The sequence below is a fragment of the Phyllostomus discolor genome, chromosome 5, assembly GCF_004126475.2.
Source record: "Phyllostomus discolor isolate MPI-MPIP mPhyDis1 chromosome 5, mPhyDis1.pri.v3, whole genome shotgun sequence".
NCBI lineage: Eukaryota > Metazoa > Chordata > Mammalia > Chiroptera > Phyllostomidae > Phyllostomus > Phyllostomus discolor.
In genome coordinates, this window is record NC_040907.2 from 50,401,237 (window position 1) to 50,473,325 (window position 72,089).

General features: G+C 38.3%; 2 protein-coding genes and 1 pseudogene across 4 annotated transcripts in view; all 3 read right to left on the bottom strand.

Moving 5' to 3' along the window:
• Window positions 1–22,098: 22,098 nt before the first annotated feature.
• Window positions 22,099–44,292, bottom strand: RPE65 (retinoid isomerohydrolase RPE65). Of its 2 annotated transcripts, XM_028513446.2 has the most exons (14): window positions 44,174–44,274; window positions 42,762–42,844; window positions 40,912–41,062; window positions 38,978–39,085; window positions 38,732–38,873; window positions 34,774–34,921; window positions 33,452–33,533; window positions 33,091–33,223; window positions 32,847–32,986; window positions 32,059–32,188; window positions 24,690–24,804; window positions 24,497–24,591; window positions 24,275–24,386; window positions 22,099–23,157 (listed from the first exon to the last, which is right to left on the bottom strand). In XM_028513446.2, exons 1-14 carry the CDS (start codon window positions 44,182–44,184, stop codon window positions 23,006–23,008), a joined length of 1,602 nt encoding a protein of 533 aa, XP_028369247.1. In that variant the 5' UTR covers window positions 44,185–44,274; the 3' UTR covers window positions 22,099–23,005. The 2 variants fall into 2 exon arrangements, with proteins under 2 accessions (XP_028369247.1, XP_035882164.1); XM_036026271.1 differs by lacking the exons at window positions 24,275–24,386; window positions 24,497–24,591 and having other exon boundaries at window positions 44,174–44,292.
• On the bottom strand, window positions 37,117–38,725 carry LOC118500652 (annotated as a pseudogene).
• A 23,561-nt stretch (window positions 44,293–67,853) lies between the features above and the next one.
• DEPDC1 (DEP domain containing 1) overlaps window positions 67,854–72,089 on the bottom strand; it is a 20,049-nt gene continuing 15,813 nt past the window's right edge. The window contains exons 10-12 of one of the 2 annotated variants that reach the window (XM_028513555.2): window positions 71,682–71,858; window positions 70,520–70,705; window positions 67,854–69,828 (exon numbers count right to left, since the gene is read on the bottom strand). In XM_028513555.2, the coding sequence (XP_028369356.1) occupies window positions 69,706–69,828; window positions 70,520–70,705; window positions 71,682–71,858 (486 nt within the window). In that variant the 3' untranslated portion in view covers window positions 67,854–69,705. The remainder of the gene's footprint in view (window positions 69,829–70,519; window positions 70,706–71,681; window positions 71,859–72,089) is intronic. The other variant, XM_028513556.2, reaches the window with a different exon arrangement.

A 72,089-nucleotide genomic window follows, 5' to 3' on the forward strand; every position in this document is an offset into this window, starting at 1 on the left:
GTTTTATAGTTAATCAGTAACAAAATATGTCTGTGTCCTTGATTTATTAACATGCAGAAAATCTAGATGGATGGGTGGAATGAGGAACAAGCAGTTTCACATTATTTGAAAAGGTTAATAGCTGCACAGGAACTCTGTAGATACGAGATTTCTATGTCCCCTTCTTGAGTCAGGATCTTGGTTTCATGCCAAAGGGGTCTATGGAGAAGGCTGTGTCTACAGATTCTTTGAGGTTAATTAAAAAACTTGAGACAAAGAAAAGGAAAAATGAAAACAACATCATCAACAACAACATAAACAAAAACCCAACCTGTTTAGACTTTACTGTGCTGCAGGTATTGGAACTGTATGTTCTCATCAGGTCTTCTTAATTCTGGTGAAGTAAAATGTGGCATTTACCACTAGGGGCACTTGCAGTGTGCCAATCAAAAATTATGGAGGTAACCTTCCAGATTGCCTGGCATTCCAGAGGTCTCCTTTTTCATAATGCCAGTTGTAAATTCATTAGCACAGTGCCTGGAACAAAAGAGACATTCAATAAATGTTTGTTGAATAAATGAAAGTTTATAATTTTTTTATCCTTAGTGATTTTAGAGAGGGGGGGAAAGAAGGGAGAGAGAGAAGGAAAGAAATATTGATGGGTTGCCTCTCATATCTGCCCCAACAGGGGACCGAATCTACAATGTAGGCTTGTGCCCTGACTGGAAATCAAACCTGGGACCTTTTGGTTTACAGGACAATGCTCCAACAACTGAGCCACCAGCTAGGGCAACAGTTTATAATTTTTATATGAAAATAATAGTACTAATAGTAGTAGTAAGCATGATGTGTGGGGTAGTCTAATTCAATACCAATTGGTAATTCAACACCAATGTTGTTATTTACATTTCATAAATGATGGGATGGACTTGTTGTCATTAGCAAAACCTAAATTAATTTAAAATGTTAGCCCAATTTCCTCCACAATATTGAGTCATCTGAGGTTTGTAGTTCTGTGCCAGAGATTAGTAATGAACTTTGTTCAGGGCTTCTGCTGTTTCATAAGAGTGGTGGCGGAGGATGTGACACCAAGTGTAGATGGCAGGGGATGGAAACCTGGGCAGAGGAAAGCACCACAAGGGCTGAGACTGCCTGTGGCTGGAGTGCTCTGGGGATGTTGAGGAGGAGTTGGCAGAGGGGAGTGGGGGGCTGCGAGCAAGTGGGTCTAGGCAGGTTAAGAGGTGTCAGGGAACCAAAGCCTGAGAATGTGGAGACTGGAGCTTCCCTCCTCTTTCCTGAACATCAGGCTGGTGGGGTGGGGCAGTGCTTTGGGGACCCTTCCAGCCAGTATGACTGCCACAGATCCTGTTTCTCTGCCCCCTGGGAGAACTGTGGCTGGGCGCCAGCAAAGCCACACAGTCCACAAAGGAGGTGTGTGCATGGTGCTGCTGCTGGTAGAGGGGATACTTTAGTAAGTTATTGACTTACCTGGGCCTCACTTTCCTATCAGAATAAAAGTACTATCGCAGGAGATGAAGTGAGGATTGAATGAAAGACATGAATGTGCCACTCTTTTAGGCTAGTAAGAAGTCAGTGTCAGCCATTTCTACAGTTCAAGGTCATGCTCGTGAAAGCCCCTGGCACAGGAGCAGGGCAAAGAGCCTGTTTAATCATAGCCCACATTGCATTATGTTCTGCTTATACTTTTTGCAAAATGCTGTAGTGAATATTCTGCCACATTTCCTGAGAACTTAGATTGCATTTTGTCCCCCTTTTCACTGCAGTTAAGGAATTTTCTGGTATGTTGTTTGAATAAAACACAAAGTTATTTCCTTGTGACTCCTGCCTGTGTGATGCAGAATTTATTCTCTTGAGGAGAATCTTGGCTTTTAGAGGCCCTTCTTTTCTAAGACCCAGAGAGGGGCCAGGTTCCAGGCTCTCTGTCGCCAGTTGCACGGGTCCTCTGGTCTTTGCTGGGAATCTGGAAGGGGGACACAACACAGTTAGATTCCAGGATGCCTGGAATTCTGTCCTGTCTGGCTTTCTGAAGGGCAAACCCAGAGTCCAGGCAAATCCAGAGTCCATGGGTGCTTCTCAGGGTTGGATGGTCATCTTCAACCATCCCAAAGGTCCCCTGTAGAAGCTGTGGGCCATGAAAAGACATCTGCTAAGAAGGGGTCCTGGTGGCCATCTGGGCTCAAATTAAAAAAAAAAGCTATTTCTACACAGGGGCTTTTCATGCACATTGCACTTCAAGGAGAAGCCTGCACTAAACTACTGTACCTGCATCTACACTGAACTGCCTGCTTGTGCCATGTTTCTGCCATCTGAGCTAGCCCTTATAAAGGAGTTCCTAGAATCCTATTTCAACCAATAGGACTGAGATTTTCTCCATCCAGTCGGAGCTGCTCAGCTAGTTCCCCATTTTTATGGACCAATCAGAGCAGCTCCATTCAGACCAAGTAGAACAGTGCCTTTTGGACCAAACTGAAATTTGGAGTCCTAATTTGCATGAGGATAGACCAGTCAGGGACCAGACATGGGGACTCCTGTCTATATAAATGAGCTCCCCTCTGGCTTTAGGAGAACATTTTCCCTTTCCACTGAAGACTGAACACTGGATTTCCCCAGCTCAGCTGAGAGGAGCAAACCAGCGTAGGCCAGAGAAGGCTGGCACAAAGCAGAGCAGACCAGCAAGAAGCAGAACAGAGCAGTTTTGCCGATAGGGGCCTGGCCCCAGGGCTTCCTCACAACCATGCTATTTTCCCAGCAGTGCTGTAGCACAATTGCACTGTTCTGCACTGCATAAATTTCCATCTTCATCACACTCTAACTTGGGGATTCCTGTTAGTGTTGAATTGGTACAAATGACCATGACAAAGCAAACCTCAAGAATAATGCAGGACTCTACTATGTTTTTCACTTAAAAATATTAGCAAAACTTTTTTTCACCTTTTTTCTGTTCATACAAAGGGGTAATTTCACAAATGGGTGATTCTGAGCTAGCTGGTAAAACCCTCAGTGGGACCTGTGAATTTGTACCAGCCTGACTTGTGTTATAAGAAAGTTAAAATCATCACTATCATCATTAGTGATATAAAGATAGTGGAAAAGAGGAAGTTATTCTTAGTTACTATTTTTCCCCCAGCACTTTGTGAGGTGTCCTCCAGACCTTTGTACACACTTCCCCTTTCAGTTCTTTCTCTTTTCCACCTGGGATTCAACTCAGATGACTCCTCCTCCAGGAAGCCTTCCTTGACCCCTTTGCCTTAACATGGCATGTTCTCCTTTGTATTCCTCGGGTCTTGGCACTCAATTCGGTTTGTGTATCCCTCACACTGTATTATGATCATGCACCTCCCTGTCCTCAGACTTAGATGGAGACTATCTTGATGGGCTGAGCTGAATTGTTAATTCACCTCCACTACCCTAGTACCTTGTACAGAGGCTACATGGAGAAAACTCTTAACAAATATTTCATTAATGAACAAGGAAAGACTGAAAAGAAGAATGAAGAGAGATCAGCCTCCAAAGGAAAATTTGAAGTTTTCTCTTACCCCATTCCTGCAGCTTTCAGTTGGCCTGGGTTACTACACCCTTTATGGGATTTGTGCTGATTCTAGCTCATTTAAAAAGTTTTTTTTTTTTTATTATAGGTTGAAAGTAGCTATTTAAGTTCATGGCCATCAAGCCTAGAATTAGGTTGCAAATATTTGTCTTTGGTTACTAGTAATGAAAACAAGGTTGAATGGGCTCCCCCCATTCAATCTTTCCATGGGAAAGGTCACATAATATCATATAAAGAGTGGTCTTTATAACATTGCAAGGGAATATCAAATTTTTTCAAAATTTTTACAAGGATGTTAGGAAAGGGGATGACCTCTAGGTCTTGCCAATTCTGTCTCTGTGGTTCTACTTATTGATTTGCAAAAAGGTCATACTGCATTATTCTTAGCCAAGATAAGCACTTAAAAATGGCTTGGTGTACAGCCTGCTTTCCATGTTTGTAAATATAAGTTTATTCCATGTTCCCTTCCTTGCCTGAAAAAGAGTTCACCAAAATAAACAGTAACATAGTATATCCTGAATACTCCTGCAATGCATCACTTCACAAACTTCATTTCCCTTTTTTCTGATATACAAACCTGTTTCTAGAGGCTTGTCTGGAAAAAGTCCAGCCATTGTTAATATAATGACAACAGTTTATGTGACATTGATGGAACCTGGCAGCCAAGGAGAGTGGACTGGAATACTCATGCTGAACAATGATGATTTCATTGTACTAGTCAGTGGGGGCAGTAGACACCATTGAGTGAGCATGTGTACTGTTTGGCCATTGCATTAAAAATTAATGAGCAAGTAGAGCAATGAATCTGCATCATATTTTACATTAAGCTTGAATATTCCTCTGTGGAAACTTTTTGGTTGGTTCAGAAGGCCACAGCTATGGGCAACTGGTGATTGGCAGCTTCATCACAACAATATGCCCAGTCAGGCATCACGTCTTGTGCGGAGTTTTTTGGTGAAACAGGAAATCATCCAGGTGAATCAGCCCCCTACAGCCCAGATTTGGTGCCCTGCAATGTCTGGCTTTCCCCAAAACTAAAATCACCTTCAAAAGGGAAGAGATTTAAGACCATCATTGAGATTCAAGAAAATCTAATGTGGCAGCTGACAGCGACTGGGAGAACTGTGTGAGGTCCCAAGGTGCCTAGTTTGAACAGGGCAGAGGAATCATTGTACAGAGGAGTCCTATGTACAATGTTTCTTGTGTCTTGTATCTTCTTCAGTAAATTACTCTATTTGTCATAGCACATGGCTGGATACCTTCTGGACAGACCCTGTATACCTGTTCCACTTGTGACCATTCCCTGGAAAGCAAACATTGTCAGTTCAGCACAGAGATATCCTTGGAAAAGTGTAGTTGTCTTGTACATGCCTGGGTCAGACTGATAGTGTTTGTCTGTTTCTTTGTTTTAGAATATAGGTTTTCAGCGGGGGTAGTGTTAACACCCAGCCTCTCTTAATACCCCAGTGGAGAATAAATCTACTCACCTACCCTGTTCTCACATAAAAATTTAGTGCAATATCCTATAGACCCTTGTATGCAGGATGTTCCCTCCAGCCCCTTCAGGGGACTCGCAAGGTACAGTTCCCCTCTTTATCCCCAGCACCTGGCCCTGGGCGTGACCCCTAGGGGGTACTTGGCAAATGCCTTTTGAATGAATGGATGAATAAGCAAACTGCAAGTTAATGGAAGCCTGTGACTTTTAACTTTTAGTCATGGCAAGCACAGCATGACTGCATTTAGCACCTGTAGGGCAAGTGTTAGTAAAATCATAAGAAACTGGGGACGTTTGAGCAGTGTTTGAGAATTAGTGGTGACAGAGATCTCTCAGATAAAGAAAGGGAAAGAAGATAGCAGAAGACAGTTAAATGGCTAAAAAAAGCTTAATGGTACAAGCTGAACAAGAAAGAAAAATAGAGAAAACCTCCTTCTGTCAGACTGGGCTCTTTCTCCTCATTTCCCCTCTGCCTCGGGCCCCAGAACTCCTTTGTGTTTTCCATCCTGGTCCTTCCCCACCTGTGCCACTTTCAGTCAGAATGCTTGCAGGGCAGGATGAGGAACTGTGAGCAGGTGGAATATAGCAATCGAATGTAAAGGTTAGACATTCATTTAGCCAAACAGTTTGAAATTATGTTAAAATGTCAGGCAGCATTGCAATCTTTCATCCTCAAGGGGTAGGTTCTAAATGACTAATAATCTTTTGCCTACCCATGTGGTATGTGCTGGTGGAAACAGCCCATGGACAGCATGGTGTTTCATTTCTCCAGGGTCTGCCAGGGTTGGTGCTGGGTTGATTTGGAGGGTTGGCTGGGTTAGGCTAAGGCTAAGTCAAGATCTTTTCAAAGTACATGACATTTGGGGGGTTACTACTTGTGTTTCCAAAGAACAGACAATGTTGATAGAGATGTGACCTTAAAGGTATGTGATCTCAAAGATACGTGACCTTGGTCTTTTTCTTGATTCTTATTTGTCAAAACAGTGAAGAAAATGTCTGACTAAGGGTCATGTTTGAAGAAAAATTATAGTTTTTCAAATTATTTTTATGAAATATCAGTTTTTTTAAGAAGCAGGGAATAAACATTGATCAAAATACAGGTGTCTTTTTGTTTAATTGAGAAGATTTTTGGGGGATCCCTCAAATGCCCTTCAGAATCTGGTCATTCATATTTAAAGTATAAATATTTAAGCGAAATAAGAAACTTGCCTGCTGGGCAAAATGAGACATGTTGAGCTTTTCACTTGGGCTCAGGGTTGTACCATCTGTATCCCTGTACCAAAGTGCTTGGCATACAGTAGAAGTTCATAAACATTTGGATGTCAGTGGGAAAGCTGAAAGCCAGTTGCATTTTGCAGTCCTGTTCTGCTGTTTAGTTGGAAGCAGCTAGATGATTATAGCTAATGGGACCTTAACATTTTGATTTCTTGTGCTATAAAAGTAGGTAAAGTAAGAAGCTGGGCATACTACTAAGCCACCTACTCTCAAAGCTTGTCATTAACAATAAACCTGTTCTATTAAAAAGGTGTCTGGGCATATGTGGGTGTGTGTTTGCAGAATAACCTTGCAGTATAACAGAACCAGTTTTCTAAAAATTCACCATTCTGTCTTTTGTAATCAGTGTGTCCTGCAGTCATAGTTGCTGCAGATGGGCCAGTAGATAGCTCCAAGACTCTGTAAGGCCACAGTGATCGGAACTTAATGAATGACGGTAGTGGGCTGTATTTTTCCTGATTGCAAAGTCATATGCTTTTTTATTGTAGAAATGAAAAAGCAGAAAGAACTGGAAACTTAAATTTGCCACTGTTAATATGTTTCTAGAGCATTTTCAGGGTAAAAATGTACAATAGTCAGAATTCTAGGATGGTCCCCATGATCTCTGCCCTCCGGGGTGAGTCCTATAATTGTGTTGCAGGGCAAAAGGGATTTTCACAGAGGTAATTAAGTTACTAGGCAGTTAATCTTATGATAAGGAGATCATTCAGGTGGGTTTAATTTAGTCACTCAAACTCTTCAAAAGCAAAGTTTTCTCTGGCTAGTTGGAGAAGTTAGAGATTTAAAGCACCAGAAGAAGCAACATGCCTTTGCTGGTTTGAAGACGGAGGAAGCCATGAACCAGGAATCTGAGTGACCTCTAGGAATGGAGAGCAGTTCCCAGCCAACAGACAGTAAGTCAGTGGAGACCTCTATCCTACAATCAAAACACAGCAAAAACAAAAACAACTGGATTCTGCCAACAGCCTGTATGAACTTGCAATCAAATTTTTATACAAAGTCTCCAGCTTGGCCAATGCCTTGATTTCAGCCTCTGAAAGCCTAAGCAGATGATGTAGCTGAAATGGATAGATTTCTGACCCACAGAAATGGTAAGATAATATGTATGAGTTGTTTATAGTTGCTAATTGCTAAGTTTCTTATGATTTGTTATAAAGCAATAAAAAACAAATACAGAATTTGAGACCTTGAAGTGGGGTACTGCCCCCCAGAAACAAATGCCTAAAGTGTGGAAATGGCTTTGGAATCAGGCAGTGGCTGAGGCTGGATGAATTTTGGGGAACACGACAGAAGAAACCTGATTGGCTTGAACATACTGTTAACAAAAATATGGGCATTAAAGATGCAGCTGGTGGAAGCTCAGAGGAAATGAGGACCATTACAGAGAAAACTTTAGGTGTCTTAGAGAAAAGCCTAAATCACCATGAATGGACTGTTATTAGAAATTTGGGCTTTGAGAACACCATTGATGAGGACGCAGAAGGAAGTGTAAAACATGTTATGGGAACTGAAGGAAAAAGAATCCTTGTTGTGTGGTGACAGAAAGATTAGAAAGATTATGACCTATCGTTATATAAAAAACAGAATTTATGTGTGTAGCTAAGGAGATGTCTAAGCCAAGTGCTGTAGGTACTGGCATGTTTGTTCTTGCTGCTTATACCAAAATGTGAGAAAAAAAAGAAATAATTGGAGAGAAAAACTGGTAAACATAAAGGGATCAGTACTGGATCATTTTTAAAATTCTCAGTCTATCCAGATGGTAAAAGATGCTACTATCAGAAATGGCTTTGTAACAGTGGGGAATTGTAACTCAACCCACCATTCTTTTGACATTGTTTCTAACTAACATATAGCTTGTAGACAAACAGCATGTTTGTATAAGAATCCTAGGAACTCTCTTCAAAAGGTATAGACTCTGACCTTTGGGCAACAGAACTCCAGGAGATATGTTGACCTTCAACTATGAAGCTGGGATAATGTGAAGCCAGAAAGACTAAACCAGGATGGCATACATGAGATCATCACTTACCTTAATGGAATGGACTTTGTTCGTCGGCACATAGAGAACTTTTCAAACCCCTCCCTCCATCTTTTTGTTCTGTTCCCCTCTCCCTTTTATAGAAACCTCTGCCTCCACTGGGATTTTGAGATGTGATTCCCCCATCTTTCAGGTTGTCAGCACCTGAAAATAAACCACTTTCCTTTCTTTCCTTTTACATCAGCACCTGTCTAGAATATTGGCTTTCAAAGTGGCAGGCAGCTGGACAGCTTCTGAAATCATGACAGAGAGGAAGGAAGGACTGGGTAACTATCCAGCTCTTTACAAAAACAACAGAAAGACCAAAAAGTCAGAGTATTCTGTCATAAAAATAGCTCTTCTTAGAGATCATGGGTGTGACCCACAGATCCCATTAGTCAAACCAGAGGGTTTCTCAGAAACTTAGGGCTGTTGTTTATCAGCAGTCTCAGCAGAAACCAAAGATGGGGAGGAGATCATCTCAAAAAGATTTGTGGGTATGGCTTTTATTTAATGGAATGAAACCCCACGAAATTCAGGCTAGGAAAATATAAAAATAGTTTTTCCTCAAAATTCAAGTCTACCTGGAACCTATGAATGTAACCTTACCTGGACTTGGGGTATTTGTACATGTAATTAAGTTAAGGTGAGGTCATGCTGGATTAGGTGGACCCTAATCTGCTCTTATTTAAAAAGAAGGGAAATTTGACAGTGTTCTGAGTATGCTAAGATGGCCCCTTGAAGTCTTGTCTTCTGATGTCACTCTCTTACTATATTATGTTACATAGGAAAAGGGATTTTTCAGATGTAATGAAGGTTATTAATCAGTTGACCATAAGAAAAAGAGACTATCCAGGTAAGCCTGTCCTAATCACACGAAACCCCTAAAGCTAGAGAGTTTTCTCTGGTTGGTCGGAGAAGTAGAAGTTAGAGATTCAAGCCATGACTGGAATTCAACATTCCATTGCTGGCTTGAAGATAGAGGGAGCCACAAGTTGAGAAATACTAGTGACCCTTGAGCTGACAATGACCCCTGGCCAGTTACCCACAGTGATAGAATGGGGATCTTAGTCCTACAACATCACAAGAACTGTATTCTGCCAACAACCTAAATGAGCTTGGAAGCAGATTCTTCCCCAGAATCTCCTGATGAGAACATAACTCAGCTGACATCTTGATCTCTTTCAAACTTTGAGGCCCTCAACAGAGAGCCTAGCTAAAGCATATTGGACAACAGCCTTGAAAACTGTGAGATAATAAATCTGTGTTGTATACATTGTACAATAAGTCTGAGGTATTTTGTTATGCATCAACAGAAAGCTGGTGTGTGTACATTAATATTTCCATGTATATATATTCCCTTAAGCAAAAGGGTTCATATTTTTACTAAAGCACATAGAAGCAGTCTAGCTAGAGGTTTATAATAAAATCTTATAAGGCAGCAATGAAATGCATTTTATAGTACACATGAGATTCTAATAATTTTTAAAAAGCCCTTAATCAAGAGTGTTAGCTCTATGTTTAAAAGTCTTATTTCTTTGCTCTTCTGTGAGAAGTATACATACCTGTGTAATATGTGCTCTTAGAGCATTGAGATCTCACTATTGAATGCCTTGTATGCACTACTAGACACTGGGCTTAGCCCTGGCGATTGGATAATAAATATTTCTTGTTCTCTAGGGGCTTTATGTTGGATGTAGGAAATAGTTAAGTAAATATATAATGTCAACATAGTATGTTAACTACTATAATTAAATAATACAGGAGCACATAGGGAAATTACCTGGTCCAAACTTGGGAGGGGGTGGTAACAGGGGAGTCCCAGATTTGAGGAGCAAGGAGGTAACAACCAAGTAGGGGTATGTTATCCATGAATGTACAGGTGTGCAGGAGTGAGGTGTGTGTGTGTATGTGGCATGTTTAGAGCACAGGAAACATGTATGAAACTTGTCTGAAGGTGCAAGAGGATTTGACAGGTCTACAGGTGTTTCAGTGTATGTGGAACTAGAATGGAAAAGGTAAATGGCCAGAAGGAGATGAAGATGCAAATATGGACCAGTTACCAAGGGTCTCACATTTTGAACTTTATTTTGAGGACTATAGGAAAAATCATTAAAAGTATTAAGCATAGGAGGGGTTAACATTATCAAGATTTTCCTTCAGAAGAATCTGTGTTCTTTTTGGCGATGAACTGGAGGGAATAAGATCAGATTGCAGGGAGGTCGGACCAAGCTCTTCCAAGTTAGAGATATCTGAACTGAGTGATGGTGGGAATGGAGAAGAGCGAGCGTGTATGGGCATGAGTGGTAACAGGGATAAAACCAACACATGTTTGTTTGGACTTGGGCTGTGAAGAAAGGGAAGAGCAAAGGTTAATGTCCAGGTTTCAGGCTCGTGAGGCTGGGTGTATGTTTGTATCAGCTAACAAGATGGAAACCCAGAGGACGGGCAGTTTGGGGCTAGAGATGAGCTCAGTTTTGAACATGGTGGTTTGAGGTGTACGTAGGATAGCCAAGGGGAAATGTCAAGTAGAAAGTTGTTGTAAATAGATTCAAGGTGGATAAAAGACTTAAATATAAAGCGTGACACCATTAAAGTCCTAGAAGAGAACGTAGATAGGAAAATCTCAGATATTTCACGCAGAAACTTTTTTACTGACTTGTCTCCTAGAGCAAGGGACATAAAGGAAAGAATAAACAAATGGGACCTCATCAAAATTAAAAGCTTTTGCACAGCTAAGGAAAACAGTATCAAAATAAAAAGAGAACCAACTGTATGGGAAAACATATTTGCTAATGATACCTCAGACAAGGGTTTAATCTCCAAAATATATAAAGAACTTACACGACTCCACTCTAAGAAGACAAGTAACGCAATTAAAAAATGGGCAAAGGACTTGAACAGACACTTCTCCAAGGAGGACATACAGAAAATCCAAAGACACATGAAGCGATGCTCAATATCGCTAGCCATCAGAGAGATGCAGATTAAAACCACAATGAGATACCACTTCACATCAGTCAGAATGGCCATCATAAACAAAGCAACAAACAAGTGTTGGAGAGGATGTGGAGAAAGGGGGTCCCTAGTGCACTGTTGGTGGGACTGCAGACTGGTACAACCATTATGGAAAGCAGTTTGGAACTTCCTCAGAAAACTAAAAATGGATCTGCCTTTTGACCCTGCAATTCCATTGCTGGGACTCTATCCTAAGAACACTAAAACACCAATACAAAAGAACCTTTGCACCCCGATGTTCATAGCAGCACAATTTACAATAGCTAGGTGCTGGAAGCAACCTAGATGCCCATCAGTAAATGAATGGATCAAAAAACTATGGTACATTTACACAATGGAATTCTATGCAGCAGAAAGAAAGAAGGAGCTCATACCCTTTGCAACAGCATGGATGGAGCTGGAAAGCATTATGCTAAGTGAAACAAGCCAGGCAGTGAAAGACAAATACCACATGATATCACCTTTAACAGGAATCTAAACAACAAAACAAAACAAAACAAAAAACTAGCAAAATATAACCAAAGACACTGAAATAGGGGATAGTCTGACAGTGGCCAGAGGGGAGAGAAGAGGGAATTTCAGGGGGGAATGGGTAGGCATTACAGGAACAAATTTGGAGGACACATGGACAAAAACTAGGGGTGGGGGGGAAGGGGGGGAAGGGGGGAGGGTTGGGTGGATGGGCTGGAACGGGAGTAGGGGGGAGAAAACTGTACTTGAACAATGATTGAAATAAAAAAAAAAGAAAGTTGTTGTAAATGTCAGGAGAAAAATCTGGGTCAGATAAAGGTTTGGACACATGGGTGCTATGAAATTACTATTGAGGAAAGGAATTGAAATTGTTGGCAAGAGAATAACAAGTGATACAATCTATGCTGTTTATCTGTAACATGGGGATAATTTATCTGTGATAATCTTGCAGATAACATGGCCAGAAGCTTGGCAAACTCTGACATCAAAGTGTGTAAACATTATGAGAACAAAGGATGTATTATAAACAAAGGATACCCAGATAGCTCACCTAAGATAGGTGAGTGTGGCTTCTCAGATTTTCCTAGGTGTTAACAGAACAATGGCCTATATTGGTGGAGAAAGTGTTTCACCTGTGTGGGATAAGGTCCTGCCAGGTTGAGGGAAGCCCTGAGTAGGAGCTGACCAAGTCTCTTATATCTCCAAATATACCATAGCCAAACTTCACTATAATTATTTTATAAGTCTGAGAAAACTTCCCATAGCAAGCCCATTACCTGTTTCTGATCAGTATAATTTACAGGTACAATTCCTTAGTAAGCCACCAGTGCCTTCTTGCTACATTGTCCTAGGTTTTAGAATGATGGCTAGGCATCTGGAGTATGCAGTTACCTAAAGAGGACTTGGCCTGGAAGGTTTGACTGAGACCTCAACACCTAGCTCACAAAGCCCTAAGAATTAAATGATATAAGTCATGAAAGTGCCTAATTCCAGTGCCTGACATCAACTAACAATTGAATAAATGTTAGTTACTGTTGCTGTTAATTGCTAGTACTTGTTACTGCTTTGACTACTGCTGTAGCATTTATTATTGCAAAAGAAGTAAAGACAAGAGGGGCTGATACTGGGGAAAAAAGAGGGTATCTGGAAGTCATGGTGAGGCCGAAGAAGTTATACAGTAGCAGTAACTGAATGAGAGACTTGGAAGGAAGGTGGCGGAGAGTGAAGTGTTTGGATTTAAACTTGACGAGAGGAAATAATTCCATGTAATGCCAAGACTATAGCAATCTAGGATGCAGGTGACATGAGAGATAGGAAAGAGAGATGGGGGATGAGGGTCATTAGCACTAAGGAGGTCACAGAAGTCAGAGGCTGGGAGAGTGGGTAAGGTACCCACGTGCCTATGGAGCTCTCCTGGGATGACAGCGTGGCTTGGATAAGAAGAGACAGCTGTGAATAAGTGCTAACATCTCTAGTAAGAGAAGGAAATACCGGAACTTTGTTGGTAGGATTCCCATGCCTGAGTGTCTCTGGATCCCATGGTTTCAGCAGAGCCATTATGCACACTGCTTAGACCCTTGGCAGATTCTTCCTATCCTCTGACCTCAGGATGTGACTCTATTAGGCCCATTATGAGACACCTGCTAGGGTAGCATATTTAGGCCTAAGGCGGCTGTGTGGAATCCATCTGATGTATTGTGTACCCATTCTTCCAGTTCAGGCACACTTCCCTGGTTCCAGGAAGAAAGACCCCTTACAGCTACTTGACTGAAGATCACAAAATCTTGTTCTCATTCTCATTTAGAATGCAGAGACTTGTGTGGTGACTCACACATTTGAAAAGCTCAAATTAAGTAGTGGTGATCTCAACAGTGATTCACTGATGAAAACTGGAAAGTGATTCATCTTTATATGCTTGTCCTTGGGAGCCATGAGACAGAGATCTTTTTTTGAACACACTGCACTCAAGGAAAGACAACAGGCCCCCCTGTGGTGGTATTTTAGTAATTACACAGTCATTCACTACATTTTCTTACAAAGTCATTTTTCTTTAGTCTGTTTTATTCTCACCTACAATCTGTGTGATGCTCTTGTGCTGTAATGACTCATTGCTAATAAATCAGGGGAGGCAATGATGCTTTCTGGCCAAAGGTGGGCGTACATTTAGCAAAGATCTGGTGCAGATTCACAACTCTGTGATCTGTAGGGATCATTGCATCTTTCTCAGTGTCTATTGTTATCAAGAAATAACTTTTTTCTTAGAAGACTAACTAGGTTTAAATTAATTTATAAGATCCTAAGAGCAAATACTAATAAAAAATACCAAAACATGAAAATGACTTATATTATAACAAACAAATCCAGAGATTAGTGACTCTTGTGTGCCAGTAATAGCATTGTGCAGAGTTAAAATTGATACCCAAAAGATCCATCTGAAAGGAAAGACAATGTAATTTGACCATAATAAGTATTTACTTGTGCACCTGCTTTGTGCCCAGTCACTGTGCTGCCTCCCCAGGACTGGGTAGGAACTCCTCCCTTGTATTAATGCTCACTGTAGCTCCTTGTACTAATACTCACTGTAGTTCTTATAAATGATCAATTCTAGTGCCATCTGATCCATCTGTGACCTCCTCCACGGTCTATAATGCTTAAAGCTAACATTTGATTGAACTTATTTTGGGCCAGGCACTGAATCCAAGCACTAAAAATGTTTTAACTCATTTAATATTTATAGAAACTCTATTTTTATATAGAAAGAAACTGAAACACAGAGACATTATATATTGTCTAAGGTCACAGAGCATAAGACAGGTGACCCGGGGTCTAAGACCAGCTAGAACTGCCCGAGTACAGGTTCATCCCCCGCCCGTGTGCCTCTCTGTAAGTCTCTTTCTTGCCCATTGTGGCATCTCCAGTTTGGGGTGTCATATCTGGCCCATCAGTTTTCCTGTTTGTCTCCCTTTGGTCTATTTTTGATACAGCACCACAGTAATGTTTTAACACCATTAGATCAAGTTACCATCTGTGCCAAAATCACCAGGGACTCCCCATCTCACTTAGAATAAAATCCAAACTCCTCTGAGTCCTAAATAATCTGGCTATTGCCTATATAATAACCTCATCTTTATGGTTTCCTGCCTTGTTCAGGCCCCCCCCCCCCCCCAACATCATTCTCCTCACTGCCCCTGGAATATGGAAATTCCTTCCTGTCCCAGGAGCTGGAAAATTGTTCTTTCTACCAGTGAGATGCTTTTTGTGGTATATCTTTTTCTTCACTGGTGTCTCTTCTCAATCATCATCTCAGAGGGGCCTTTTCCCACCACCCTATCTATTGTATTACAGCTAACCCATTCCCAGTCACTGACTTGTCCTTACCCCACTTCATAGCATTTAAATAATCATCTGAAATTTTACACAGTAATGCCACCTTCATGATAACAGGCAGTTTATTGTATTCACCGTTGTATCTTGAACACTGAGAATAACTGCCAGATTCCTAGTAGGGACTCAATAAGTATTTGTTAAATGAATGCTTGACTAGTAATAGATATAAACATTTAAAAATGAGTGAATAAATACATGCAATCTTGTAGAAGAAACACAGATCATTTTAATACAATGTGAAAATGTTTATGAGTATGTAGAAGAGGAATTCCTAAGCATTTCTGGAAAGAATGATGCTGAACTGAATTTTGATAAACTAGTAGGAGTTACTTAGGCTTAGAATACATGGGAAAGGTCTTTCAGTCAAGGTGTATTAACCTAGATACACAAAAACAATGGACAGGGGTGGCTTAAAACCTTTCACTAAGAAGCTATAGGCCTGGGATGGGAGCATAACCACCCAACATGACCTGCCCAGTTAGAATCCCTGATCAGATAACCCTGTGAGGTTACTTCCTATAGAACAATCCCTCCCCTGTTTTTTCATCCACATTCGTGTATACAAGAGAGACACCAAGGAAAAGAAAAATAACTCTCTGAGGTGGCTTAGAGTTCATACACAAATACCATCTTAATAGAGAAAGGGGAGGGTGGATATAGGCCTCTTAGGGTAGAGTAAATAATTTTTAGGAGAAATTAATGGACCCTTAGAAGAACAGCTAAGAGGTTTGATAGTTTGGGATAAAGTTTGTTGCTGGGTGTGGTGTGGACTTCTAGCTTCCTCTTCTGTGATAAGGGGCTCTAGGATGACTGAGTTCCCTTTGAAGGATTTGCCTTTGGGCAGATAAGGGGAGTTTAAAGAAAGCTTCTCTCTGCATTTACTGTTTTTCAAGTACTTACATCTCAAAAGAATCATTAAGCCAAAGTAGCATGTTTTGGGGTGCATATTCTGGAACTCTTTGTTATTAATGAAAAATAATCCCTCCTCTTTCTGATATATTCTCAGAGAGATCAGTATTACCAAAGTAATGTCTTTGTCTTTGATGTTACATTCATACTCAACTAAGATGCTGCTCTGTGAACCAACCCTTCTCTTGCTCCTGCTGGGCTTGGAAAGACACACAGAAACAACAGCCACTGTGATTTCTGCTTCTGTGAACACTACATTGCTCTGAGGGGAGTAATACTCAGACCCATAGACTGTTCCACTGATGGCAGGGGTTGGGAATGTAGGGTTACATACAGTTGAGTCTGTTTATTTGACTTTATTTCACCCATCCTATATCAGTTAGCTGTTGTCATATTACAGTAAACCAACTCAAAACTTGATGGCTTAAAGCAATATTTGCTTACTCTTCTGCGTGTTGGCAATTTGGTCTGAGTAGTCTCACTCACACATTTGCTGGGAGCTACAACCTTACAGAGCCTCACTTACTGGCCGTTGACTGTCATCAGGGGTTTTGGGTGTTAATGGGTCATTGGCTAGCCCAGGCTTGTTCACATCAGGTGACAGTGTTCCTAAAAGCAGCAAGAGAGAGAAAACCCTAATACACAAGCACTTTTCAGGCCTCTAGTGACCTCCTGTTTGCTAAAATCCCATTGGTCACAGGAAGTCACATGACATAACACAGATTTAGAGGGTGGAGAAATGGACTCCACCTCAATGGGGGGGCAATGCTGGGTCATCACAAAAGGGTGTAGATATTAGGATAAGGAGAATTGCTTCCCAATTTTACCACACATATACCACATACCCAACAAATACTCTCTTTTCCTTAACTGCATAGTGTAAAAGTATGCTGGACTTAAATCCTGAGGGTTGACTGGAAGGAACAGATTCAGGCTGCTTGAAATATCACTGTTAGCCCAGAAGTTTTTCTGCAACAGGAGTTAATTCCTGAGCCAACTTTCCAAGGTTTTGAGAGAGAAAAGTTAAACGCAGGCAGGGAGAGAGGGGGAGAATAGATGTCAGAATTTGTGGATAAACACACACATTTTTCTTGTTTTAAAAGACAATTAATTCCATGTTCTCACTCAGGAACTGAAAAGCTATGTGGAGTCTGGTGTATGTTAGTGGCACATGATGCAGCGGTGAGAGGCGGGTCACTCTACCTGCTTACAGAGAAGAAACAACTTGAAGCAAAAGATACTGCAATCAAGAACTGCCTTGCAATTGTGAACCTTGTTGATAGCTGAGGACCATTCTTGCCACTGCAGGTAATAATAGAAATGAATTAATAGTCATTTTCTTTATGGACTCATATAAATGATTATCATTGGCCAACATAGATAATTTTTACTCATAGCAGGAAATTTTTAATCTTTGATCTCTGGAACATTGATGATATTCTCTGTCACATGCTAATTCCTAGCTGTGAAACTAATTAATAAAGAGATTAATTTCTCTACCTCTGGGATCATTTTTTGTTTTGCTTTTTTTTCAAGAATATCACTGATCTTATGTGTAGTAACTAATGACAACATGATAATTTTTTGCTGATTTGAAAATCTAGATATTTTGAGTATTTGATTTGGGATAGGCATTATGCTGGGGGTTGGAGCTATAATGGTGAATAGGTAGGCATGTTTGGAGCCTATATTTTGGCAGAGAAGACATAGATTAAGTAACTAATTATAAATATGTGAAGTATTTGCAAGAGGGCAGAGAGCATATATGTCGGACAAACTGAGAGCAGGCCGATGTAGCCACATGAGAGCATTCCAGGGGAGATGATGGACGACGAGGCTGGAATGCATACTTGTTTAAAAACATCAGTGAGATTGATGGGAAAGGCATTTTTCTTTTTGGAGATTGTCTCATATATATGAAAAGTTCTCTGGTTGTGCTTTGTATATTTTCTAGGGCAAGAAAATTGTTTAAACTCTTTTTTAATGGATTTGTATTATTATACAGATAGCTGCCAAGGTTATCACTGTTTCCTAAAAAAACATGTGGATGGTTTCCAACATTTCAGAAGGGCGGAGGGTTGGGTGGGCTGGAATGGGAGTAGGGGGGAGAAAACTGTACTTTATTTCACTTTTCATAGCCTTCACTTTTTCCTCTATTTTGGTACCATACTCAACCCTTTCTGTAAGCATCCTGATTACCAGTGTTTTGAACTGTACATCTGATAGGTTGGCTATCTCTTCGTCTCTTAGTTGTATTTTTTTCTGGAGCTTTGATCTATTCTTTCATTTAGGCCATATATATTTTTTTTTATCTCGGTGTTCCTGTTACATAGTAAGGGGCAGAGCCTTAAGTATTCACCAGGGTGGGGCAACCCACGTTGCTGCGTTGTTGCATTATATGTGGAGGAGGAGTCAGAGAGGGAACAACACTGCTTGCTCATCTTTTGGCCAGCTTTCAGTCACTTCCCCCTCTACCCACAATCAAATTGGGCCCTTCTGATGCTGATTCCCAGGTGGTTGAGTTTGTGTACATTTTAGGACTGTGTGGGTCTCTCCAATGAACTCTCCTGTGAGGCTGAGAGTTTCTCTTGCTGCCTCAACCCCCACTGGTTTTTTCAGTCAGAGGTTTTGAGGCTTTATTTCCCCCACGCTGGAACCCTGGGTTGTGCCATCTGTCTTGCTCCCCAATTGTTCCTCCGGTTATCCATATGCAAATGTGAGACTGCCTGGTCCTCCAGCACCGCCTTGCTATGAGTCCTCGCCACCCTAACTGACCGTCTCTGCCCCTCCTACCAGTCTGGATGAATGTTTCTTCTTTAACTCCTTAGTTGTTGGACTTCCAAACAGTTTGATTTTCTGGCAGTTCTGGTTGTTTTTTATTTTTAAATTTGTTGTTGTTCTTCTTTGGTTTTACAAGGATGCAAAGTGTGTCTACCTACGCCTCCATCTTGGCTGGAAGTCCCTGTTTCTTTCTTTTTTTTTTAAGTGTGGGAAATACTTTGATCCTGAATTCTTATTTCTATAGGCCAATGCTAAAGTTTCTTTTGTAATTGAGAGATACTCCTTTGCTTACCTACTGAAAGGAGATGAAGATATGTCTGTGGGTGATCCATGTTAAAGGAAGTTGAAAAATAGTGAGTTCTGAGATTTTTGTTGGTAGCCTCTTAAACATATTTTATTGTTCATGTAGTATAATATTATGAACATATTAGAATAAGAAATATCCATAAACGGACTAACCACAGAAATATTAGGTATGATTCCTTCACCTTTTTTCTTTTTTAAAAGTTAAGTAAAGCTCTTTCATGTAACTTTAATATAATAATTGATATAAAGTTATTTTCTCTAAAGTCAAAATATGAAGTAATTTAATTTGCAATCCTCCAAACTAGGTCCTATGAGGTTAGAGTTTTACCTATTAAATTAAAAACCAGAGTTTTGAACCAAGATTCTCAAATTTTCTTGGTTTACAAAGCCCTTAGCATCTCAGTAACTTTTTTATGTCACTACAAAAGAAATGCCTAACACTTCTGTTTATTACATAGTTAAATCCAAATGACATAATACATGTCTTTGTTCTAACAGCCTAGTGCCTTTGGACACTGCAGAACTTCTCAAACTCTGGAATCAGATTGGACACAACCATTATCATTTTGTGCTCCCCATTAGTTTTTACATAGTACTTGCATTTGAACAGCAACTGCTGAAAACCTAGCCCTTTAAGATGTCATCAAAAGGAATGTAGTGATCTAATGCTGAAATTGTGAGCTACCTCAAAGTAGTAACTTTAATGTAACTACCTCATGTAACTTTAATATAATAATTGATATAAAGTTATTTTCTCTAAAGTCAAAATATGAAGTTATTTAATTTATAGTCCTCCAAACTAGGTCCTATGAGGTTTCACAGTGTCAAACAGATACAGATGGTATATGCAATCTGATCCCCATTCTTATGTAAACTTGGCCAAGTTATTTAACTTTATTGAGCTTCATTTTCCTCACCTGCAAAATAAGATCATTAAATCTATACACAGAATTTTATATGGAATAATTAGTGGAATCCCTTGAATAATAAATGCTTGGTACATGGTAAGTATCATTCAAGAAATATTTTGGCTTACTAATCAATAGTAAGAGTTAGTGAATATTTGAAGATTTTATTTTTACTCAGATTTTGTGACTAAGTAGTGTATGACAGTGGTTGGATTTGAAATGAACTTTTAAATTAATCAGAATATTTCAAAATTTATCAGAAACCCAAATTTTAGTGGGGGAAATATACCTAGTAAGTTTTTCTACTTGTTAGAAAAGTAACTTGGCCTCCCTTTCCTCTTCTGCAAAATGGTGAAAATACTATCATGATAGGTGTAGGATTAGGTGTAACTTCTACTTTTCTGTAAAGTAAAAGGCACTCAATAAATGCGAGTTTTCTTTCTTCCTGTGTTTCTGAGTTTGTTTTCCCCTTGAGACAGAATTTTATGAGATTTGGTTTTCCTTAGGGGTTCCTTTAGGGGATATTTTCTCTATCATCCTAATCATTGATCATTTGTACCCGGTTTATAGGAGAAAGCATGGCATTTTATTCTTCAGCCAGACTGAGGGATGGCGGTATAACAGTGCCACAGAATTATCTGAGCGAAAGGTAGGTTGCCTTTGTTGTCTGTTAGTCTTTTCTGGTTTAGAATATAGTGTAGGGAGTCTGTCTAGATTGTTTGCCATGAAGTAATTATCAGTCATTAATCATCTTTTGATATTGTTAAGGGTTTTATTATCCTTTTCTCTTCCCTATGATAAATAGAAGGTGCCCAAGATGGAAAAAAAAATGGACTCTAAACAACTTATTTTTAAAAATAAGTACTTATTAGCAGTTTTATTTGTTTTAATTCAATTGAATTTTTCCCTTGAAACAGATTTGTTTATAAATGGCACATTGTTCTTCGGATTCCCCTAAATGGGTATCTCTGGTTTTTAGAAAACAGGTGCCTTAATTTTTTTCAGTATGACTTTCCAAGTTACTCCCTCTTGCTTGACTCAAATCTCTCTTATTTTAAGTTGTTTTAAAAACATACATTCCATTGTTGGACTTGAAAAGCAGCTCCTAAGCTTCTTTGTATAGTCTTAGCAATGATTATGTAGGCAGTGTGCATCTTGGTGTAATGGTATTGGTAGGATGTTATTTTGGTCAGATCCGCCCTTCTCTCTTCTTAGTGATCTCTGCAGAGCACAGTGCTCAGAATGGGATCCTAAGCAGGAGGTGAGATGGGCACACCAAATTACAAGAGAAGTACAGGTTTTAGGGGTTCTCCTAAATTTGGATTCTTTAATATGATAAAACAGTGAATCTTGGGTAATTTATTTTCTGCCTTTTTAAAAGAAATGGATAAACAGCTTTCTTTGTGGAATTATGTTCATGCTCCATGTCTAGAGATAAAAAAACAATAGACTAATGTTTACCTACAATTACATATTCTGTGTTATTCTCTGGCATTTTTTCTTTTCTTCCTAGAGATTTTTAGTTGTGTTTGGGCATTACCCACAAAGAAATAATAATTACATTAAAAATCCACAGGGAGGCTAATGATGGAAAAGACAAATACCCAAATTTTAATAGTAGTTGAGCTTAGATGAGCTCCGTATGATTTTAATTTATAATTTTCACTTTTTTGTAATTTTAGATTTCCTTTGAAAAGTAAATGAGTATTTATAATTTAAAAAATGAATTTGCATTTTATTTAAATAAAGAAATCAAGTGGATGCATCAAGTACCCTGGTCATCTGTTCCTTCAAGCTGTTTTTATATAGTCAAACACAATGCTGATCATCTTAAATACAGCCACATGTAATAATTTTGAGCATAAAATAGATACTTTGATTAAGATATAGAACACAAATTTTTGTCAATCTCCATTTTTTAACATATAGCATGGAAGAGAAAAAATTTAAAAACAAAAGTGCTTAAAATATATTCATATCTGAATGCTGAATACTGATGATTTAATATTTTCTCTCTCTTCAGTCAGGTGATTTCAAAGTGCTTACATATAGTTAAGCAGAAGAGACCACAAAGTCCATAACCCCCCAACATTATCCCATACTCTGATTTTAAGTAGAAACTAGATTTTAAGTATTCTATGCTCTGTTTTTCAAAACATTAAAATCACTACTATATGTAATTGCTTTGAGGTTATATGAGCTTTTAATAGAGAACAATCTCTGATATGTTATTTGGTGGAGTGCCCTCAACTGATTAGAGAGAGTTTTCCTCATTATAAATAGTAGAAATAGTAGTAATTGCCTATATTAAATGGAGATATTAAAGTTCATAAAGCTTGAGAATCTTTGAGCAGTGATATATATATATATATATATATATATGCATATATACATACATATATATACCCACACACACATACACAATTACAATGATTACTCTTACATGATTATCCCTGGTTTTGTTTGACATTTGATAATTAAGCCTTTTGCATGATATTGCCTTGAGTCAGCAAAGCTGCATTCGGGTGTAGATGACTCTGACTTTTAAATGTTAAAAAATTATTGTGGCAGATAGGTACCTAAAATACACCTCTATAATAGGAATAAAAAAGTTTTATAAATGTACATTCATATTCTATTTGATCGCTAACTATATAAAGAGTTTTGGTTATGGTCTGTCTCACAGAGAAAGTCTGATTTTCTAAACATATACTTTATTTTCGAAGTAATTGCTTGCTCATCTCTGTGCTTTCTGTAAAATATTGCTAAGTAGTGTGCATATGCAAGTTAAAACCATAAGATAGCAAGCTAAAACTGAACAGATTTAGATTGCAGGCCTGACTGTGTTTTTCTTGGTTTTGTCGTCAGAAACATGTCTTGCTAGAAAGTGCTCAGGATTTTTTGAACAGTCCATGAAAAGTGACAGGGATGTTAATCTCCACTTCAGCCCTGGCAATTTCACTCAGGTCCTTGGCATTCAGAATCAGGAGATAAGCGGGCTTTTGTCCTGCTCCTGGACTCACCACCACACTCAGAACCACACCTGTTAATCGGAAGTAAATAAGGCAGTGTTGAATTTTTTTTTAAAGTGTCCAGGGACATAGATTAAATGACACTGAAATAATACAGGAGGTATTACATTGACAAGTAAAAAAGAACATATGACTTGATATTTTGATTTGACTCTTCAATCGCCTCACTGTGAGATCATCCTAAAGGGGCCTTTTATACTCTTCATGTCAGATAGGCTGTGTAAGTCCTAGGAAGGGCATGACCATCTGTTTTGCCCACTGTACATCCTGGTAGCCTACTACAGTGATTGGAACGTAGAAGGTGTTTGTTAAATCCATACTGAATGAATTGATCTGTGTTCTTATCTGTAATATAAGATATACCATTTGCTCTACCCATGGCAGAAAAAGTCTTGCGACAAACGAAAAATGCCTATACTAAAAAATTTTGACAACAGTAATGTATATTATTTCTATAATTTCTAAGACTTAGCTGGAAGTTTACCCCCTTCAAACAAAATGAAAACAAAGCTTTTGAAGTTTTGACTGGGTGGGTTGTATGTGTAAAATCATTTAGGATGAAATCCCGCCACAATTCTTTATTTTATTCATTTCTCTGTGGTTTTCCATATTTTAATCCCAGCTAATCAATATTTAACTAAGACTGATGTTTTATAATTGAGTTGCTATTGTATAGGCAGTATCTCTGGATCTCTTTCTAGCCCCCCAGCTTACTAAAAGAAACAAAACTGGGGCCACAAAGCCAGTCTCATTCTCTTTGATCTATCTGAATGCTCAATTTTCCTCCTTAAAATTGTATTCTTTTTCATAAATGTATCTAAGTCAAGAAGGGCAAAAATGTAAGCCTTCATGCTATTCTTTCCTCTTCCTTCCCTCCTTCCCTCCTTCATCTAGAGCAGGCATTGGTGTTCCATCCTGACACCAGATGGTGCTTTGGCATTTTTTCCACTAGTAATCCAGGAGCCCCTACCACAGGATGAAACTTATTTTCAAATAAGTTTACATTCAGTAGTTTTAAGGGTCGTTTTTGAACATTAGGGAATAATTATGTGACTCCTCTCCTAGTGAACTAACTACAGGAACTCCAGTAAAAAGAGAACATTCGGACACATGTAATGCTTTCATTACCATCATCTTCCTCCAAGGCATCTGGGTGAGCAACAAAGATGGGTTCTGATGGATATGAATCAGGTTCTTGCCATACCCAATTTTCTTTAGTTCTGACATTCAACTTACAGAGCTGTTTGTTAAGAAAGAAAAATCAATCCATTATCAATCTGTCATTATGCTTTATTTGACTAGCAAATGACTTAAAGTACTGTTCTAATATCAGTAGGATGGGTTAATTACCCTGTCTGGAACAAAGTGATTCAAGCCAAGTCCATATGCATAAGTATAAGGTTTCCCACCATACTTCTGGTAATTGATTTGAGGAAACTCAAATGCTACAAAACAAAGCACATGCTTAGGGAAACCCAGTTAATTTCTTTGAATGGAACATTTTGTACCCTCTCACACCAGGTTTTTCTCTCTATCACCTCACCTTGGCGAGGCCCTGAAAAGAGAACCTCAGGTTCCAGCCAGATGGTCTCGTCGCTGCACAGAATTGCAGTGGCAGTCGTGTTGGGGAGTGTGACTAAATTCTTGCCTGTGTCAGCCTAAGAAAGAGGATACCAGAAACCTCAGTGAGCAGGAAAGAAACATTAGTAACTGTAATTGCAGCCTTCCCTTGGTTTGTCTCCTGTGTTTTTTATTTCTTAAGTTAACATGTAGATGGAACAGTGCCAGAAACTCTAGAAAGGGGAGCCCAGGAGCACCACAGGGAAAGCTGTCAGGGCCTGTGTTGGTGGGAAAGTCACAAAACCTGTTAGGCCTTTAATCTTCTCTTCTGTGAAATGAGATTGTCCTTAAAGGAAAAGGCCTCTGAGCAAGGACCTCCGGAAAACAATAAGAAAGCATTTTTCTACAGAACAACAAAGGCTTCAACCCCCTAGGGATCCATTTACAGTGTTCATCTTTATTATACTTAGGGTATGTCTTGATTTTATTTGAAAAGTATTTTAGTTCTTTTGTTAAAAAGTAGAAAATAGGAAAACCAGATGCTTCTAAGATCTGTTCCCTGCCCCCACACCCACGTGATTTTCCAGATGACTTATGGAAAAGAAATGGACACCGTGAACCCCCTTTCTAAGAGCATGTGCATTTAGTAATACCTGTATCAAGTACTTCAATACATGTATTGTGCTAGAATGTATTCTAGGTATTTTGGATATTTCAAAGAATACTGTCCCCTGTCCTCATGAAGCTTATATTCCACTTTGGGGACATAAACAATAAATATAATTAATAGAAAAAATGTATACAATGTCTAAATATGGGGAGAACAAATAGAGCAGAGTAAGGGGGATCAGAAGTGGGAAGAGTAGGTGAGTTGTAATTTTAGTAGGTAGTCAGGGTGGGCCTCTTTGAAAAGGTGGCATTTGAGAAAAACTTGTAGGAGACGAGGAAGTTAGCAGTGTTCTGGCTTCTCTGCTGAGACTTGGGAGGAGTGGGGATGGAAGAATAGACTCAGGGCAACAAGTTTGTTTTGCAGTCATCTGGTCAAAAGGAAACACTGGTTCAAACTAGGCTGATAACACTGGATGGAGTCAGTGAAAAGTGGTAGGTAGAGCCCAGAGGACTTTCTGATACAGAGGATGTGGGGTGGGAAGAGGCATTCCTCTTAGCAGAAATTAACAGATGAGTCAAGGATGACTCCAAGGTGTCTGGCCTGAACAATTAAAGATTGCCACAAAACAGGTGGGAACTACTGAAGGTGGGTAAAATTTTTGGTGGGGAAGAGGAAAAATTTAGGTTTTGTCTTATTAAGCTGTGATGTCTAGTGGAAACATGGAGTTGGCAGTAGCATATGTGAACCCCGAGTTAAAAGTTGAAAACGTATATGTGGGGTGCTTTAAAGCACGAGTCTTTAGAAAGGGAGAGAATTTACAAGCAAAAGATAAAACAAAAGGCTTAGTTTTGGTGCCCTCCAACATTAAGAGGTCTACAAAAAGAGAAATGAGGGAGTAGCTGGTGGGGGCAAGAGGAGTCAAGAGAAAGATTTTGTAAGATGGCAACATAACAGCATGATAGAAAGTGATCCAGTGAGGGGGGAGAGGAGCAATAATATAGCAAAGAGGGGGAGAGCTGCTAGAGTGATGTCCTTGAGTGGGTGAGCAAGGATGGGAACAACTAGTTCTGGGTAAGACGATGGATAATTCAATATGAGTACAGATGCTGGTGGGTGGGTAGATGTGGTGGCAGAAATCTACGTTCTTTTCTAATTTCTCTCATTTGTATCAGTGAAATAGGAAGCAGAGCTGTCAGCTGAGAATGAGTGTGGATGTGGGAGGTGTTAGAAGTTTGAAGAGAAGAGGATGTGAAATATTTAACTAGGAACATGGGAGCATAAATGGAGCTGGGAAATGTAGTGGTAAGGTCTGTGGTCAAGTGTTTAAAAACAGACCAATTAACATGATCGTGTGTTTTCAACACTTAATTTCAGCCTCAGAGGTACATGAAGTGGGTTAAGAATTTGATTTAACTAGACTTGTGTTTTTGACAAATGAGTTTGATAAAATAAGAAAAGAGGCCCAAGAAATAAGGATGTATATACAAGAGTATCATCATAATTATTGATCACAGAATTTTAATTGAGTAAGGAAGGAGGGATAAGTCCTCAAGGGAGTGAGGGATTGTGAGAAGGTAGGAGATTGAAGGTTCCTGGTGGGAACTGCAGTAAAGCAAGTGATCTTGGAAGGTAATAAGTAGTTGTCAGAATGTTTCAAGCATGAATCTAAGATTACGGATGAAGCACATAGAAGACATAAGTAATACCAATGTCAAAGGCATGATTATGGTGAATGAGTGGCTGAGACAGAATGGAAGATAGCATCAGTGGAAGAGGTCAAGGAAATTAAAGGCCAGGATGTTGGAAGAATCACTCCTGATGTGTATCTTGAAATCACAGAGATCCAGGAGTAGATCTGGGAAGTGTGACCTTGAGCCAGAAGGGAGAGGGAGTAGTGGTTAATAGAGAATAATAATGAGAAGTATATATATGTATATGTTTATATACCACTTGGCTACACAATAAACTACATGAAATTAAAAACTGGGACAATTTAAGCATGAATGGAAGGAACAATGGTCAGAAAGTAGCAAAGTGGAACAAAAAGGACACCTACCCCAATTCTAGTCCCAGTGGTACAAGGACCATAGGAAGAGAAACGACCTCCCCTGGAAATTGCTGCTGAAGAGAACAGTGTCCTTGGGAGTCAGATTTTTATAAAAGAAAGAGGGTGGAGGGGACATTTTGAGAAGAGGATGGTGATATATTATGAATTAAAAGGAAATCATGGAAGATATTCAGGATAGAGAAGTGGATTTGAGGTGAGGAGGAGATAGAGGAAGGGATTTTGTGAGATTTTGTGAAATGCACTTGTTGGTCATGTCAGGAAGAAGAGAGTGGTGCGTGTACACAAACATTTATGTCTGCACAACAAGTTCAAATTTCCATGTCTAACTTACCACATGTGTGGTTGTAAATTTAATTATTTTATCCTATTCTATCTTATTGTTTCTATTATTAAATTAGGTTTTTAATGTAAGAAATTCGTAACTCCTCAAAAAGCTCTCTTGCTTTTGACTCTTCCCCTACTTTTTTTTAACAGGTGCATTTATCCTTTGACCCAGCAATCTCACTTCTGAGAATATAGCTGTACATATATGAAATAGCACACACACAGAGACATTCCTTGTGATGTTATCTGTAGAAACAGCTCTTCTGCTTAGCAGTGATGGATGCTCACAAAAATAACACTGCGCAGTTGAAAACAGTGAGATCGTCAGTGTATATTGTTAAATGAAAAAGTAAGGAACAAAACAGTGGATATAGAAAGTTATTTTTTGTATAAGAGAATGTGAAATAATAATTATATATGTATTTTTATATTTGCATAAACAAAGGAAAAGTAAAGACATTAAAAGTTATACATAGAAGTGGAAGAAAATGGAATGAAATGGGTGCTGACAGATTGGAGTGAAACTTCTCAGTGTATACCTTTTCATATTGTTTTGATTTTTGGCCATTTGAATGCACCATTCAAAAATAATAAAGATATGTTTTAAAGCTATTACCATTTTCTCAATCAATAAATTAGAAGCTTCGGTCATCTTAGACTCTCTTCTCTTTTTAGTTTTTCCCTCAATCTGTTTATCATCTTTCCTTTCCCTAATTTATGGCCTATTGTTTCCTCACTGCCAAACTTTTAGAAGTGTAGACTCTGGTATCTACTCCCTCATTCTCACCAGTTGCTCCCCTTTAGTGCCATAAAACCTGATTTCTGCCTCTCTCACTTTCTCCCCTGGAGAGCACCAAACCTGGTGTTTTGTTCTCAGTCTTCCCCCTTTTCTCCTTGTCGGTAGCTGTGGGTACCCATGAAACCCTCGCTTGCCCTGTCCATTGGCATTGCCCTCTCTTAGATGTAATTAGGGCTCTTTGGTGACTTTCTCTTTCTTCTTCTGGCTCCTCTTTTTCTACCACTTTCTGTACCTGGATGTTTCCCAAACTTCTGTACTTGGCCATATTTTCTTTTCTGTTAGCATTTTCTGCCTATCAAATTTCTCACTTTTTAGATTAAAGAAATTTGTGTTTCTTTTAGAGAACTTAAAGTATGATTTTTCCTGCTAACACTCTCATCTATTTGTTCTTATATTTGATCATCATTTCAATGACAATAACTATCAGTTCTTTTTTTCCAATCCTGATTTGTGTCACATTTACATATGAAAGCCTACAAGACATCTTTATGAAGATGTTGATGTTGATTTTATTGTTCTTGCTGCTGCTGATAATATTTGTTTAATACTTACTTTGTTCCAGGGGCTATATTCAATGACTGACATACATTACCATATTTATTGATCACAGTAACACTATAAAGTTAATATAGATAAAGAAAAGGAAGTTTAAGAGGATTAAAAGTTTTGGCCCCAGCTAGTGAGAGGCAGAGCAGAAAGCTCTGGTCAAGACAGGGTCTGTTTGACTTGATGTCAGTCTTCTTACACATCATTCCCCTTTCCTCATAGCTCTACAGTTCATAGTCATCTGTCAACCTGCTCCACCTGTTACACTCCCTGTTTCCACAGGTGCCACTCTTCTAGAAAGATAGGCTTAAAGGATCTTTATGATCTTTTGCATGTGTAAGACTTAATTCATCCTGCCATTCGATCAAATGCAAGCTCTTTTTCACTCTACCTGTAGGGACTCTCATTTTTGTCTGTTGTCTGCTTGTCTGTCCCCACTATCATTTCATTTTTCTCTCACTTGAGTGATTTTAATTGTCTCCTAGCCCAGGTTTCTATTTCTATCCTTTCTGCACTTCTGCTACAACTTATACACAACACAACTTTATTTTAGAAAATCAAAGTATTAAAGCTGCAAGTGACCTTAGTTACTATTTCGTAAAATTTACTTAAGTTCCAGAGTAAGCAAATGAACTTCAGAATGATTAACTTGCTCAGAGAAGGCAAATGCTTAGTAGTACAGACATTTGTAAAAGTTAGTATGGTTGATAGTCTACCAGCTCTGAATATGGTTTTCTTCTGTTTAAAAACTTTTACTGTCTCCCCATTACCTGCCAAATAAAGTAAAAACTATTTAGGTTGTCCTTAAAGCCTTTGAAGATTACCTATCTACTTTTATAGGCTTTATCACCCAATTATTCCATTACTTTCGCTTATGTTCTAAACAGTTAGACAGCCATTAGTTCCCTCAGCTTCTCTGCCCCCTCCCACTTCTGTCTTTCCTCAATCTATTCTTCCTCTCTTCAATTGGTCTGCTTTGATCCCATCTCTTCTGCCAAAATACTGCCAATGACTGAGATGTGTGAATCTCCCCAATTAACTATGGCTGCTTCATTCTCTAAATAACAAAAGCAATAAACCCATACCTCACCATACTCATCTTGTGCAGATATGCGTTATCATTACTGACTCACCCTTCTTCTCCCTACTATACTAGGTAATGAGTTCCATGAGAACAAAAAGTATATCCTATTGATGTACCAACTGAAATGATGGGTACAATATGGTATTATAGTGATAACTATTGGAAGAAAGAGAAGGCAGGGTCCAGGGTGATATTAGACATTTTTCATTATCACTGAAGTTACCCATTCTGTAATTGGGTGGGCTTTCTTCAGGCAATGATGACTACACATTTAAAAAAAATCCTTTTTCTTCTTTTTGATATGTGGAGAATGATATGTGGAGAGAGAAGAAGACCTAATAAGGAGAAAATAAGAGTGCTTAAGGTACTGAGACTGATATCTCAACCATGATTTCTCTTCTGTGCTCCAGATTCATATATACCAGCTGCCTAGTGAGCACTTATCCTGGGATGGTCACTGAGTACCTTAAACTCAACAAGTATAAAATAAATCACTCTTTTCCCTGTAAACAAGCTCCTCCTAGACCTGTGTGCCCAATTAGCTAATTGTACCATCTTTCACTCAGCTGCTCAAGGCCGAAATGAGGAATCTGTCTGCAGCTCCTTCCTCTTTCCCTAAGCCCTCACATGCAACCAGCCACCAACTCCTGATGACTTGACCTCCTAAATATTTCTCAACTTTGTACCTTCCTTTAGCTCTCAATTCCCATTTTCTTCATTTGGACATTTATCGTCTTTTCTTTGCCCTGTTATTTTAGACATCTAACAGAGCTTTTAGCTTGTAGACTCTCTACCTTCCAAACTATTCTCTATGATGCACTAGAGTAAACTTTCTAAAACGCAGATTTGATCATGTCACCCCTCCCCCCACACACACTTTAAATGCTCCAGTGGCTTCTTATCATTTACATAATACCCAAAGGCTGTAAAGCCTTATACAACAGCACTCCAACCTATCTTTCCAGTCCTTTTGCCCAATGCACATCGTCCCTAAGCTTGGAATGAATCTATCAACTACTTTACATTTCCACATGAAGTTTTTTGTTTTTTTTAAAAACACCTTCCTGCCTTTGTAGAAACTTTTTCACCTAACTGTAATGTCCCACACTAATCTCCTCCCCCTCTCTCATTCTTCGTAGAGCTTATGAGCTTGCCTAAGAGCAGCAGTGTCTGGTTCTAAATTGGGTTTATTTCTACTCCGTCTGATCTAAGCCTTGGATACAATGTTTTACATTCCTTGTAGCTGCTTCTACTACTTTTGTGTATATATCTCATATATACACAAATGAGAGTATATATTCATATATTGATTGTGAAAATTATGTATGTATGTATATATATATTTAATTTTGGCTGGCATTTCCATCACTAAAAATTCTTGACATTACTCTGATAGTCTAAAAGATCATGTCTGATTAAAGAGAAGAAAAGGTAGAAACAAAAAGATGACAGTTTAAGGCTATTAATAATTTTTACCCTCCAGTAATATTTTTAGAAGATTTGTAGAAAATCAAAATAATGGGCTGATTTCTCTACTTTTTGATGCTATACCTCTCTAGAATTTCAAATCATTTAAATTAAATTATTTATATTATTGACAAAATTTTCTGGGAATAAGTGGTCTGTACTATTCACTGAGAAATTATATTTTAAAAATAATTTCTAAATGAAAGATTTAAACAGATCATATATCTGGTTTTCATTCTTGCTCTGCTGCAGTGGGCTTTTGCTAAGTCTCATCACTCTTCTGAGCTTCAGTTTTCTCAATTATAAAACGAGGGGAGTTGAATTAGTTTATTTTTAAAGCTCCTTCCAGCTCTGAAATTTCAGGACTGTATGTATGAACAAAAAGCAGGAGAACAAATCCTGGGGGAGATGAAATATTCTGGTTATATCTGAAATTTGTGTAGAGGATGGTTACCTTGTCAATATTCAAAGGAAGTACATATCTCCTAACTTCAGGCTGGGGAGCCTTTCTGGCATTTTTCTTCACCTCTTCCCAGTTCTCACGTAAATTAGCTAAATATAAGTAGTTATAAACAAATTCAAACCTGCAAAAATGAGAGGTCAAATATAGCAAACGGAATTACAAATAATTTTAGAGAGATGATACAAGATATTTAAAATCACAAATGCCTGCCTCTTCTTTATTCCTCAGCCAAGAAACTGCTTATGACCCAGGTATACTAAAGCCATTTTCTTCTTGCCCACACTGGATAAAAACCAAACAAACAAACAAACAAACAGTCTCATGGATATATTTAAATAACACTAGCTTCTGCTACTCAATTACTATTTTGTCTGTGTCTTTAGCAGCTGCTGTCTTCAGTAATCTGGCTAATTTGAAGAAAGCAAGCCCCTTTTTCCTAAATCCAGAGTGGGTAGAGTTCAAGGCCCCCCACAAGGGATCTCGTCAAGTTAAGTAAGTTGAGTTTAAGTTCACTAATCAGGTCATGGAACCTTATCTTTTTAGGTCTGGTTTATGTACATGATCAGTTTTAAATTATTAATCATGGTTTTGAAGTTCACTTTGTGTTTCTGATTACCTAAACTCTCTACAGCTTTTTCAGTGATATCCTGCTACTGAAGCATACTTCTTGCATTTTAGAATGTAATTCAGGTTAAATATTGAGAGCATCATTTCTGAAAAAGGCCCCTAATTTCCAGGAGCAAGTAGAGATGTAACATTTATCCACTGTCTTTTCTTACCCTTTCCAGCAACAGAGATCCACAATCAGAAACTCACTGTCTTCGTAGGTGTTGATGTGATGGAAAAGGTTAAAAGAAGATGTCCTGTATTTGTTATTGAGATACTTTCTTCTTTTTTTGTCAGCAATATGAAGCCAAACCTTGAAAATGAGAAGACTATTTTGATGCATTTAAAGGAAAAAGTGCACACGATGAAACTCTCTTCCTCAAGATCACAAACCTGACAAAAAAATGTAAGACTTACCCCCATGGTTTCGTTGGACTCAAAGCAATCCATGTAGTTGGTGCCCCAAAGAGTCCACGAAGAAAGGAACTTGAACAGGTTAATTTTGACTGGTGTCTCCACAAAAACAATGTAGTTGGGAGTCAAACCAAAACTGTTCAGAAACACAAATGGGCTTGTAAATGGAATGGACATGTTCTCAAACCACAAAGAAATGTGTGTACATGAAGTATGCTCGGTTACATGAATCAACAATGCCCATGTGAAATTAATTGCATTTACATTAGGTTTCTGCAAGAGGCTGATCAGTATTGATATCAAAGGTAGACAGATCTTTAAAATTAAGTTTCCCTAAAGATTCATAGCAGGCCTTCCAGATTACCTATGGACGTAAGATGGCTTGAATCGGTCACTGCAGGGGAATTGTACAACGATCTCTGACTTGCTTATTGGATCTTCCTTGTCTGAAATAAAGTGGTTTTAAAAGGCCTTGGAACAGCCTTGTAAAAATTATTATTATTATTTTTTAATACAAGGCACTTAGAACAGCTTATGTAAGTGAAGAAATACATTTTCAGATCTTGATTTTTCAGAGTTTATGTTAACTTTCTTAGTCATTGGCATTTCTCAGTGAAGTTTCGTGAAAAGCTGCAATCACCCAGGAGAACGCAGACAGCAGGTTTGGGAAAGCGCACTCTAACAGCGCTGTGGCAGGCAGAGTGCAGTGGAGGCACATCTTGCCATGGGAGGTGGCTTCTTAAGGGATTAAGGCAAAACTTTAGTATGGTCACAATACATTTTTCAATATGTGCCAATAGCCCTGCACAGTAATTCTTATGCACATTAAAGTTTATTCACTACTAAGTCACTCGTCTTTAAAACCTTAGCGAGTATCAAAATCATATAAAGAGCTTCTCGAAATACTGATAGTGGGCCCACTCCCAGAATTACGGATTCAGTTGGCTTTGAGTGGAGCTCAAGATTCATATTTCTAACAGTCCCAGGATATGCTGCCAGTGGGACTACACTTTGAGAACTATACTAGGCAATACTAAACAAAAACCCATATATATTCAAATATCCAGTCCCAGGATATGCTGCCAGTGGGACTACACTTTGAGAACTATACTAGGCAATACTAAACAAAAACCCATATATATTCAAATAATTCTGTCATCAAGATGGTTATCAAATTTCTGGCAATGAATGGAGAATGAATGTAGACTTCTAAAGAGTACTGTTTTAATATTCTTTAGCTATAGCATTAATAGGAATTAATAGATTTGTTTGTTCTTTTGTGAATTGAACCAATACAAAATACTTAGTATACTTTCATATATGTGTATATGCTATTATGCATATACATAGGTTTGAATAAAAATTTAATTTCATCTGGATCACAAATAAGCACTCAATAAATGTTTGCTACATTTGATTCTACATCTTAAATGACCAAAACCACATATATGCTACATCTTTGAAACATGTAGCAATAGGACTTGGCCGCTTGCTTTCTGTATTGTCCTTTTCTGCTATCGTGCCCTTGGTCATTGGTAGGGTAGGGGTAGGGCAGTTGTCCTGAAATCTGAGAGTAATCTATGCATATTGTGCTGCCCTGATATTCTGACCTGGCACCCTGTATTTCCAGCAACGTTCATACAATATAGACACTTGTTTTAAGAAAAGTCAAATTGGTAAACTAACCTGCTTGTAGCGGAGGGATCCTTACAATATTGTAGGCAATTGAAAATTTTTTCCCAAAGCAATTACCAATGTTATAAACAGTTCCATCACTTTCAATGTGGGGGTGAGCCGTGGCCCCGTTGACAGAGACATAGTTGCAAAGATCAACCTATGGCAGGAGAGCAAAGGTCATCCATGGTAAGAGAGGATTATGTTAAATCTTTGGTCCCTAGTTTTGACCTGACTGTTACTGCTTGCACCCTCACCCTAAGTACACGTTCTCTTTCTATACCTCTGGGTCCTACCCTCTTTGAAGTCTGCTTGAATTCCCACCTTCAGTGCCGAGCTCTCCTCTCACCTCCATGCTGACCCCTCATGCCTCTGAAATCTGGGAGTTTTCCCTGGCTGTGCTCTTTACCCGATGTGTGCTGTACACTGCTCAGGTTAGTCGTTTTCCCTCTGTACATGCAGGTTGTCCTCAAACCATGATAAATTTGAACCCTGGGACTTCTTCATATTCCCCTTCATTGTATTAGATAAATTGTACGAAATTGCTAGCATTTAATAATTTTAATGATATAAAAACAGCAATTTTGTATGATACAACCTAAACACCAAATCCAGGGTCTTACACAGATTATGAAACTGGAATTGTAAGGAGCCCTAGGATTCATCTAGTATAGAAAGTTTCAACCTAAATAGATTTCAGGGGAACCACGAACCTCCTGAAATTAAATGCAGATATTTTTGGGAAAGGATTTAGCACTTTAATTCAATTTGTAGTCTTATAAAAAATTCAGAACCACAAATCTAGCACATAACTCTCAGTTTACAGAAGGAGAGATTGAAGTCCCAGAAAGATCAGGTGACTTGTTCAAGGACACAGAGCTGTATGTTGGCAAATCAGCACTAGAATTTCTGCCTGGGACCTGCTTAGTAAACATTTATGGAGTGAATAATTGATGGAGTGTATATTTGTCTAAGCAAATTTTTTTCCCTTTGTTTAGGAGAATATCTTTTAAAGCATAGGGAGTTTTTAATATCTTTACTTTGGTAGTAGCTGCTACATTCATTCATTCAGTCAGTCAGTCATTCATCAAGTACTTACTGAACATCTATTCTATGCTAGACACTGCACCAGGGTCTAGAAAAAGAGACGGTCTCTGCTTTCAAGAAGTTCAGTCTAGACTTGTGCTGACCGATATTGTAGCCACATGTAGCAACTTAAATATAAATTACTTACAAGTAGATAAAGCTTTAAATTCAGTTCCTTGACCACATTAGCCACATTTCAAATGCACAGTGGCACTTGGACAATGCAGACATAGAACACTCCCTCCATTGTGGTAAGTTCTATTTGATAGCACTGTGCTAGACCAATAAGCTGATGTATATATATAGATAGTGCTGTCAGCATAAGATGGTATCTGCAGAGAAAGGCTGTCTAACCCAGGCTGGAAGATTAGTCAGGACTTCCCAAGGGTGATGACTCCAACTAATGCTTGAAAGATAAATCCAAGTTATTCAGGTAAAGAAGGATGACATGAAGTGGGTTCCAGGGAGTGGAAACCCTAATATGCAGGCCCAGAGTTGTAAAATAGAGTTGTAAAGTAGTTCCCTGTTTGGGAACTACTAGTCGTGCAACATGGCAGCCGTGAAAGGCATGCACAGAGAAGGGAATACAAGAATAAGAATGGGCCAGGCATGAAGGCTCTCGTTTGGACTTTATCTTGGAAACTATGGATGCCCTAAATGGAGTAGCACATCCATACTTGCATTTTAGAAAAAAAATGCTCCTACTGAAGTAAGAAAGTTATATTTAAGAAGTCAGGCAAGAAGCAAAGGCACTGATTAGGAGGCTATCTTAGTAATAGTAAACAAAAAAATTCAAGTTTTAAAAAATATATTTTTTTACATGAAGTTAGGATACAGTGCTGTTCACAATGGACGCTGATTCCTAACAAAGTCTAACATGGAGCCATATCATGAAGTTTATATTTCAAATTAAATCACATGGCAGTTGGAATACAAATTCACTATCAGAGTCCCCTTCAGTCCTTCTCTAGGGGGGCTACACACATGTGGTTACAAACATACATCACAAATGAAGAAAGCGCTATTGAGAGTATGTTAAGCCTTAGTAAAATCTGCTGAGAGTTATAAATCAGCTTGTGACATTGAGACCCAGTGTTGGAACTATTTGTCCTTTCTATTTCTACTACACTAAAATTCTGGTCTTCAGTTCCATCTGTCTCTTAGTTTCACCTATTTTGCCCTCCCATACAGCTTAACCATGGCAGATGAAATATCCTAAAGCTCAGCTCTGCTTATATCACTTTTCTGAGTAAACACTTTTTTTTTTAAACTTTTGGACACCAGAACATTTATTGTGGGACTCATCAGTGAGATCCTTAAGATGAATTGGATGCTGCAACAGCTGCCGTCTTGGCTTTAGGTGTTGTTGCTTCACGGAATCCATGCCTGAATGTGCGGTACGTGGTTTTTAGGTGCCTCGCGCGACCAGTCCCGGTAGGGTTTCGTTGTTCAGCCTTGGCACTCCAGTTACACTTCCTCTTCCGCTTGGCGGGGTAGCCGCACTTGCCGTGGGTGGAGTTCGGGAGGTGGTAGTTCTTTCCAGCCACAGCGGCAGCACAGCCCGTGTGTGTCCTGTTGCGGTGCCTGCCGAATCATGATGTCCCTTTCGTCATCTCGCTTCCGCCTCCGAGACCAAAGAGCTGAGTAAACACTTTCAGTACCTTCCCCTTAACTAAGCAACTTACTCCTAATTTTTGTTCATTATTCAAACATTAGTTTTATCCTACCCTGTGTCCCACTATTCTCCTTGACATTGCTTGCTCCGGATCACTAGTTCTCAAGTGGGAGTGATATCGCCCCCTGGGGGGAGGATTGGAAATGCTGGGAACATTGTGGATTTCCACAAAGATTGAGGACATGACTGACGTTTAGTGAATGGGACCAGGGGTGCCTGTGCAATGTCGGACAGTCCCGCCCAATGCCACTGGCTCCTCCATTGAGAAATGCTGCCAATCTAGCCAAAGAAATTATTCTTTAATTCACATGAACATATCCTCTATTTTCCTTCCTCTAACCCTTTGATGATGCTACTCCCTTTACCTGAACTATCCTTTTTCCTAATTCATTGAAGTTGTTTCTTTCCTTTAACTTCTAACTCAAATGCAAGTCCTTTTAATCCTCCTTGATCATGCTGCTTTGCGTTCCCTAGCTTCCGCCAGAAGTAATCTCTTCTCTGCTTTCATGGAAGGTTCTCCTTTTCCTAAAGGACTCATCACGTTCTGTGTTCTCTTAGAGCTAAGTCGTGCATTGGTTTGATTTCTCCATTGAGATGTTCAGCTTTCTGAAGACTAGAACAATGCCTTCAAATAGTTACATCTTAGTAAATATTGATCAAAAATGTGGATCTATGTTATTGACTGCTGCATTGAAGTTCTCAGCAAAATTGATCACTTTCTAACATTGCTGATATTTTTCTCTATGCTATTTTATTTAAAATATAACTTTATTTCTAATCACAAATAGCAAGGTTTTCAATATTAATAGTGGTAATTTTTTTGAACACCCAGTGTGTGCCAGGACCATGCTATCTTATAAAAACCAATAAGGGCAGGGACACGTTGTCTTACATATTGATGTATCCTTTGTACCCAGCATAAGTTCTGGTACATGTCAGGGACTCAAAAAATATTTGTGTCACAAGCGAGTAATTTAATATGTTCAGCATTTTATAAGGTTTTCTTTCAATCCATATAATAAGTATTTAAAATTTCATTGATGAAGAAACAAAGTTTGCCCTATGTCGCATTTCTAGTAGTTGATGACAAAGCAAGGATTTAAAAATTAGTCTGGCTGTCATGTTCTGTCTGCCAAATTACACAGTTGATTTACTTCTAAGTTGCAATTCTAAATTCTTGAGCGATGTCGCCTGAGCACTGTATCCTACCTGCTTAATCGTCTCCAGGGTCTCAGGATTAATCTTTGTGATGAAGTTGGTCTCTGTGCAGGCATAGTAATCCTCCCCCACTGGGTAGATATTAACAAGGGCATTGTCAGTAACCTCTACTCCTCTAAAGTAAGAAAAAAACCTGCAGAAGCAAATGGAGTTTTTAGTCCAGTAACATACAAACCATAAAATAAAAGGGGGATAATATAAAATGCCTTTCATAACATGCAGCTGGGTTTCAGTAACCTGGAAAATATGTTCTTGCAGGGATCTGGGAAAGCACAGGTACCAAATTCTGTTATGACGATCCTTTTCTCGGTCATTGCCCGTACGTAAGCATCAGTGCGGATGAACCTGGATGACAGAAAAGACATAGGAAAGGGTCATAGGCAGGGGTGATCAGAGTAGTCCATGTGAAGCTTAGAATGGTCATTCTGGGTGCCCTTACTGAATCAGAATCACAGGTTCACAACATAAAGAATGAACAGTATTGTCAGGTCACTTTCTTCTGGTGACCAAGGGAGAGACAATGTGCCATGAGCTTCAATTTATGTCTTATAAATTTCAGTGACGAATGAGGAAGGAACTCAAGGCTCAGAGAAGTTAAGTGATTGGCATTTGTGGCCAAGCCAGGTTACAACTCAAGTTGGCCAGAGCTGGCAAACATGCATTTTCCATATCACACCATGCAGCCCCCATGTTAGCTGACATAGAACATAGGACTTCCTGTGCCCTGTAACACACCAACCTACACTTAGAGGGACATACAGGACATGATATCCTGAATTATATTCCTTTTGATCTCCCTCATGTCCTTCTTGTGTTTTCCTTCAATTTTAAAATGTATTTTGCTACTTTAAAGTAGGTGTTCTTGAATCCAGTTTCCTGCACTGGCAGGCCTCCTAAACCATCTCCCAGACTAGATGGCATACGTCGCCCAATATTTCTCATACCAATTAAAACCAGATTTTTACCCTTCCTCCAATCCACATAATAATGTCATAGATATAAAATTTCACAGATAAAGAGACAAAGTCATGCAGATGAAAAACATACCAACATCTTTAGAAAGCATACGAAAGCTTTGTCTGACCTCCAAAACATGCATTTTCATAGCTTAATTTTTGCTTCACACCAAGTTTCTCTTTTATTATCATCCAAGTTATCCTGACTACTTTACACCTCCATTTAGCCTTCCTTTTAATGTCTTTTTCGAATGCCTGACATTGGTGGTGACCAACAAAGCCACTCCTGGGCCAGAATATCAAAATATGAGACAAGTTTTTATTGTGGCATTAATACGTGCCTTCTGGAGCTATGGTTTTGGTCAGTGACTTCAACCCTTTTCATCTCATGGAGCACATAAACTGATTACTAAAATTCTGTAGCACACCAAAAATATGTGATATTTTCTGCCAATCTAACCAAAAATAAGTATAATTTTGCTTCATTCAAAATTGTCTTGGCTGTTGTTGTCTTTTAATTTGACAGTCTAAGGGAAAACAGGTCAGTGCCCCTGACTACATAGTCAGGTGTTGCACGTGTTAAACATTCTTGCGCACAACGGTGTGCTGGCACACTGATGGGAAATTGCTGCCTTAGACCTTTAAGCCTTTCAGCAACAATGTCCTATTTTTGGAAAAGTTCTCTTTCTTGTATCATTGTCACATATTTGGTCCTTAACTCTACTTTGGCACCCCCCTCCTTCCTTGTGGCCTTTTTGTTTATAAAAAAAAGTAAGTAGTCAAGAGAATCAATGGTCTAGTAACAATAACAGTAACTATAATAATTTTATTACTGAATACTTTCCATGTCCTAGGCCTATGTTCTTATTTATGTCTTATAATGAGCTGGGAAGTAGATTGTATTATTTTTCATTTAAGAGATGACAAAGCAAGAATTAGATATTGATATTAACATCTTGCCAAAGGTTGTCAAAGATATCTGGTAGATAAAGGATTTGAAACCAGCCATGTTGGACCCCAAAGGCCTAGTTCTTAGTTTCTTCTTTATCCCATAGCATAGTTCCCAGGTGTCCATGCCGATGCACTTGCCCAAGTGGATTCTGAGAAGGGACTGTAAGTCCCCTCAAGGGTTCAGGAGGTTGAAAAGCCAGTGGGAGGTGGAGCTGAGCTAGGCCCCACCCCTGGTAGGGGGAGTGGGGCCTAGTGTTCCTTTACCTTCTATGGTATGTGACATGTCCTTCTTTAAAGTCAAACTTGTGCAGGAGGGCTTGCCCGTCGAACAGGTGGTAAAATGGCTCAGACCCAACTTCAAAGAGTCCTGGGCCACATCGAAGGAGACTGCCGGTGAGCCAGAGAGGGATCCTGCCTGTGATGAATGGGAGACACACAACATTGTTGCTTTCTCCCACCCTTGTCTGGGCTGTCCCTGCTCAAGCACAGTGATGACATAAGCAGCCCGAATGGGTAGCCTCTTCTTTATAAGCCTGGCAGTGGTTTTTATTCCCACCTCTCAGGCTGGGCGGCACTTAGGCAATGCCTGCTGAGCAACGCTGCTTTCTCTAGGAGACCAAGTAGGAAAAAATGTGGCAAATGCCTCCAAGTTTGGATGCAGACCTGGAAGGAGACAGGGAAGGCATCTTGAGGGGAATGGGATTCTCTAACAGATTTCCCCAGATATGGATACATTTACCTTTTTCTAACATCTCATTTTTAAGAAGAATTTCAAATTTCGTGATATAATTTGATAAAATAGGGGTAGGAAGGATGGGTTAAGAGCAGGGATTAAGATGCTAAACAAGGATGGATCTATAGAAAAAAATCATTTATATTACAAAGAGAATATTGGCCTTTTAAAACCTAGAACTGTATTCCTTTGAGGGCACGTGCTACTGTCCAAGTGAAGTCAACCTGCTGTAGCAGAAGGTGCACAGGGCAGGATGTTAGGGACCTGGATTCTGGTTTGGGATTTGCCACGTACATTCTCCAGGCCTCAGTCTGCAAAATGGGGGGTGAGGGCGGAGGGTGTACCAGAAAGACCTCAAGGCCTTTCAGTTTAAGAAGGGCACTTTGTGCACTTTTATCCTTTGAAAAGTTCAGTGTTTGTCAGTGTTTATTTAATGTTTACCAATGTTTCTATCTTTTTAAAAAATAAGTGGATTAGTTTTTACAGCTCAGTTTCAGCAACCTACTTGATAAAGGTTTTATATGTCTGATAAAATCTTTAAGAAGGTGTGACTTAACTAAAAGGCACAGCGTTAATTTAACTGTTAGAACCCGGATTGTTCACATCAGAATCTAGTTAGCATTTGGCTCATTCCTTCTATTTTACGGAAGAGGAAACTGGGAGGAAAGAGACTTGCCCAGGCTTTGGCCCTTCCCATAACACCATGTCCAAGCAAGGCTGCTGTGTGGATTATACGATGTCTTTGGATGATGATAACAGGAGTGCTAGTTACCACCTGTTGATCACTCCATTCCAGACACTGGATGAATCTTTCTGTTTATACAATCTCATTTCATCTTTACAGTATCCCCATGAGGTAAAACTCGTTTTGTTGTAGGTGAAGGAATTTAGGCTCAGAATGTTTAAGTAACTTATAGAATTCACAGCTACTAAAATGATTGAGCTGCCACTAGCACTTACATGTGCCCAACTCCAAACCAAGACTCTTCAATGTAATGGACAGAAAACTTGCCACCCTTTACTGTAATATTTCCAGATGCTTGTCAGCAGGCCCTCATTCATTTACACAGACAGAACAGATATTTACGGGGCCTCTATTATGTGCCAGGTACTTAGCTAGGCATGGCATGGACAGTTCAAACATGACAAAAGTATAGTCCTCATCCTCAAGGAATTCCAGGTAGGTAGCACTTTTCTCCATTAGAAAAATAAAGAAAAGGTAAATGAAAGAAAGTGAGTTCTGGGCATAGAAATCTTGAGCCTCCAGATTACTTCTGTAGCCAACAGGGGTAGCCAGTAAAGAGAGGTACCAATGAATTGAAAGAAAGAAGAGAGATATCGAAGAAAAGGAGAAGGTGGCTTCAAGACTGGTGGGACCAACCTGTAACGTGAGCTGTGAGTGGCGAGGAGAGTTCCTCCACAGTTTCGAACAGTTTCTTGTAACCTCCAGCAGGATGCTCCACTCTGAAATGTGGAATAATGAGGGAGAAGCCCATGTTATACTCAAAGAAGTCCACAAAGGCAGAGGCAGAGTTCCAGGGCAAAAGGTACTCTCTGGCTCAAGGCCAATACAAATTACCAGTCCAGCCTCTGCTAAGGGAGTGCACGGTGCTTGTGGGAATAGAAACATACTCAAGTTTGCAAGAGGGGCCTGGGTCAGCGCTCTTTCTTTAATGTTCAGGAAATAACCTCACTTTTTTTAAAATTTATTCATGTGAGAGAGAGAGAGAGAGAGAGAGAGAGAGAGAGGGAGGGAGAGAGGGAGAGAGAAACATCAATGTGCAGTTGCTGGGGGTTATGGACTGCAACCCAAGCATGTACCCTGGCTGGGAATCGAACCTGTGACACTTTGGTTCACAGCCCGCGCTCAATCCACTGAGCTACGCCAGCCAGGGCAAATAACCTCCCTTTTAATGACACAGTGGACTTGATCTTACCCTCTGCAGTTTTCCCATATTTCTGAAGGTAAATCAACTAAACCTGCTGTTTTCACTTCTCTTCCTGACAGAGTCCTTCCCACGGAATTGCACTGCCCATCAACATGCCCAGCTTGCTGCACCTGGGTTCTCTTGCCTCACAGGCAATCTCATCTCTTTCTCCCATGAGGTTGGAGAAGACAGCTTTGGGGGTCAGGACTTCTTCCTTTGCTCTTCACCCATATTTTACCAACATCTACTGCTGTCATCTCAGGTCTTCACCAATCTCTAAGAGCTACAGTACTTTTAAAAGTTAGTCAGTTTTACATTTTTGCTTACTTTCTTTCTCTTCACTTTGGCTCCATTTTATAACTTCTTAGAGTGGGAGTTCTGACAAGACTACTTACTCATGATAGTTATCTTTTATGAAGTGCTTACTATATGCCACACACCAGGAAAAAAAAAACAACTTTGCATGTTATGAGCTCCTTTAAATCTCACAACAACACAATGGACTAAGTACTGTTGTTATACTCCTTTTATGAATGGAAAACCATCAACTTTAAAATGTTAACTAATTTTTCCCAAATCATGTAGCTAGGAAATGGTTGGGGGAGAATTGGAACCCAGGTCTGCCTTGTTGAAATCCTCATGCTCACAGCGGCTTCCACAGTCCATTCTAAGTCACACAGATCCCACTATAATTTATATGTGAATTCTGGATATTTACTTCAATATATAAATAGGAAGAGACTCCCTCACCAAGACCCAACACCTTCCCTATACAAGCTGTCAGTCCTCTTCAGGAGCTCTTGAAATGGCCCATTTACCATCAATCTACTAAGGTGTTTAAAATAAATCTCCCAGTGCTACTTACTGGATGGACATGTTCTCTCAGTGGAGGATGGAGAGTTCTGGCACCAGCTGCAGAATGAGGAAGCAAGACCTCAGCCAAGGCCCTTTATATGCCTTCTAAGTCCCCCCAAAAGGAGTTATGGTTTTGAGAACCCTTCCACACCCTCTTAGCTGAGGGAAGGGGAACAGAAGCGGCTTTCAGCATTCAGGTCCTTCTGATGCTTGAGCATTATTTGGGCTTGCCGTTCCCATAACAGTTTTTTGGGCTGTCTTCCAGAGACCTCAATCCTTCCCAAAGAGAAGAAGTGGATTAGAAAGAAAGGAGCTGTGTGGGAGTGGCTAGCACGAGGCCTGAGTGGATCCAGGTCACCCCAGCAGACCCTGGCACTGTTCCTGGTTTCCAGCGCCCTCTACCCTCTCTGTGCTCGTACCTCCACCCTCATTCATTTACTTTCACTTATTTTAAAAATACCTATTACACATTGTCTATGGACCAGAGATGGGCACCGTCCCTATTTTCACAGATGTTGTAGTCTTTGAGTAATAGAAAACTAATAAACTATTCAATAAAATTGCGTAAGTGCTATGACTGGAGAAATGTGGAGTGCTATAGAAGCACATTGTAGCAGCTGCAACCCTCTGTGGTCACCTTATTGACCCTGTTCAGTGCCCAGTTCCAACCAGGCTGAGGACTACAGCCGTATCCTTTAAATTTGCTGAAGATAAAACTCTTCATATCCTTGCTTGTCACTACTGCTCCATTTTACCTTCCTGTCCATTTGTGTGTGTTCTGCATTCAGACAGTACATAGCACTATCTCATCTATATTGCCACACTTCTTTATCAGACCTGAATTGTTTGCCAGCACAGACTTGGTACTGTCCAAAGGAGTCCCCAGAAACAAACAAGATGTATACTATACCAGCTAACAACTTTAACAGTTTTTGAGAAACTCACTAAGCATTTTAAGATTAATAAATGGTTATGGCTACCTATTCTAGGACTCTTTAACAAAACTGTATAATAATTAATCTGAGCACTCCTCAAGATAGAAGATGGAACTTTTCCAGCTTGCCTGGAAGTTTCCAGCAGGCATGTGACCTGAGCTCCACCAATCAGAGGCAAGGTCAGGGGTCTCAGTGGCAGCCTCAGAGCCCAGCATCAATGGTGCTTTTGTGCATCCAAGGCAATTGTTCCTGCACTGGAGTCATTCTACAGTGGAGCCTCTGGGAGCACTATCACTGGTCTGGTAATCTCCAAACCCCATTCTTTAGCCATTCCAGATTCTGTTAGCTACCTAATATTTATAATATTTGTGTGCTAGTTTGAGAACTAAAATTGGTTTGTTTGCAACTAAGAGCTCTGTCTCTATAAAATAATGGTTATAAAGGACTGTCACATAGGAAGAGCATCTATATCGGTATATGGAGGTTCCAGAAGCATTTTTGAGGTAGTATCTAAGTTGTGTTAGAAAGAATATATAAAAGCTAGCCAGTCAGTGGGCAAGAAGAAGAGTATTCAGGCAGAGCTTGTAGAATTTACAAAAGTCTGGCAGTGAGCACGATCTGGCAAAATGGCAAGAGATGAAGCTAACTGGAGAAAATCTTAGACCAGATTTTGGAGAGCCTTGTTAAGCCAGGTGAAGAAATTGAGACACATATGAGAACAAAGGACATCACTGAAATGTTTTATTCAGATATAGTCTGATTTGCAATTTATTAAGATCACTTTGATTAAATTTTGGATAATATGTTGGAATGGGAGATTTGGGAAAGTGAAGCTAGACGGAGATCAAACAAGTGAAGGTAGCTGTTAAAAGGGATTGTAGTGGGGATGGATGGACATGACGGTCAGATTCAAGAGATTTCAGAGGGAGTCTGATCAAGCTTTGTGACTGGTGAAGGCATCGGGGAGCTAAAAGGCATGAAAGGATGACAACTAGGTTTCTGGCTTGACATCTGTCATGGTTCATTGAGGTAGCTCACACTGTTTCAGTGTGTGTTTATGTTTTTGTGTGTGTGAGCATGATATTTCAATGATTCAGAGACGATGAATTCTGATTGTGCTATTTTTTATTAAAGAAAGACACCACTGGGGGTTATAATAGTTTGAAGGTTTCAAAGGGAAATGGAATGAACTGGAATCCAAAGGATTGGCAGGGTGTGCACAGAGAAGATGGAGAGAATTCCAGGTGAGGGGAGCAGAGTGAGAAGACAGACTAGGCAACATGGGAAGCACGTGTCTGAAGGACTTTCTATCTCTTGTATGTTTCTGTTGGATTTTATTTTCTCAGAGGAGCCTCTTCTCAAGTAAAATTATGAGCCATGTTGTGGTACTGGCACTCTGGCAGCCCGCTGAGGAGAAATTCCAGGAATACCATGGCCAGCAGCTTTTCTTCACTCGCACCTCCCATTACAAGGGGCCAAAGGAGAGAGCTTGTGGCAGCCAGGTGCCAGAAAATCTACCCTGGCTGAGTGGTTGGGCACTGACAAACTGCATTTATATTAACGACTGTTTCCTAGGAAATGAAAAACTGTCTTACTGGTGCCACCACTGTACTGAATGCCTTTCTTAGGTATGCCTGTGCTGCCTGTGGGATTCTGGAGCTATAGCCACATTTAAAACCACGAACTGATTTTGGTGAGTTTTGCATCTTTTGCAGCCTTTATTTGTCACCCTATTTCAATCCTAGAGGTCAGCTGCTTGAGGGCTCTTTGTTTTAAAAATACAAAACAAAGCAATTCATTCCTGAAAGATATACAGACTCATGGGTCCTGTCAGCTGTCAAGTTAGCCTGCTGGATTACAGTCAGGATGGAAAGTAATCACTGAGCACTGACCCTCACTGAACTCCGAGTTCTTCAGGTATAAAATAGAGAAAATAGGCAAAAGTGTGTTTTCTAGCCAAAAGTGTTCTATAAAAATATAAAAAAATACTTACTAATCCTCATTCCCAGAGAGTTTGATCTCATGTCTAACCTTTCAGCTAATACCTCTTGCTCCAGGGGAAACCCATTTCCCTCGTTCTTTTGTTACTAGAAAACCAGAGCAAAGCTGGGCTATATCCTTTCCAAAGCATCATTTTAACCTCTTGGATCCAAAAGCCCCAAAAGTAGACTTCCTTTTTGGCTGTGTCTGTAACTGTCCATTGTGTCACTGTGGCACACCGGACCTCAGGTATGTCTTTACTTTTCCTTTTAGCCTCTCCTCTTGTTCCCCACCTAATTTTTTGTTCTTTAGTAAAATCAGAACTTCAAAGAAACTTCCATTCGGATACACTTTAGTACATTTACCAAAATAACACTCCATGAATCAAAACAGTAAAACATCTTTCTTCAAGCAGGGATTTCTAAATAGGAACTGATTTCACATTTCTCTGAAGAAACCATTTTTGAGAGTATAAGGAGTTTGGATTGTATCCTGAAAGCAATGAGAAGATATGAAAGAGTTTTAAGCTGGGGAATGACTGAGGTTATCAGATTTCTATTTCGGGGAAAAATCACTCTCCCTGACATTTGAAGAATGGACTCTATGTTTCTGGAGTGGAAACAGAGAAAGCAGTAGCTCAGGGGAGGTGATGAGGGCTTTTAAACTAGAGTGGAGCAATGCAGATGGGGAAAAAGCAAATGAATTGGAGATCTGTTTTGTATAGGACCTGTGTGATATAATTAGTATGTCTAGGATATAAGGAAATGGGGTAGTAGGTATATATAATTTATCTATTGCTAATGTTGTAGCATGAAGATTAAACACCAAGTCTAGAGCTGTACAAGAAGATGAGCCTGGGGTGGTCAGCTAGTAGACTTTCTCTCATAACTGGACTTTGCCTGGCTGTCAGCTGATCTAGGTCTCTGGTGGGTTGAGGGGTAACTAGGCTTTATTATGCATCTCCTGTCCAGTAGGGTGACAGGGGCACATTCTCCTGGCAGTGGCAGAGATGAAAGAGAGCAAGTAGAAACTCAAAAGCAGCTTACTGCCCAGGCTCACAACGGATACACTGCCAACTCTACAACTTTCTATTAGCAACACAGGTCACAAGGCCAGTCCATATTCCAAGGGATGTGAAAATAGTCTCTGCCTTTTTAGTGAGACCTGCAGTGTCATATGGCAATGCCACAAGTACAGGGAAGGATGAAGAATTGGGGTCATTTTTGTAGTGTGGTACATGGGAAAATCAAATAGAATTTTAAGGTTTTTGCTTGAGCAACTGAATAAGTGCCACACTATTCTTTACAACTAAGGGAGGGATGGTTGGATGAAAATGGGTATATCAAGAGTTCCCAATTAAATTTAAGATGCTTTAAGATGTTCATCTGCTCCATGAGGGTTACTTGTGAATTCTTCTTCTTCTCTCCTATAGTACCTTTGATCCTCCTTGCCTTGAAGGATTGTGCTCAGTAGAGGTCATTTCACACCAGTGTAGTCTGATTCTCGGGTCTGTGTTCTTAAAAGTATTACTTCCACCCACATATGGGAGTTCTGGTAAATATTATTTTCTTTACTTCACTCCATGCTCCTTGTATATATTGTATATGCTACTGGAAGCTTTCCAACATTCCCCAAACATAATGTCAGTCAATCCTTTTCAAAGAAAATCAGACCATGTCCCTTCTATACTTAGGTTCTTGCAAGGTTCCTACATTACTTGGTGGATAAAGTCTAAGCACTTTGGCACACCTGTAAGAGGCCCACTTCTCAGTGTCATCATCTGTCCCTCTCTCATTTCATTCGAACTCTAGCAGTACCAAGCTGTTCATTGCTTCCCATTGATTTCCTACCATTTCATGCTTCCCTTTCTTTGCAGTCTGGATCCTTTGCTTGGTACTCCCTTCCTTCCCTTGCCCATCTGGTAAATGCCTACTTTCCATCACAACCCTGATAAGCATCACCTTCCTGTGTTGCTTGAGACAGGATGCTCCCCTTTGTACTTTTTTGGAAACATATTTGTTTGTTTTTTTCCATATCACATTATATTGTTTGATTTGTTAGCATGACTGTCTTTACTTATTAGTTATTGTAGAGAGATAGAATTAAATCATCCTAGCACAGTGACATTTGGCTAAATCATTCAATACCTGTCAAGATGGAAACTGTCAGCCACCCCAACAGCACCGCCCCCCCACCCCAATTGAAGGTGCAAACTAATAGACTAGCAAAGCTCTGCACTCACTTCTGCTGCACTCCCATAAATTACACGTGAGGTAACACATCCAACCTCTCTGTTTCCCCACTACCACCAAAACTTAGTTTGCCCTGGCATCATTCAAAAATAACATGGGAGCTGCCTTTGCTGGTGTGGCTCTGTGGATTGAGTGCTGGCCTGTGAACCAAAGGGTCGCCTGTTTGATTCCCAGTCAGGGTACCTGCCTGGGTTGCAGGCCAGGTCCCCAGTGGGGGTTGCATGAGAGGGAGCCACACAATGATGTTTCTCTCCCTCACCTTTTCCCTCCTTTCCCCTCTATAATAATAAATAAAATCCTTTAAAAAGTCAACAGAAATATTGTGGCAAAGAATAAATGTATGTGTGTGTGTAGATATAATTAGTCCAGCCATTGTTAATATAATGAGAATGGTTTGTGCGACATTGATATAACCTGGCATTGACTGCTAAGGAGAGTGGACTAGAATGCATAACAATGATGATGTCACTGTACTAGCCAGTGGGGGCTGTAGATGCCATCAAATGAGCATGTGTACTGTGTGGCCATCACACTCAAAATGACTGAGCGAGTAGAGCAACAAATCTGCATCAAATTTTGTGTTAAGCTTGAATATTCCTTCATGGAAACTATTCAATGATTGGGAAAGCTGAAACTATGGGGAACTGGTAATTGGCAGCTTCATCACAACAACTCACCCCCTCATGCATCATGTCTAATACGGTGTTTTGGCAAAACATCACATCACCCAGGTGACTCAGCATCACCCAGGTTTGAAAGAAATTTTAGAACATCAGTAATATTCAGGAAAATATGATGAGGCGGTTGATTGTGATTGGGAGAACTGTGTGTGGTCACAAGATGCCTGCTTCGAAGGGGACTGAGGTGTCATTGTCCTATGTGTAATGTTTCTTGTATCTGGTATCTTCTTCAATAAATATCTCTATTTTTCATAGCACATGGCTGGATACCTTTTGGACAGACCCAGTCTATATCCCCCTGAGAATGCATGCTTCGTTTCTCTCTCTTCTCCAGGGGACATCAGTGCCATCTCGCCAGTGGGTCCTACCTCTCACTCAGGAAATCCCCCTTGCTTTACATATACTAGTGTGAGTAACAAACATTTAAATTATCTGTGGTCTCCGGCTTGGGTAGATAATACCCAAGCGGGAGACAAAATCCCAATATTTGGGTAGACAAAATAATGTATTTTGAGATCTGATATCTTAAGAAGGTAGAGACTGCCTTGGCTGGTGTGGCTCAGTGGGTTGAGTGCCAGCCTGTGAACCAAAGGGTTGCTGGTTCAGTTCTCAGTCAGGGCATATGCCTGGGTTGTGGGCCAGGTCCCCAGTAGGGGGCGTGCGAGAGGCGACCACACATTGTGTTTCTGTCCCTCTCTTTCTCCTTCCCTTCCCTTTTCTCTAAAAATTAATTAATTAATTTTGAAAAAGGTAGAGCCTGGTAGCAGCCTTACTGTAATAGTTATGCATCATTATGCTCAGGGTTTCAGTACAATAAACCAATAAAACTTGTTTATTCAACCAAGTTAGTAGATGCCATTAGAAAAGCTGCCTTAACTTTGCACAAGAATAATTCTAAAATTGTGCTTATGAATGAGTGCTTAAGGATTTGGGTTTGTTTTTTTCTGAAGAATTTGAAATATTTTACTTAAACTCTTGGTTATGCTCTTATTTTAATTAATCAGCTCTTGATTCAAAAACAAAAATGAACAAAAAAAGCACAAAGGAGGAATCTGGGCCAGCCCTGCTTGATTAATGGTGCCTTAGCAATTGAGGGGGTCTCAGTACACTTTTAAGTTCTTAGGTTCTGCCAGTTGGTACAATTGCAAAGAGGAATGAGTGGTTGAGTCTTTTAGAACAGATTCTTTACCCCCCTTTCTGGGCCCCCTCTCTGAGCCTATTGGACAAAAGAACTTCAAATGTGAATTAGGGATGACTTATCCTCTTAACTTCAGGCACACGGACATCAGGAAAAGTGCTATTCTAATAGCATTAGGAATCCTGCTTGTGCTTATCCAGTTTATAGAATTATTATGGGTCATTCTCAGACAGTGAGAGAACAGGTTTCCTAACAGGAGAAAGTTAATAATAATTGACTGGATATCTACACTTTTCTTTCTTCCTCTACTTATCAGACTGTATTTTCTGTTTTCATGTTTGTTTCTTGAAGGCAGTGCCCCTGTTTGTCCCTATAATGTAGATGCCAGCACCTGTTATGTAGTTATTAAATATTTTGGGCTATTTTAAATTGTATTGCTTTTCAAATTTGAATTTCTGCTTGCTAGATGCTAGTGTATGTAAATGAATTTGATATTTGTATGTTGATCTTTTATACTATAATTTTTCTAAAGTCATTTATTAGTTCTAGTAGCTTTTTAAATAGATTCCATCATATTTTTACATAGAAGATCATATTGTCTATGAATAAAGACTTTACTTCTTCCTTTCCAATCTACATGCCTTTTTTCTTTTATTTTTTGCCTATTGCACTATGTAGAGAGAAAGGACATTCTTGTTCCTGATCTAAGTAGAAAATATTGAGTTTTCCATCATTAAGTGTCATGTTAGATGAGGTTTTTAATAAATGTCTTTTACCATAATGAAGAAAAGTTTTTACTTTTTGAGGATTTTTAATTGAATATAGATGCTAGATCATGGCAAATGCTTTTTCAGTATCAATTAAGATGATCATATGGATTTTTTATAGTTTGTTAATATAGTGAATTATATTAAGACTATTAAACCAACTTTGCATTTATGGTATAAACTAGAAACATATATTATTATTTCATCAAATTTTAGATTCTATTTGCCAAAATTTTAAGAATGTTTACATCTTTATTCATGTAGGATATGGGTCTATAGGATTTTTTTTTCCTTCAATGTTTTGTCTGGCTTTGATAGCAATGTAATGATGACTTTAAAGACTGAGTTAGAAATTGTAATCAACTCTTAACTTTTCTGGATAATTTTGTATAGAATTAAGTATTATTTCTTCCTTAAAAGCTTGTTAGAAGTCACCCTGAAGCCATTTGAGCCTGGAGCTTTCCTCTTTTGAAAGCATTTTAACTATAAATTTAATTTTTTAAAATAAATATATGATTCTAGGTTATCTATTTTATCTTTGAAATTTGTTAGTTTGTGTCTTTATCTATTTCACTTAAATTAGTAAATATACTGGTATAAATCTGCTCATAATAATTCCATAATATTTTTAAAATATCTGTAGAATCTGTAGTTATGTTGTATTTCACATTCCTGGTATTGGTAATTGTACATTTTCCTCTTTTTTTTTTTTTCCCCTGATAAGTCTGGCTAGAAGTTTGTCCATTCTATCAATTTTCTCAAAGAACCATCTTTTTATTTTTAACATACTCATGTCTTTATTTTTTAAAAGGTTTTAGTTATTTATTTTTAGAGAGAGGGGAGAATGAGGGAGAAGAAGAGGGAGAGAAACACTGGCCTGCAACCCAGGCATGTGCCCTGACTGGAATTGAACTCGCGACCTTTCGGTTTGCAGGCTGGTGCTCAATCCACGGAGCCACAACCAGCCAGGTCTCATAACTTTATTTTTAAGCCATGTTTCTTGTAGGGAGATTATAGTCTTATTTTTTAAAAATAAAATCTAACAATGTATGCTTTTTAATTGGGATATGCAAACCATTTACATTTAATATGATTATTGATGTGATTAACTTTGAGTTTATCATCTTATTTGTTTACTGTTCATCTTTTCTTTGTTCCCTTTTTCTCTCTTTTCTGCTTTCTTTGGATTACTTGTATTTTTTTGTTGTTAATCCTATCGAATATATTTTTCAAGTCAGACTTTGTAGTTTTTATTTCTAGATTTTCTATTTGGGTCTTTTTAGTACCTCCCACATCTCCACTTAACTTTTGGAATGCTTTAATGTGCCTGTCTGCTGGTTAGATCATGTGTATTAGTTCTGGGTCAGTGTCAAGTGATTGTTCTTAATTACGGCTTATGTTTTTCTATTGCTTTGCATGCCTGGTAATTTTTTATTGGATGGCAGAAGTTTTTACTTTTATCTCATTGAGTGCTAGGATTCTTTGTATTCCTTTAAAAATTCTTGAGCTCTGTTCTGGAACTCAGTGTTATCAGAAACAGTTTGATCCTTTTGGGTTTTGCTTTTAAGAATTGTTAGATGGGATTGAAGCAGTGATCAGTGTGAGGCCAATTTCCCCCAAAACTGTATTATACAGTATTACCATTCAATACTGAGCTAAGATTCTTTAGTGTATTCTACCAAATTCTTCATGAATTATGAGGTTTTCTGTTCGTAGAATGTTCTGGATGTTGGGAATAGGTACTAGTCTCAGCTCTGTCTGGGTGTCTAGCACTGTTACCTCTCATCCATTTAAGTGGTTCTCTTGGCCTTGAGTAATTTCCTCATACAGAAGAATCGATAAGTATTTCGGCTGAATACTCAAGGGGGACACTCTGCAGAGCTTCAGAGTTATCTCTCAGTAGACTTTCCCCTCTATGGCACTCAGGGTGAACTGTAGTCACTTCATTGCCTTCACATTCTCAGCTCTATGTCCTCAACTCAGGGAGTCTTTCTGGCTCTATTTAGGTTGACTCCCTGGGCATCACTGCTTGCAAACTTTTCATAGCATTAAGCTGGTACAATCAGATGGTTTGCCTTGTTTAGGGATCATTGTTCTTTATTGGCTGATGTCCAGTATCTCAAACACTGTTGTTTCATTATTTTATTATTTCAGGCAAAAGGGCAAATCTGGTCCTTAGTGATTAATTTTGGTTGGGAGCTGAACTCTACCAATTGGTAGATATTTGTTTTGAAATAAATTTCAGAGAACTTCCTGAGCTTCATATAGAACAGCCTGGGGAACTGTGTTGTGCATCTTTGGAAGTGGAAAAATGAGATTATGGACTTTCATGACTGAAGGCAGTGGGTATGATATGGTGGTTGGATAATGCAAGAGGCAGGAAACTTAAGAAAAGCTACTGTTAGGACTTATAAGAAATAAATAGTGTTAGACACTATGTAAATTTCAGTAAATAAAAAGACAATGTTCCTTTATCAAACTTCATTCCAATGAAGAGATAGACAATATAACTCCCAAAATACACAATAAATAACATGATACCTCATAGCTTTATACTTCGATTATAGCACTTGTTACATTATAGTATAATTGGCAATTTATTCACCTCTTTCTCTAACAAGTCTGTGAGCTTTTCTACATCAGAAGTAAAGTGTCTTATTTAGTCTTTTATCTGCATTGTCTGGCACAATGCAGAGCTCACATCATGTATTAGTGAGTGAATAAATAAATGGATGTATGAATGAATGAGTGATATAAATTTTTTGTACTGGGGTTGACTGTCAAAGGAGTTATTTTGGATAAATACTTTTTTGGTTACTTTTAGATCACTGCCCTGACACCTATCAATCGAAATGGCCTGCACATCTATTCCCAAGCCCGACTGAAGGCGTGTGTAATGATAACAATAGGTGCAGTGCTTGGCATATGTTTTATAAAGCTTGAGGAAGTTTCAGTACTAATATTCTATGGGAAACTTCAAGTTTTTGACTCCAAAGTTAAAAAAAGTGAGTGGTAATACTGTCTAAATTCAAAGTGTTGAACAGCTTATTGTGTCGACTTGACCATTACGCAGAACTTACTTCACGGCATGGGAAAGATGGTGAGATCATCCTGTGATCTTCCAATGTAAAGAAAAAGAGCAGTAGTTATCTGTGTGGACCATGTCCATGGACACAGAATTCTTGTATGTGTCTCTAGCATGTAGAACAACACCCAGCAATGAATAAATTGCTGAACAAACAACTCATCCTTCTCAAGGTTAATTCACAATCAGCAAAATGACTCTGAGAGAATAGCTGAAAAAATAGCAATAGGTAAACCTGTTTCTCAAAATAATATCTATATCTGATTAGGATGCTATTATCATGGTTTAAGAAGAGAATTCTCATTTCCCAAAGGGTTTCTTCTAAAGCCGTCTATTCAATAGATAGTTTATAACCAAATGGACTTGGGTGACTGCACAAATGGGCCAGCAGATGGTTTTTTAGAATACCTGTACATGATAATGCTTTGCTCAGGCTCAGCTATCAAGACATGATTCAATACCCCGAATTCCAATCAAGTTTGTAAAATGAGATGTCAGAGTTAAATTGCTTCTCAGAAGGTCCTTTTGTGTAATCAGCAGAATAGGACAAAGGCACAAAGGGGAGGAAAAGGAGAAACACCTCCCACAAAAGAAAATGTGGTATGGTTGTACACAAGTTATGTCTTACTTATAATTGAACATTTGGCCAAACATTTGATGACATCAAATATAATTATGAAAAGGTGAAATAGGAAAAAAAACCCGTTAGAGATGGCTAAATCAGACTTGTTGAATTAGTTATTTCCAGCCTCTGCTTGTCTAGCATATGAAAAAAAAAGCTGAGGGGGTAAAAAAGCAGATGATTAGATTTTAATAGCTTTCCTCACAAGCTTTGTCATTTAGTTTGCAACTGCTGATAATGGCACAAAATGTGCATTAGAGATGTGAGATACTCCTTGAACCTGCTACAGTGTGTTTTCATGGCATTAGTCATAAATGCAGAAATTCACATTCAGTCAGATTTGCAAGTAATTTTACACCCATTATAAATCTCTCATAATCTTTCTTTAGCTTGTGAACCATATCTTCCCTGCCTGTGTACACTTGAAACAATTATCCAAAGAATGTTGGCCTTAAAAATTACTTTAATCTCTAACATTCATCTTTTATTTTTTTACTTTAAATATTTTTTCAATTACAGTTGACATTAAAATATTATATTAGTTTCAGGTGTACAACCCAGTGATTAGACGTTATATAATGTACTAAGTGATCACCCTGATAAATCTAGTACCCATCTAACACCATAATAGTTATTACAATATTTTTGACTATACTCCTTGCTTGAGGACACATTTATTGATTTTAAAAAGAGAGAGAGAGATAAGGAAACATCAATGTGAGAGAGAAACATCAATTGGTTGCCTCCCAGGGACCGAACTTGCAACCTAGGTATGTGCCCTGACCAGGAATCAAACTGGCGAACTTTCAGTGCATGGGATGATGTTCCAACCAATAAAGCCACACTGACGAGGGCATGACTCGGGCCAATTTTTATGTTCTTTCTTCCCAGCTATATCTTCAGTAACTTCCTGCCTCAAGTGCACAGTTCTGCAATCTTGATTTACTTCTATTATTCACTCCTCAAGTTCACTTCTGCTGTTTCTTACCCCTGTGATTTGCTCCCCTGTAAGGCCTTACTCTCCCATTCTCCTTCCTTACATCCCTGCACTCTGTCTAGCAAAATACTTAGGGAAGTCATCACCTTTTCTGAGAATGATATGTTTATGTTTTGTCTGTCTTGCAAGCTCCTTGAGAGTAGGGAGTATACCATTCATTTTCTCTATCATAGTACCAAGCACACAGCAAGGACTTAAAACATGTCAAATATATAAGGGAGTATCAATGAAATTATTTATCTACTAGCTAATTATAAGAGGGAGAAAGGAGGAAAGTGAAGTTGAAGGAGTTTTATCTTGAGTTGTTAAGGAAGTTTGGTAGACAGCAGATTTCTTTGCTGAGCCTGGAGAAGGAATAGCTGACAGGGCAGAGATGAGATGAGATGCACATGTCTCAGAGGCAGGGATGATAACAAGCGCCCAGGGCACTGGAGCTGCAGGGCTGCTCCTCTTCGTCGGGTGCCTTTGATGTGCGCCTGCTTTGATCCCTGCTGTGTAGCTATGGCCCAGGATGTTCTGGAATGGAGAAAAATTACTGTTTTCTGTTCCCAAGATTCAGGGTGTGTTAGAGAAGAACTTGGGGAGGGGGTTGGTTTTCACTGCAGCAAAATAAGATCATTTCCCAAAGGAAAAAAGTGTCTCCAACATGGCCGAGAGCTGAATCAGAAACACAGGGGATGCACAGACAGCAGTGTGCAGGAGAGAAAGGCAGAATGCAACATAAAAGCAGAGACAAGATAAACGGAAAAAATGCACAAAGGCAGCAGCACATGGGTGAGGTCAGAAGGGCTGTACTAGTAATGGCAGCAGTGAGACAGTGGTCATATATGGAGGGATTTTGTCAGCCTCTTGGACAACACGTGGGGACACAGTGACATTTCAAGCACCCTTACACTCAGGTAAAGGACAACACCGTTGACAGACCATGACTGGGGGAGAAAGGCACAGAAATACACAGTCACCCCTCCCTGCATGGAAGGCCCAGTGGAACTCCCATGTGTGTGGTTCATTTTTAGAAGCATAAATTCTGTCATGAATATGTCCAAGTTAAGTCATCCTTACTAAATTTATCTGAAATGTGGATTCTGCTCTTCTCAAAAATTCTTTTTTGAAATAGGGCTTCCATTTTAGGAATTTTCTAAATTTGTACAATAGTCAGATCCAATTAACAATCTTAGACTAATTTAGCGTAAATGCGCTTCTACTTTAATCTTAACCAGGTCGAGAGACAGAGAGGAGATATTATGAAGAAGGAAGCAGGTGGAACAAGCTTTGGAGAGTTACCGTTAAAAAGGAAAATCAAGCACCATGACGCCACACGTATTAAACAGGGTAAAGGGGAAATTGCTGGGGCTGTACTTAAGCAAATGTCTGATGGATCTGATTCCCAAAGGAAGCACTTTCTAGAATATGCTGTATTTGAGAGTGAGCTGTCCCAGCCTCCATATCCTGGTATTTGATAGGATGTGTAAGTGGAGGTCAAAGTCACTACAGTTCTCCTACAAAGGCCTCAATCTCATGATTTAACATTCCAGAAGGTGAGTTTGTTTTATTCACCAGTGCAATCGTTCTTGCACATCGTGGATGCTCTTAAATCAGTTGATAGAATGACCGTAAGTAGAGATAAGCTAAGGCATGAAATCTATAAAATTTGTGCTTATGAATGGGGATAACAGTGGGATGAAAAAATCATGATTTTCCAAAGACCTCTAAGCCTCTGAGGCTTGGATTTCTGTGAATTAGTCCTAGGAGATATTTAATATTAATAGTTACATTTTGATTGAGTACCATTTTGTATCAGATATTGAGTCAGACAATTTACCGTATTTTGCTGTGTATAATGTACCCCCATGCTTTTGGCCCAAACTTTCAGGAAAAACTCTGCCATCTTAATTTTTTTATTCAATTTTTTACTTCTTTATATTTAGAAACAAAACTGGTTATCATATTCCAGAGTGTTATTTTGCAGATATCATTATTGTTTTCTAGAGTTACACTTTTAATGCATAAGCATAAGTGAAAGAATTAAAAACATCTATATGGATTCAGAATTAGTACTACCCATGTATAATGTGCACCCTTACTTTTCCCTCAAATATTTGGGCAAAAAGTGCACATTATACATGGCAAAATATGGTAGATACACTGTTTCTAGTCCTCAGAATAACTCCCCAAGGTAGGTAATGTTATCCCAGTTTTACAGATGGAGAAATAGGCTGCGAAAAGTTAAAGAGAATTTCCAAAGTTCAATTGCTAGTAAACAGCACAGCAGTACCTCAAACCCAAATCTGAATGCTGTATCATTGTGTTACACTCATACCGCTGTGCCTCCAATAATGTATATACTTTGAAACATTGTGATAGTATTAGTGCGTGTTCATGAAAAGAAATCTGGGAAACAGAAATATGTAGGGAAAAAGTCAGTGACATGTCTGCACCGTTGTGTAAACACATGGCAGTACAATTGATTGTCATTATTCACAGTGTTGTTCTGAAGGTCAGCACAATGTCGCAGTAGCAAATACCGAACAACTGTTCCTTCAGGAATTACAGATTTGGTTCCTCCCACCCTTTGGTTACAATATTTTCATCAACTGATCAATCTATAACCTTGATTTTTTTTATATGTGTCCCTATTTAAAGACATTGTTTAATATATATTTTTGATTCATTAACACTTGACTTAGTCAACAGCATTATAACTTGTGTCTGAATGCAGCTTACCTTAACACATGCATTTGCTGTGTAAGGCACATCACAGTCTCGTTATGATTAGGAACGAAAGGTAGCACTTCAGCACTACGGTTGGGGTTCATTTCAAATGATAAAATCACCCCAAAAAGCGTACACATGAGGAAAACATGGTACTACACAGTCTGTGAAAAGGCACTTGTTTACAGTATGAGAGCTGAAACAAGAAGGCAGAGTGTTACCTTGTTCAACCTCAGCTGGAAACATACATGCGGGTGATTCAAATATTACACCACTCTGGGCATGTCCACAAATGGCCATGGCAGTGCTGCAAGTATTGAGTTAAGGGTTACAAATAAATTTTTGTGAATAGATTAGTTCACAAACATGGAATTGTGAATAATGAGGATCAACTGTGTTTCCTTCTGAGGATCAAAATACTGATTGGTTTTGTGAAAATCATAGACACTGCAGAAAAGGGCTTTTCAGAAATGTCTGTACAGCTTTTTCACGAGGAGGCTTGGGTATCCCAGGCCTGAGACGGATCCAGCCAGCCAGCCGCTCATTCCCCTTGTTTGCGAGGCACTGTGATAGGTACCAGAAATAACAAAAATGAACAAAACAACCCCTAGCCTCCAGAGCTCATGATTTAATGAAATGAGATGGGCATATACACAAATTATTTTAACAAAATGTGGTAAATTCAGTGATAGACACAGGCACAGAGTCTTTGGGAACACACAAGGAGAAGACTCACTTAGCAGAGGGCGCCTCACTCAGCTAGGTACTAAGGTAACAGTCAGATTTAATCAGGCGAAGGGTGGGAGGGACTGGTGATGGTTACTGTGAATAATACATGACATTGATGTTACCGAAGGCTAATTAATTTGATTTGGAGGCCTTTGGAAACAAGAAGATGATGGACTACCAATTACCTAGCTTGTATATTCCAAATAGCACAGATTTTACTGTATCTCTTCCAGCTTAACCTGGACTTTATGGATCATCATAACACAATTAATGCCAACAGCATGTCTTAGATGCTTTGTTAGATAGGTAAAGGATGTTGTCTTGGTGTAGAACTTGCCAAAGTATCTGCACCTATGTCAGCTTTCCACAGAGATAATAAATTCCACTAAGGAAAATTTTTTCTGAGTTCTCTGTATAAAAGTTTGTAAATAGAAATCACTGTCTACTACATAATTGCAGTTGAAAAATATGTCTAGCTCAACCTCTGCTTCCTAAGAGGACAGAGCTTAGGCAGTTTTTTCTGTTCTTATCAATTTTGATAAAAATTGTATACAGTTTCCCTTGCAAGTACATATATAGTGATTTCAAAGAGTTTATCCCAAATCTGAATTGCTTAGTTAAACCTTTTTCTTTCTGTCTTCATTTAGAAACGAAGATTTTTTTTTTTTAAGTAGAGGAGGGGAGGGGGGCAGGGAGAGAAGTACAGGCTTATCATTCATTATTAAGATGAGAATAACTATATTTCTTCTAGATGTTTGTGTTTGTTAGTGATTTTATTTGTAAAAAGCAATAATGTTCATGATAGAAATTAAAAGCTCCAAGGACATACATACTAAAAAAATAAGATTCCTTCATATCCTCAAAATTCAGCAATAACTGTTTTTCATTTTTTGGTAATTATTTTGCAGAAATATTCTATGCAGTTATCAACACATATAATTAAATTTTAAAAGACAGCAAAATGAAGAGATACAGAAAGGATGGTTAAGAATCCTTGGAAGACAGTTCCTTCAAATTCCATTTTCTCCAAAAAGGTAATAGTAGATTTTATAACTTTCTACAAAGGCATTTTATAACTAGCTACAAAGGCAATAATACATCTTGAGGTCTTTTCAAAAACAAAGTATCAAGGGAAAGGGAATTATTAATAGGGAGCATATTGTATGCACATTCTGTTCAGGGCATTTCATACACATCAACTAATTTGAGCTCTCAAAGATGTCATCAACAAAGTATTATCCCTATTTTATAAAACTGTATCTCAGAGAGTTTAAGTAAATTTTTTAATGTCACACAACTATGAGTAAGAAAGACACAATTAGAACCCAGTTCTGGATGATTCCATTATCCATGCTCATTTCCTATATACTCTACATTCTATACATTATGTTTAATATTTTGATTATAAATATGGATATGGCAGTTGACATTAGCTCAATGGTTTAAAAATTACTAACAGGGATCTGTACCTGTGAATTCACCCTTAAATCTGTGTTTAATAGCATTTTGTACTTGACCTTATAAAGCCATAAATATTCAGTAGATTAAACTCTTTTGTAAAAACCGTATTTATTGGGGTGATATTGATTAATAAAATTATGTAGATTTCAGCTGTACAGTTCTGTAAAATATCATCTGTGTGTTTTGTGTTCATCACTCCAAGTCAAGTCTTCCATTCAAATCCCTTTTAGGAGAACCCCAGATGCTCAGAAGAGCTGCAACAGACAAGGCCTGCAGATGGCACTGCTGCCCAGGAGCAACCCAAACCTAACTTACTAATAACTTAAAAAAAAATGCAGAGAGTCACTTTAGGTACACTGATTCCAAAAGTTAAGTTTCAACCAACATTTGAGTGGTTTTTAAATTGTGTAATTCCTTTCAACTTATGGTTTGATGTTAAAATTTAATTTTTAATTTAATGAACAATGAGTATATTGTTTTAATAGCATTGCAGCCTAGCAACAGGTGGTATACAAATCTGAGTGGAGAGAACACATGAATATCAGTTAAACTGGGGAAGAAAAAGATGTGTGGACTCTTTGCTCGGGTAGAAGGTACTGCCTGACAAATCAGATCACTTAAGTCAGGGGCAGATTGAAACTGCTAAAAATCTAAAGATGGGTGCAGTCTTTAAAATTTCCAAGTTGTAAATCAGAAACCTGATGAAAACCCACAAATACAAAAGTCTGAGATATTGTGCATAATGAACAAGAATACAGGTCTATTCATTGTATTTTAGATTCATTATGAATTTTTAAGAAAAATTATTGCTAACCTCTATTCATAGACAATCACAGCTACTTTCCCTTGGGCCTTTAAGAGGCATATAGTTCTGGACACAGAATACTCCAAAATTTTTATAAGCTTGTTGGTGATTAGTAAGATTATAGGTGATTTAAACTTTCATTTTCAAATCATCTATAATAGACATTACCTTTAATGAACAGAAATCAATAAATACTAGAGTAAAAAATAATCCAAAGCATTCTCATAACCCCCCCTCTCTCATATGGACACAAACCTGTTTTGTTGTTGTTTATTTTAATACTAGGGATTCCTTGTAGTAAATGTAGGGAGCTGAGTAATTCATTGCCCCAGCTACCGGTAATATTGGCTGCAACTTTAGGTACTGTGCTTGGCTGGCTGAAGGGGATTGCTTCGCCCAAGGTTACACTTGTCCATAGAATCAACCCATAATAAATGATTGGTTATATGATATAAAAAGACCCAGCCCCTCCCTTTAATCTGAGACAATTCTGAAGGGCCATCCCAGCTCCAGAGTCCTCTATGAGGTCAGCTGCAGCCTCTGGTGACATGACAGGGCTATTCAACCTTTTTTGTCCCATACTACCTTCATCGTTTGTAGGTATTGTTCCCAAGTGTACTTCACAGTAAGCTCAAATACACAAATATTTGTCTCAGTATTGTGGGGAATGTGATGTAAGACAGAACTAAGATTAGTCCTAGGAAGCTAAAATTTTGTAGCTCGATCAGTTAATGGCAGCCTCATAACAAGGGAATGATCACTGATGTCTGGTAGAGTACCAATAGTCCCTGCCAAAACTTTTGATGGTGGTGAACTGGCACCAACACTCAGTCAAGGTAGTCATCTAAAATAATAGCACTCATTTTTTTCTGGATTACAGAGTGTTTACAAGTCTACTCTAATTCTTATTTTTGTTTCTTTGTATCAAATGCTTTTTCTCTGGATGCATTTTTTTTATCAGTTGTTTTCAGCAACTTAAATATATTTGCCTTGGTGAGGTTTTATGTTTCTTTTGTTGAAGGGTTACTTGAGCTTCTAGAGATTTATGGTCTTTATCACATTTAGAAAAAAATCAGCCATAAATTTTATGTCCTCTCCTTTTCTTCTCTCATTCCTAGGCTCCTATTGCATATATTGCCCTGTTTCATATTTTCAAATAGCTAACTGAGGGTCAGTTTTTTTCCTCCAGTTTTGTTTCCTCCATACTTTATTTTGGATAGTTCCTGTTGCTATTTTCAAGTTCACAGATCTATTCTTCTGCTGTTATCTAATTTGTTCTAAATTTCATTTCACATATTTTTCATTTTAGGTATTGCATTTTTAATTTCTAAAATTTCTATTTACACCATTTTTATATCTTCTACTTCTATCACTATATTCATGATTTTCTTTATATCCTAAAATATACTTATTTTAACTCTGTTAAAAATCCTGGTTATGAGTTATATTTTTTGTTTCTTTGCATGTCTGGTAATTTTTGATTGGGTGTTAAACATTGTGATTTTTACTTTGTTGAATGATGTATTTTGTTGTATTTCTTTGAAATATTGAACTCTGTTCTGGCATATAGGGAGTTATAATATTGACATTTTGAGGCTCATTTTTAAAGATTTCTTAGAGTGAATCCACAGTGGTTTTTATTCTAGGGCTAATTTGCTCCCACGAGAAAAGCACAACTCAACTCTTCTAAAGATGTTACCCAATGCCTCAGATACTAGAAGCTCTCTCAATGCTGGTTGGTGAAAACATGAACTACTTCCAGGTCTCTGAGGTCTAGTTATTGTTGGTTTTGTTTTCCCCCATCATTCTTTCCTTGGCCCTGCTGATTAGTAAGTACTTCCTCATCTTGCCCTGTGCCAATTAGTACTCAACAAAAAACTGTAGTCTACCTTGCAGATCTCTGGTGGTTTTTTGCAGCTCCCTCAGTGATTCTGAACACTGATCTTTATCTAGCTGTTTAATGCAGTGAGACACTGGGCTTTATTTTTATTTTCCTCCCTGCAGTATGGCCTGGCAACTGCCTCCAGGCAGTAATCTGGGAGCAATCTAAAGCTCACATTCTTTGCATTGTTTTTCTCAGGTTATCACAGTCCCTTGTAATCTTTAGTCTAATGTCTATAATCAGTTGTTTCATATACTTTATGTTTCCAGTTTCTTATGGAAGAAAGGGAAATTCAGAGATCAACTGATGTGTTTGAGGCTATGCTTTGGCACAAAAATTGTTCTTATAATGAGGAAGAGTCAACACTTCTTACACTTCTCTTACACATTCAGTGTTTCTTCAGTACACATTCTGAGAAGTTTTTGGGAAAATAAAAATATAGCTATTTTGTACTTCTTTTCAGTTCTTAGAAAATGAAATTCTTAGTTAATGTGAAAGCTAACAGTTAATATAAAAGCTAACAATAAGATTTTTAGTTGCTGTACCTTATTACATTCAGAACTGTTAAGTTTTTTTTTTGTGAAATGACATTTTATTTCTGTCAATTTTAAATTTAATATAAAATCTGGCAACCCCTCATTTCTTCCCTAGGAATGCTTCATTTCAACAATAACATCACATGCATGCACATCTACACACACACATACTTTACCTCCAAAATCAAATATTTGGTAGAGAGATACACAGATTATCAGGATATAAAATGCAGAACTATCATTGATTCTACCAAACATGAAGTGAAAAATATCACCACTCATAGAAAATATATTATGAGATATGAGAACAGAAATTTGGTAGGAAAGGGATTTTAATCAACAGAGATCTTGTTAAGCTCAACATAAGGAAGGAGGGAAGGACTTAGAAATTAAGCATGGGCTTGCTAAATTCTAAATTTAAATATATTGCCTGTAGATTACTGCAACAACTTGGTCAGTAGATGTTATTATTCATATTTCATAGATGAGGACACTGAGAGTTTAAGTTTCCCAAGGACAGAATGACAGTCAACAGAAAATTCCATGTGCTCTCCAGTACTAAATGCCGCACAGCTGCATATGTAGGATGAGCTGCATGTGTAGGAAGGATGTCTCATTTTACAACAACAATTAGCAGAAACTATTGGGGATCCTTGATGGTGATTTATTCTGGGATCAGAAACACAATTGTTACAATAACATATCATGAGTGGGTGCAACCCGTGCATTCTCATAAGTTTGCTAGACTATTTCACACCATTTTTCTTCAAACATGCAATATCCTCCTTGTCCCACTTTACTCTCAGCAGTTCACTTTGACTCTTATTTCCTGAGAAGGTCAAAACAATTAGAAGAGAATTTCTATGAACACTCAACATCAAGTCAACCAATTAACCCCCCTATAGTTGAGCATAAAGGCTCTGCCTCTTTTGCTGATGGAATGGAATCTGTCCATCTCCAGTGGAAGGCTAAGCCCTCTACTTGTGTGCTGCATCCCATGTTTTCACATACTCAAGGATATTCATTCCAAAGAGACAGTTTCCTTACTCATCAAATTTTTCCTTTATACTAGATCAAAATTTTCAACCAGAGCATACAATCAGACCATATTAAACTGAAAAATGGTTTAATAAGAAACCTCTGAACCAACTATTTTTTTTGTGAGCCACATATCTAATTTTACTTTATTGTTGTTCAATTACAGTTGTCTGCATTTCCCCCCACCCCACCCTGGCCAATCCCACCTCCCTCGCTTCCACCCTCCCCCTTGGTTTTGTCCATGTGTCCTTTATAGTAGTTCCTGAAAACCCTTACCTCCACTGTTCCCTCCGCCGTGCCCTCTGGCTATTGTTAGAGTGTCCTTAATTTCAATGTCTCTGGTTATATTTTGTTTGCTTTTTCTTCTGTTGATTGTGTTCCAGTCAAAGGTGAGATCAAATGGTATTTGTCCGTCACTGCCTGGCTTATTTTGCTTAGCATAATGCTTTCCAGTTCCATCCATGCTGTTGCAAAGGGTAGGAGCTCCTTTTTCTTCTCTGCTGTGTAGAATTCCATTGTGTAAATGTACCATAGTTTTGTGATCCACTCATTTACTGATGGGCACTTAGGCTGTTTCTAGTACTTGGCTATTGTAAATTGGGCTGCTGTGAACATTGGGATGTATAGGTTCTTTTGGATTGGTGTTTCAGGGCTCTTAGTGTGTAATCCCAGCAGTGGAATTGCTGGGTCAAAAGTCAGTTTTGTTTTTATCTGAGGAAATTCCATACTGTTTTCCACAGTGGCTGCACCAGTCTGCATTCCCACCAACAGTGCACTAGGGTTCCCTTTTCTTTGCATCCTCTCCAACACTTGTTTATTGATTTGTTTATTATGGCCATTCTAACTGGTGTGAAGTGGTATCTCCCTGTGGTTTTAATTTGCATCTCTCTGATGACTAGTGATGCTGAGCATCTTTTCGTATGTCTCTGGGCCCTCTGTATGCCCTCCTTGGAGAAGTGTCTGTTCAAGTCTTTTGCCCATTTCTTAATTGGGTTGTTTGTCTGCCTGGAGTGGAGTTGTGTGAGTTCTTTATGTATTTTGGAAGTCAAACCCTTGTCCATGGTATCATTGGAAAACACATTTTTCCATATAGTTGGTTCTCTTTTCATTTTAATGTTTTAATTATGCAAAAGTTTTTTAATTTGATGAGGTCCCATTTGTTTATTCTTCATGTCCCTTGTTTTAGGGGACATGTCAGTGAAAATGTTGCTGTGTGGAATGTCTGAGATTTTCCTGCTGATGTTTTCCTCCAGGCCTTTTAGGGTATCATGACTTATATTTAAGTCTTTTATCCACCTTGAATTTATTTTTGTATATGGTGTAAGTTGGTGGTTGAGTTTCATTTTTTTACATGTACCTGTCCAGATTTCCCAACATCATTTGTTGAAGAGGCTATTTTTATTCCATTTTATGCTTCCTCCCCCTTTGTCAAATATTAATTGGCCATAGAGACTTGGGTTTATTTCTGGGCTCTCTGTTCTGTTCTATTGGCCCATGTGCCTGTTTTTATGCCACTACCAGGTTGTTTTGATTACAGCAGCCTTGTAATACAGTTTGATATCAGGTATTTTGATCCCTCCTGCTTTGTTCTTCTTTCTCAAAATTGCTGCAGCTATTGGGGGTCATTTATGGTTCCATATAAACTTCTGAAATGTTTGTTCTGTATCTGTGAATGAATCAACTATTTACAATTATATTTTGGTTCATTTCTACCCAAAGCAATTGAAAGTACTATTTATTTTTCTGGATCTCACCTAGTACTTTAATTTTAGCTGATTTTAATAATAACTGCTAATAGTTATAAAGTACTTAGTCTATACTAGACACTGAGCTAAACACTTTACATGCATTATTCTATTTAATTCTCATAGCAATCCTAAAATGAGAGGTACTATTATCGTCTGTTTTACAGATAAGAAAACTGAGACTTAGAAAGAAAGTAACTTGTCTGAGGTTACATATAAATTGCATGGTAGGATTCAAAACTGACTTCAGAGTCCACATTATTAAAGTGTTACACCATATTTATTTTGTAATCTCAACACTAATGCAGATGAAAATTTACCATGTCTTTATAATATTTATATTAATATCAATAAATACAAAAACAAAATTAAGTTGTTACAAAACCCATAATAACTTTTTATCTCAACATGCAACATAATTCACATTATTAAACACCTTTAAACAGAAGTTTTAACACACAAACACCTTGGAAAGAACTCTAATATGGTCCAATACTTTGATAGCTAAGGTTTTCTGGGCAAAATATCATTATTATTTTCTGTCAAATTTTTAATAAAACATAGTAATTTCAAAGGGAACATTGTCATTTTATAGTGTGACAGTATAATGAGAAATCAGAGCAGTCATTGGACAGTAAGTGTTTATTACTTCCCAGGCATCATGTATATCTTTACATTTAAGAAATGAGTATTAAATGATCTTGGAGTAACAGAAAGTAGAAAAACAGCTTCAATTTTGTGCTGAATCAATCAAACCTAAATTTGGAGAACCTTGTATTATGATAAGAGGCATTTATACTGGCATTTTTTTTTTATAAGAAAAAAGCCAGTGTGCCACCAGCTTGGCATTTATTTTATAAAAAATGTTTTGGGCACTGATTCTCTAAGTTGGCTGAGTATTGGAATCATGGAGAAAGTTTGAAAAATACTGATGCCTACATACAGTTATTTTCAACTGGTGTGCTGCAAGAATTTTCCAAACATGAAACTCCTGATTATTTAGTTAGGGACACCGATCTCTCTTCCTTTAGATTCCTGAATTAAAAAAAAAAATGACAACAGCCAACACAATAATCGCCATCAGGTGTGAATGAATCAAAATTCTGCCTTTTTTTTTCTGTCAGATCAGCAAAGTATATTTTTTGTGTGTGCCACAGAATCTTATTATAGTAATGAGTAATTAGTTATGTGCGTCATGAGATGAAAAAGGTTGAAAATGCTGCTATGTACCATCTCTCAACATTTGGATTTAATGTAAAAACTCTCTAGGTGATTCTAATAAGCAATAGTTTGAAAACCACAGCCTGGAGAATTATTCCGTAGTCACAGTCGTCAGTCTTCAGCTGAAGGCCTCCCGGTGACTTGATATCAGGGGGGTGTATTGTTATTAAATATATGTTGGGTGTATGTCCCAAGATTAGAAAATAAATACTTCTAGGGAAGAGATTTTGTGTTATTTATCACTGCCTCTGCATAACTGAAATAATGAAAGGTAGTTACTGAATAAATATCTTTTGAATGAACACATGATTGCCTTATACTTAGATATTCATTGAAAAAAAATGAATGGCTGAAGCAGTTAGGTTAAATCCTTAAGGCAAACCAAAGTATTATATATGCATACTTAAAAAACACAAACATATATAAATAGATCAAAAGCAGAAACAATATACAAAAGAGTGCAATATTTAGCTGTTGAGAATTCACTGAGTTTTCAAATATTCTTCACATTCTTATCCTTAGAAACAAAAGTAACCCTAAACAACTAATTCTTTAAGCTAATATACATAAGCACACATGCTGATGTTTTCTTCCAAAAACAGAATTATAGCTTAATCTTGCTGAATACATGTCAGTTTTCAAAATTCAAGTAAATACAATTTTAGTACACACATGATAGCTTTTCCAGATAGTTGTATAGCAAACAAAGGATTGTTTCCGATTAAAATATCTGGTAACATCTATTGTTATTTTCTCTCAGTTGGGATCCGCTAGCTTCTTAGCAGTCTCACATCAATAAAAAATATTTTGGCACCTCCTTATATAATGCATCTTATTTAGAAAAAACTAATTATAAATAGACCTCTTTTTTAAAAAGTTGTGAGATTCTTAGAAATGGTTTCATTTACTAAAGTACTACAAATATAATATAATTTATAATTCAGTTAGTATCTTACACTACTTTGGTTTTCTTAAAATTAACATTGGTTGCTTGATTGTAGGTTTGTCATCAAAAAGTGCTGCTTCACTCTCTGTGGTTGGAAATCTTTTCTGATATATCAGAGGATACTCCTTCTGAAACTTAAAAATGAGGTGAGGACTTAGAGGGTGTTGAACATTATTATCCTAGCTGAAGCAAGTGTAGAATATTTTAAAAGAATTCAGTGCATTACAGAGATGAGTATCCTTTCAATTCATCCTTGTTACTCCCTCTGCTTTCTCATTTACGAAACGTACACTGTAACGTTTCTTAGATCTCAGCATTAACTTTCTAGGATTCTCTCCTGCTAAATCTCCCCCCAAATTCCAGATCTTCTTCTTTCTGACTGGTAAAGCCTATAAAGGTCAAAGGGATCAAGTACATTTTATATTTCTTTGAGCTTCTCAGACCTGAAATTAGACTCACATGAGTCTGAAATTAGACTCAGAATCATGTGGCTACTGATTTTTGATGCAGAGCTAAAATTTCTAAATGGTAATGATGAGTCACTAAAAGGTATGTGATATGATTCAAATTTTATGACTGTTTTACTATTCTAATCTAAACTGTAATCATACAGAACACCAGAAGTAAAAGAGTGTACCTGTTATTATTATTAAAATTTAAGAGTAAAGAGTAAAATCAGGCAGGTAGTCATAGGTAGTTTATATATCCAATATTTAAAATCCAAAATATTAAAATGAGAAATTAAATTCTAAGTATTATGAAATAATAACCAGCAATAACATATTACAAAATATTTATGCAATGAGAACTTGCTCCTTCTCTTACCTGTTTTAGTTTTTTCCTTTTTTCCTTTGGAGGCAAACTCTTGTTTTTAATAATATTCTCTAAAAGTTCAGCAATTGCATTTTGAGAGGTAGAAAGTTTTTGTTCCTCAAACTCCTGAGCACTGACCTGCTTACAGTATGAATATGTTGGCAAAGGAACAATCAGCCCATCTCCAGGATTTTTAACCTGTAGTGAACAAAATAATACAGTCCAAGCTACTAATTCTGGTCATGTACCCATTTGGTAAAGTGTTCTTGTGATGGGTTTCAGTACTTATTATTTTGCCACCAAACACTCAACACTTTAAGAAGGGACTAAATTCCAGCTCTACACAAACTAGTAGTCTTGATTCAATAAATCGTTTAACTTTTTTTGGTCTGTAAAATGTCCCACGGTTACATGAAGTAATGTATATAGTGTTTAGCACACAAAAAACATTAAATAATAGTAGCTATCATCATTATTACTATTAATCATGCATCTTATTATTTTAACTACAAAAGAATAACAACTGAAGTGGTATTCTAATTCATCTTAAGACATGAATGTTCTAACATAGTAACAGTTACAGTCTTCTTCTACTGTTTTGAGGTGCAGGGTCATGGGCTCAGTGTATAATATCTCTTCCTAAGAGAAAGAAATTATAGAGGATGGTTATAATTATAAGCCAGGGCAATATTAGAATGGTATATGTGGGAAGAAACATGAATATGTGTGCTGGGTATATATGTTCAGTATTCCTCCTCTCTTTGTAACAGCTCCTTCCCATTGTACTCCCCACTATCCTGGCCTTTTTTGGAAAACAAGGTTGTACACTTAATCTAGATTTGGCCAATCAGAGTCCATACTAAGAACTTTTCAAACTGAAGGTAGAGGGATGGCTCTTTTTTCCCTTTGGATTGCAAACATTAAGTCTGTATCTCAAGAGCTTTAATTAGCCATATTCCCATCATGTGAAGGGCCATTTGTCAAATACAGGACTAAAACGGAAATAAGAGATGGAGGAATGAAAACAGTCCTATTGCTATTTGAGTCCCCAGATTCTGTCTATGACCTTTTAGAGGTTATTTATGTGAACTGATCAAGTGTCCCTTTCTGACTAGGCTAGGAATGAGTTTGCTACTTGAAAAGTGCAGAAAATTTTAGAAGTTATAATACATACATGGCCCCTTTTAAAGTAGTCAAGATGTTTCTCCACTGCAGCCTGTAAGTAAGAGGGTACTTGAAGAATTTCCTGATGATGATCCATTAAGAAAGAAACTAATCTTGCAGCAAGAAGTTCATCAAGATCCACTTCTTCAGCACAGCACAGCACACACCGAGAAAAAGTGTGTATCATCTAAAAACATGTTAAAAGATGTGAATTTAAAAACTGAAGATTTTATATAAATTAGAGTATCAGTAATTTCTGGGTAGCATTATGCTTAAGTATTGAGATAAAGTGATAAGCAGGCTTCAGCTTAAAAATGAGAAAAATAATTTATTATATTAGAAGGGTAAGAATGTCTATTATTCTTTTTAAAGTATTAAGTATTTCCTTGATATAATCCCAAAGGATATGAAAGACAGA

Coding starts and splice junctions, on each gene's coding strand:
- RPE65 (XM_028513446.2), bottom strand. Junction 39,086..40,911: donor CATGTCACATACCATAGAAG/GTAAAGGAACAC, acceptor TCTGTCATCCAG/GTTCATCCGCACTGATGCTT. Junction 33,534..34,773: donor GATCCCTCCGCTACAAGCAG/GTTAGTTTACCA, acceptor ACTTTATTTCAG/ACAAGGAAGATCCAATAAGC.